A 63069-nucleotide genomic window follows, 5' to 3' on the forward strand; every position below is an offset into this window, starting at 1 on the left:
TGGGGGGGTTCCTGTACAGAGCTGCACCTGAGGACACCGGCAAACTGGGGGTGCAGCCCCGATCCGCTGATGGGGTGTGGGTGTCTGGGACGAGCAGCTGGCGTGGGGCGTCCCCAGCCCCCGCTTTGCATCTCAGTGAAATCTCCCAGGTTGGCGTATTGGGGGGGTGGCGGGGGGATGCTGGGCTGGGGGCTCAGACAGCACCTGCCCGTGGGCCAGGGGCTGCTCGTGGGCCGGGGGTGCTGGTCCAGCCCCACTCCATCGCTCCTCGACAGCTCTGCGGGGGCTCTCCAGCCCCGAGCAGCCCTTCGTCCTCCCAGGCCGCCTGAGAGCGGGACCCTCATCTTCCCCTTGCTCCATACCCCCCCCCCCCCAGGATGCTCAGCCCCTCCCCGCGCGCTGTAATTTTGCTAACGAGATATTTTCTCACATGCCCGTTGCAGAGCAGCCCCGAACGAGCCCAGGTGACGAGCGGGAGCCGCACAGCTCCTGCAGGAAGAGCCCACGGGCTGTCCCAGGTCGCTGCAGAGGTGATGGCGCACGCAACCCTGGGGTCACCGTGTCACCCCGCTGCCCCTGGGGACCGTCACCCCCCACCCACACCCCCCTACTCCGGGGAAGGCTGCAGCCCTGTCACACGCGTGTGCAATGGTGCAGAGCCGAAAGCGGAACCGTGCGAGCTCCAGCTGCGCATCCCCGGGCGGGAGCTGACATCTGCTGGTAAGAACCTCAGCAGCCAGCGGCCCTGCGAGGTGCCCCACGTCCCGCTCGGGGTGCTCACCGGGCCCGCGTCCAGGCGCGGCCGCAAATTTGGGGAGCGAGACCTTGTCCCTGCAGAGATCCTCGAGCAGGAGGGCTCGTGCAAACGTCTGCGTTCTCCACCACGTAGGGTTGGAGACAGCAGAGCCTGGGGGATACTGGGCAGATCTGGGGGACTGGGAGATGGGGTACGGCACAGCCCTGGGGTCACAGGGCAGATTTGGGGTGCCGGGAGATGGGGTATGGCACAGCCCTGGGGTCACAGGGCAGATTTGGGGTGCCGGGAGATGGGGTACAGCACAGCCCTGGGGTCACAGGGCAGATTTGGGGTGCCAGGAGATGGGGTACAGCACAGCCCTGGGGTCACAGGGCAGATTTGGGGTGCCGGGAGATGGGGTACAGCACAGCCCTGGGGTCACAGGGCAGATTTGGGGTGCCGGGAGATGGGGTACAGCACAGCCCTGGGGTCACAGGGCAGATTTAGGGTGCCAGGAGATGGGGTACGGCACAGGGCCCAGCACTCTGTGATGGGCACTGCCCTGCGCACCGCACAGCCCCCCCATCCCGGGGTGCCCCCCCCGCCCCCCATCGCTGCTGCCTGTGGCCATTTCTACCCCTTAGACCCCCGGGGTGGGGACGAGGACCCCGTGTGGCATCGCCAAGGTGGTCCTGGCCCCTTGGGACCGGATTCATCCCAGCAAAGAACCTGTCGGGGTCTGCCCGGAGCGTGCCCCAAAATTCCCAGAGGCTGGAGGAGGTTTGTCTGGGGTCCCCCTGCCCCGGCCAGGCTCTGCAGGAAGAGGAGGAGGAGGAGGAGGAGGAGGAAGATGCCTTGGCACAGGCAGCGACGCTGCTGCCTGGACGGCGACCACGAGCCCCAGATGTTGAGCTGCGGGCACGGTTTTGCCGCGAGCCGCCGTCTCTGCCCGTTTGGCAACCTCCTCGCCCAGCTGCCGCCCCCATCTCCCCCAGCTCCGTGTTGTGTGTCGTGTCCGTGTGTCCCCCGCCACCGCCGCCACCCCCGGGGCATCCCTGGACCGTCGTCCCCCCGGGACCGATGGCAGCGAGGAGCTGCCGCGGCACCTGGTCCAGCTTGGCCCCGACCCAGGCCTGGAGATTTGCCGGCATCCCCGGGAGGGCTGCAGGGATTTGCGCCGGCTCGAGCATCCCTCGGGAAAACGGAGCCCGGGCATCTCTGCGGGCACCAGGATCCAGCCGAGGGGTGACTTTGCTGGAGGAGGAGGAGGGGGACGACGACACACATTTAGCAGGGTCGGAGCAGAGCGTCCCCAAGGATGCCTGGCCCTCCCGGGGAGAAAGGGTTGCTCTTTGCAGCGATTTTCTGAGAATTTACGAGTAAATCCATTAATTAGTTTATGAGCTAAAATTAATTAGAAATGGGTCCTCTAAGGGCTGCTGTTCCACGTCGGGTCGTTAGGTCCGGCTGACGGTAATAGCAGTAAATTGAGTTAACTGAAATAATCGTGGTGACGTGTCCCAGCCAGCTGGGTCGGCTCCAGGCGCAGCACGGCTCCGAATTCAAACTGGACGTGGAGACCGCAGTCACGGGTGCTCCCGAGGGGATCGGAGCGTGGGGCGACGTCCCGGGACGCTGCGGTGTCTCCTGATGCCATCTGCCTGCTCCTTGGAAGGACGGAGAGCCAGCCCCTCCGCGCGCTGGGACCACAGCCGTGTCCGTCTCCTGCCTACGGATGCTTCAGGTCTGGAAAAAAAGATGCCCTGAAGCCTCTGAGCTGTTGGATGGAGGTTGGTCCACAGCCCCAGTACCCTCCAGTACCCCCCCACTCCAGTTACTGGGAACCCCGCAGTCTTTTGGGCTGACCACCTCCCGGGCGGTGACATCCAGGTGGGACCCTGCTGTCCCGAGCATCCTCGCTCAGAGCTTTTCTGCTTCAAACAGATCCCTTTTTAGGGTCAATCCTCAAGCTTTTAGGGACGACGGCACGCCTGGCTTTGTGCGACGGGCAGGGGCGAGCCTTTCACGCCGGATTACACCACCCGGCACAAACCCAGGAGGGCTCTGTCAGCCGGAGTCTAATTTAAGCTTCGCTCCATCCCCAGCAAATCCATCGCTAATAACGCGCTAACCCACCTCGGGGAACAATTACGGGGCGAGGAGCTGTCAGGAATAACTTGTGCCGTCTCCCCCGGGGACATCCCACTCTGCGGAGAGTGGCAGCGCCGCCGCGTCCCGGCTCTCGGCGTCCTCACCAGGATCCTTTTCCTGGGGAGAAAAAAATCTAAAAAAAAAAAAAAAAATTTAAAAAAAGCTGTTTTTTTAAGATGAGTTTTATCTCACCTGAGGTGGGAAGCTGGAGGTGGCCGCTGCAGTTGTCGCTGCATACATTTATCCACCCCCAACGCTTCCCTTGGCCAGCTCGGAGGCGGACTTCCACAACACACCTTTCCCCTGTGAAAACGTGCCAAAAAAACCCAAACAACAGCAACAAAAAAAAAAAAAAACACCTTTATTTGCTCAAAAAAAGCTGCCCAGAAATGGCAGGAGGGAGGCGGTGGTGAGATGTGCGCAGCAGCACGCACCCCTGCACCCAGCTGGAGGAAGAGCAGCCAAGGAGAGGAGGAAGAGGAGGAGGAGGCAGCTCTTTGCACGGGGATGAGGCATTTGCCTGCTCCGGGTGGTGCTGGGTTTGTTCCCAGGAGGAGTTTATTGGGGGGAAAAAAAATCAGTCGTTTAGGGCATCCCACCACCGGAGAAGAGATGATGAGATGAACCTCTCATGGACAACCGGGTTTTGTCCATCCTCCAAGCAGAAGCAAAGCCCTGAGATTCTTCTGACTGGTCTCCCAGGCTGGAAACCAGTAAGCACTGGTTGAGCGGCGTGCCCTTGCTGCACCTGGCTTTGGGGGTCCAACTACAAGCTGTACCCCCTCCCCCCCCCACGGGGCCCTTCTCAAGACCGCTCCAAGCTTGTCCCAGACGGAGCCGTGTCTCTCCGGAGCATCCCACGGGCTCCGAAAAGACACGGAGCTTCTTCCTCCCCCATCCCCTGGAAGATCACCCGCTTCCCACGGAGCTGCCAGCATCATCCTCATTGCCATGGCAACCAGGCTGTGTCCCCCCCCAAATCCCAGCCCCACCACAGGCAGGTTTTTGGCAGAGCAGGGGGTGTCAGAGCTGCAAATCCGACACCTCAGCCCCCGCAGGACCTCCAGGGGGGGGCCGGGGGGGGGACAGGCACAGCCTGGGGCCATGGCCAGGGTGGTCCGCAGCCTGGGACAAGGAGACCCTGGGTGGGAGGACCCCCCACCCCAGGGTGATGGTCACCGCCTCAGCAATGAGCGAAGAGGTGAAAGACATTGGCCCCGAGGAGGACGGGGCAGGGGTGGCCAGCCCGTCCCTGTGCGCCCCCCGCCCCCCCAGCCACCCAGTGTCACCTCGTGTCCCCTCCCAGAGCACCGGGACACCCCGAGAACATCATCGTCCCTGCGCCGGAGGTGGGAACACCGAGGTGGGGACCACCGTGGGGACCCCGAGACATGCCCGTGCTGTCCCCACTCCTTGTGGCCTGGGTGGAAGGGGGTGGGAAGACCCCCGGGAGCTAACGAACTCTGCTAATGAGGGACAGAGCGCCTGGCACCCAAGCCCTGCAAGGGGACTGAGAGCTTGGGGACAGAGAAGTCTTGTGGGGTGGGGTCTTGGGGTCTGTCTTTGCAGGACAGGCTCAAAGGCACAGCTGGGCACAGCTGGATCCAGCTGAGCCCCTGCAGCCGGACGGGTCCCAGCAGGGCCAGGAAGAGGTGGGGTGGTCTCCGTGCCGGATAAGGACCACAAACCATGAGCGTAGGGCTGGTGGGTGTCCTGGGAGCACCACGTGTGGGACGGGTCCCTGGGGCTCAGCTGGTACCAGTCCCCCCCTCCCTGGGCACCCACATCGAGTCGGGGGAGACTCGGTTCATCGGAAGCGGCTGCTTCCGTCTGCAGCAGGATCGTACCCTGGGCTGGAGCACAGCGGGGCTGGGTTGCAATCCCTCACGGGTTACAGGCAGACACCAGGCAGGAAAATACAGGCAGCAGTTAGGGGGTTGCTTTATTGGTAGCGTCGGTGTGTCGCGATGCACACACGCGGTGCGAGGAGAGCCATGGGATGAGCTGGGAGTCCACCAGACCCGGTGTCAGGGAGCTGTGCAATGCTTGTGTGGAGCCAGGGGTGCTCGGAGGGACGAGGGGGACGCATCCTGCTCCCCGGGGAGCACGCTGGCACCCGGGGCCAGCCCTGGGAGGGAGCCCAAATGGCACTATGGAGGGGGAGCCGGTCCTGAGTCCTCCACTGCCCCAAAACCTGCTCTGAGTCGGGTCACCCAGCCCAGCGCTGGCTCCAGGCGAGTGGCCGGGACACGCAGGGACGTGGAGGTCCCTGGTGTGGGATCAGGAGAGGGTTGGTGGGATAGCAAGGAGGTCTGGTGGGATGGTGGGGTGGTCTGGTGGGGTGGTGGGGAGGTTTGGTGGGGTGGAAGGGAGGTTTGGTGGGATGGTGGGGTGGTCTGGTGGGGTGGTGGGGAGGTTTGGTGGGGTGGTGGGGAGGTTTGGTGGGGTGGTGGGGAGGTTTTGTGGGGTGGTGGGGTGGTTTTGTGGGGTGGTGAGGTGGCTTGGTGGGGCGGAAGGGAGGTTTGGTGGGGTGGTGGGGAGGTTTTGTGGGGTGGTGAGGTGGCTTGGTGGGGCGGAAGGGAGGTTTGGTGGGGTGGTGGGGTGGTGGGGTGGTTTGGTGGGGTGGTGGGGAGGATGGTGGGGTGGTGGGGAGGTTTGGGTGCTCAGTGCTCAGGGCAGGAGCAGGGAAGGAGGTGGGCAGCCATGGGAGGTGGTGGGGGCTCCCAGTGCCCCCAGGAGAGCATCCCCCCACCCAACCCCAAGCCCTGGAGCTGCATCCCTGCCAGCACAGGACACCCCATGCGCGGGGTGAAGGAAGGGACTTACTGTGCCGGCTGCTCGCTGCTCACCTGGGAGAGAGAAAACCCCAAAGAGGTGAGACCTGGCCCCGTCCCACCATCCCACCCTCACGGGAGCACCCAGCCGGCCACCCCACTACATCCCCGCTGTCCCCACTGACTGCGGCAGAGCCCTCCCGTCGCCCATCGCTTCCCCTTCCCTGCTCACCCGATGAGGTTGGAGCTCAAAGCCTTCAACAGCCTGTCCAGCAGGTCAATGAGAACGGACAGCACTCCTCCGTTAGCCCTCTCGGCTGCCTCAACGTCTGCGGGAAGAAAACGGGGTTCCCTGAGCACCCCGATCTGCCGCTAACAGGGTGCTCCTCATCCCCTCCACAGTACCCCCCACCCACTCGCCGAAACTGGTGACCGTGACACCCGGCACGTCTTGACCCTGGCGTTGACACCCTGGCCAAGGGCACCGTCCCCTTCCCGTCCCCGAGGGAGCTGCCTGTTGCTGGGGGGTTTGCAGGGAGCCGGGGCTGCTCAGACCCCATCTGTGCCACGAGGGTCCGACCCCCCCACTGCCCCCCCACTCTACCCTGCCTGCCTCGGAGGGGAGGGAGGGATGCAGGAGCATCCTCACCTGCCAGGAACAACCCCACCGTCAGAAGAAGAGAAAAAAACTCAAAGATTTGCCGTTCCTTGGAGAGGTCGGGGTCTTTGGGGGGGGGGTCCCAAACCTCTGCCTTGCAGCCCGGCCACCAGACCCCCTGGGTGAGCAGGATTCACCCGTGGGACCCCCAACTCACCGGAGCTTGCGGAAGGCGTCTCATCAAGAGGAACTGCAGGAGGAAGAGAGACGGCATCACCCACCTCGGCGGGGTGTCAGGACCCCCCCGCCACACACAGGACACCCCCACTCTGCACCCAGCCCCTTGACACACGCGTCTGGATGGTCTGACCCCCCTCCTACACCCCACCGGGGACCACCCTGTGTCCCCCCCGGGCACCTGCCCAACTCACGGCCAGCAGCCAGGCTGCAGGCGAGCCCGGCCAGCAGCAGGACAACCCAGAGCTTCATCATCCCGCAGGATTTCGGTCCACAGCCACGGCCAGGAGCCACCAGCGATGAGCTGGGGCTGGGCTCTGTCCCTTATGAAGGCAGCAGAGGCCAATAGCCGGGGCTGGGAGGGCTGGGGGGTGCACAGGATTTTCCAGGTGTTGGAAGATGCCTGTGCCCGGGCGCCCGGCCAGGGGCAGGATTAGTCCGGATTAGCCCTGAAGCCCCTCCGGGTAGCGCTGCCGGCCCCGCTGCCAGCCCCGGGAGCACCCGAATCAGCCCCAGCCCCGTTCCCAGGGCTCCTGCCTCTGCGTGCCAAGAGATTCCCGCGCCCTTAGAGCCCCAACAGCTCGGGTGGCTCCGTGGCTCCCACTCCACATCACCCCAGTACCCTCCATACCACCCCAGTATGCTCCATAGTCCCCCAGTACCCTCCATACCACCCCAGTACCCTCCATACCACCCCAGTATGCTCCATACCACCCCAGTATGCTCCATAGTCCTCCAGTACCCTCCATACCACCCCAGTACCCTCCATACCACCCCAGTATGCTCCATAGTCCCCCAGTACCCTCCATACCACCCCAGTACCCTCCATACCACCCCAGTATGCTCCATACCACCCCAGTATGCTCCATAGTCCCCCAGTACCCTCCATACCACCCCAGTACCCTCCATACCACTCCAGTACGCTCCATACCACCCCAGTATGCTCCATAGTCCCCCAGTACCCTCCATACCACTCCAGTACCCTTCCATACCACCCCAGTATGCTCCATAGTCCCCCAGCACCCTCCATACCACCCCAGTATGCTCCATACCACCCCAGTACCCTCCATACCACCCCAGTATGCTCCATACCACCCCAGTATGCTCCATAGTCCCCCAGTACCCTCCATACCACCCCAGTACGCTCCACACCACCCCAGTATGCTCCATAGTCCCCCAGTACCCTCCATACCACCCCAGTACGCTCCACACCACCCCAGTATGCTCCATAGTCCCCCAGTACCCTCCACACCACCCCAGTACCCTCCTGTCCACCCCACGAGCACCCCACGCACCCCATACTCTCCAAGCCCCCCCCCACTCCCCCAGCTCACTCCGTACCCCCCCTGCTCACTCCCCAGCCCCTATATGCTCCTCGACTGCCAGCCCCCCCTTTGCCCCCCCCCCCGGCCGCAGACCTTTCCTGCTCATCACGGAGCACGTTTTCAGCTCCAGGACTTTATTTCTTGACAGATAACAGACAGCGAGGGGCCGCGCGGGAGCGGCAGAGGCTTGGCGAGACGGGGGGGTGCGTGAAGCCAGCCCGGCCCCAGCGGGGAGGGGGGGATGCACAGGGGAGGCGATGGTGGGGGTCATCACGCTGATACACGCAGCCTCTGAACCGCGGAGGTAACAATTCCGCTCGGGAATCGGGTGGCAGCGGGACAGGGATGCTGCAGGAACATCCTCGTGGTCCAGCCCGGCCCCAGCTCCTTCGCATTTTGGGGATGAGCGGGGCAGAGCATCTCCCTCCCCTTTTGGGGATGCGGGTTGAGCTCAGAACATCTTCGCCGATGAGAGGCGTTAGCCGAGCCGAAGGCGGTTGGGGCACGAGGGCGTGGGCCAGAGCGCGGGAGGGACCACGAGCTGCACCAGACGAGGACAAAGCCGTGGAACCGCGAAAAACCTGGGTGACTCATCTCCCCGGCACTGCTTGGCAAACAAACCCCGTCCGGAGCGGACGTGAGCCGGGGAGGGAGGGAGCCGTGTCATGTCCCTCCAGACGTGCAAGGCAAGGCAGGAGGGGAAGCGCGGTGCCGGTTCGACAGCTCCGCGTCGGCATCGCACCGCGGCCTCGGGGCGGATGGAGCAGCCGAGCGTGACCCACCGCGATGCCGGCATCGACAGCGCTGACGGTGCAGCCGGGAGGGATTCGCCTGGGTGGTTTCAGATCTCTGGGCTGAAAACGCAAGGAAGGAAGGTTTAGGGGAAACTTTAGGGGGGAGATTTATGGAGGCGCCGACAGAAGCTCCCTGGGCCGGCGGAGCGGGGGGATACGCAGGGATGTGCCCGCGGAGACGCTGTGGCAGGCTGGGTCCTGGGTGGGGGGGTGTGGGGGTGTGTGTGTGGGGGTGCCATAGCAAACCCGCACCCAGGTGTAGGACGTGGTCCACGCTCGCAGCTCCCGGCGTCTCCCCTGCCACCTCAAACAGCTCAGGTTCCCCGTGGGAAGGTGCTCCCACGGCTCGGCCGCATCATTCCCCCAGCCCTCGGGTGAGCAAACGCACCGAGCTCTTTCTGCGTCAGGCTGTGGATTGTTCATCCCTGAATTTAAATGCTCTGCCAGTCTCGAGTCTTTTCTTTTCAGCCTAAAACCTGTGAAATCGCATCCTCCCTGCTCTGGCCTCAGAAATTGCACGACCTCCGAGCCCAGAGCTCGGAGAAGAGGACACTTCTCCGTTTGCACCCACAAATTGCCATCCCTGGCCCCAGGCAGAGCCTTCGTTGCCTCTTGGCTCCAGACACAGGGAATAAACCCTCAGTATTTTTCACGCATTTCTCCTTCCCAGTGCCCGAGGGAGGATTTATGCCACGTCCCCTGCTCGTTTCTTGGATCTCAGAGCACCCCGTTCATTCCCGGTGGGAATGAGGAGGGAGAGGAGAACCTCAGAGCACCCAGCTCTGTCCCCGGGGTGGGATTTCAGGCACCCGGATGCAGGATGCGGAGCTCCAAGGTGGGGTGGGGGGTATCGGGGAGGGGGGGAGCGGTGCAAGCGTGGGTCAGAGCTGGGAACCTGACAAACACCCAGCATGGGGCGGGGTGGGGGTGCTGGGGGGCGCGTGTGCTCACAAGCGTCCCTTCATTTTGCTGCTGCACCCTTTACGAGGCGCTCCGTCCCACCAGGTTAATCCATCCCTGCCCTAAACCACCCCCCCTCCCCGAAGCACCGAGGGCTTCGACGTTTGCATGAAATTCGATGAAGCCAAGGCTCTCGTTTCCCTAGGTTGGCAGCAAAACTGGGTGACGATGTCACACCGCGCCCCCAGCCCCGTCCCCGTCGCCAGCTACTTCTTCCCAGCAGTTCCTCCGTGCAGCGCGCTGGTTTTCAGCTGGCTCCCAGGCTGGTTCCTGGGGATGGGGCTGGCCTCGGGCGTCCCCAGGGATGGGGAACCTCGTCCCCGGCTCCAGTCGTGCTCCACCAAGGCTTTCTCAGGAGGCTTCGGACAGCCCCATCCAGGACTTGCCTGGCAAATCCCGGGACAGAGGAGGGTTTATTTCTGGGATGAGCCGGGGTCCAGGCAGCACCAGGGATGGGGAAGGCACCTGGGGTTTGGGGGGGGTGTCACTGCTAGAGCTTGCAGGAGCCTCCGGGTTTGGGGTCCCCCCTATGGACCCCTCTGCAGAGGCCGAGGAGGAGGATAAAGCGCAGCCCTGGGCAGCCCGAGCCAGCGCGGAGCAGCCCCGGCAGGTTGGGACCATCCCTCCCATGGGACCCGGACGGGCGGTGGGTGCCAGCCGTGGTGCCGGAGGGGCCGTGGGGCTAATCCAGGATAATCCCGTCTTTGGCTGCTCTCCACGGGGAAGCCTTGGGGTTTGTTTATCCACCAGGACTTTTCTTTTCCAGTAACTCCAGCGCTGATGCCCTGGGCTGGTGCCATCCTTGCACGGGAGAGCGGGGGGGTCGCAGACCACCGCTGTGGTGGCCAGTGGGATGGAGACCGTGGGGGGTCCGGGGAGGAGAGGGACCATGGTGGCTCCTTTCTGAGGCCATGGGGCTCTGTCCTGGGGTGACTTGTGATCTGTCCCCGTCCCCTGGGTAGATCTGGAGGGGCAGGAGCGGAGCTGGACCCGAATTTGTGTCTCGGGGACACTTTGGGGTGAGCCCCACGGGAGGCTGCTGGGGTGCCCAGCCAGCACCCACCACCCTCCGCTGTCCCCACGCTCGGTGCCCACATCGCTTGGGGCAAAACCCACCCACAAACCTGCCCGTGCCCTGCCCGGGCGCGCGGTGACAGCGGCAGCAGCAGCGGCAGAGGGGTTAAGGAGCAGCCGGCGCAGACCCAGCAGCATCTCCGTACGGTTTCCTTCAGCTGCCCAGATCGCACGGAGGGGAAGAACAGCGAGCCGGAGAGATAAGGCGGCAGGAAGACGAAGAACAGGCCCCGAGCCATGAAGTGCCCCGATAAGGACACGGAGGGGAGGTTCAGCACGGGAGAAAAAAGATGGAGAGGCCAAAAAAATCCTGAGCAGCAACTTGCTGCTCCGGTCCTACCCCTGGGCTTGCACCGCAGCCAGGGGGTGGGTGCGCATGGGGGGCACCGCGCATCCCCAGCGCCGCCCTGAGCCCCCACGCGGGGCTGGGTCTGTAGGGCAGGACCCCCCACACACCCCCCCCCCCCAGCCTTTTCGGCAGCTCCCCTCTCTCCCCGGGGAAGACCCAGAGCTGAGCGGAGCCCCCGCAGCTCCGGTCCCTTCGGGGCGCTGGGAGGATTCGTGTTGGGGGTCTCCACTCCAGACGGATCCCACCCCCGCCCCCAGCAGCCCCAGGCAGGGACACAGCCGCCGTCGTCCCTTTGGGAATTTTATTTCCAGCGCGCTGCTGGCTCGGCCCAGCCGACCCCCATCCTAGTGTTACAGGCGCTGCAGCACGGGGGACCGGCTGTGGCCAAAGTGCAAGTGATGTCCCCAAGAGCCGCGGCCGGGGGACACGTCCCCGGTGCCGCCCTGGCACAGCCGCGGCCATAGAGCCGGCAGGCTGGGTGAAGGTGGGGGGGGGGGAACACGCGTGCCCCTCGGGGCGAAAGTCCTGAGTCAAAAGGTTTTTTCTGTGCCAAACACACACACGTGCACCCACACGTGCACCCACACCCACACGTGCACCCACACCCACACACACGTGTACACACAGTGCTCAGCCTTTGGCTGAGGACGGGCTCCGTGTCCAAAACGCAGCGGTACGGTACGGCACGGTACGGCGTGGTACGGCACGGTACGGTCCATCCGGCGCCCAGCCGTGGCTCCTGCCCGGCGCCGGGACAAGCCCGGGTCCCTCTGCGGTGGCCTCAGGCCGTCTGGTCGGTGCCGTGGAGCCGGGCAGGGGGTGGCTGGCCGGGCACCGGCTCCTCCACGAAGCCGCTGCTGTCGGACTGCCCGCTGCTGGCGTGCAGCATGAAGGCTGGAGGAGGGGGGACGGGGGGACACGGGGACACGCGCTGGCACCAGGCACCCTCTGGGCTGGCAGCTCCGCCGCCCCCTGCGCCCCTCGGAAGGGTGGGAAACCCCCATCACTTACTTCTCCGGACCCCAACGGAGGGATGGAGGGACCGGCCGGCTTCCTCACGGGCATCACCATCGTCATCATCCTCGCTGGTGCTCAGCACCTGCGGGTGGGATGTAGCAGGATGGGTGAGGAGCTGCGCCGGGTGAGCGTGTCAGTGCACGCACGCGCAAAGGCGCATCAGTGCATCTGCGCACACCCATGCATCCCTCCGCGTGTGCGAGGATGCTTGTGGGGATGCGGGGGCCCGCGCAGGCGTGCGTGCGTGTGCAGGAGCCACCGTGCCCGTGACCCCGGCTCCCCCCGGCAAGAGGCTCCATTTGAAGCTCTAAATCATTCAAACCTTAAAAGCCTGAGAACGCTCGGGGGACATTTCCCGCTCCAGCTCCTTCCCGCCCCGCGCCGGCTCGCCCGGCATCATCTGCCAACCGAAGGGACCCCCTGCGCCGACGCCCCCCGCTCCCCTCCTGCCCCCCCACCCCTTTGCGCCCACCGCCCCGGCATCGCCCCTCACCTCCTCCATCTCGAAGGAATCCACCGGCTCCTGCCAGCCGGGACGGTGGGGCGAGGGGCCCTTCCCGGGGGGCTGCAGCCCCGGTGCATCGCCCCGCTGCCGCCCGGCGTCCCTCGGGGGGTCCCCCCTGCTCCGCTCAGCCCAGTGGCCTCCAGCTCTTGGTGTGTCTGAGCCGGGGAAACGTGTCCCCCCGGGGTGCAGGGGGTCGCGCGGGCGGCACCCACGGGACCCTGCCTTCCTCCTGGGGGAGGTACCGCGGGAGCCGGAGCCAAAGCCGGAGTCGCCCTCAGACCCCAGCACCTCTGGGTGCTCAGGGGTGACCCAAACCCGGCCGGCATGGAGACCCGGGGGACCCGGCATCGGGGACAGGGTGACGTTCTCCCATGGGGCAGCAGCGTCCGACGTGTGGTCCTCCACGCCGACCTGTCCTGGTCCCGCTGGGCATGGAGCATCCCTGGCCCCCGCAGGGCTGTCACCGTCCCCCCGGCCATGGGGATGGGACCGCTCCAGCCGTCCCCGCGCAGCGCCCACCAGTGTCCCCAGTGGGCCTGGCCTCGGGAACGGCTCCAGCTCCCCTCCGCAGCGCGCCGGGGCATCCGCACCTCCATGATGGGGACACGCCGGGACGCCCCGCACCAGTCGCGGCGACGGTGGTTCTGGGAGACCCCCCTCAGCTCCCTGCCTGTCCTGCGCCATCCCTGTGTCCCCGTCCCTTCTCCAGCCCTCGAGGACATCGTCCGGGTCGAACCGAAACCGATCCTCCCGCGCCCGCTCCAGCACCTCCTGCACCACCTTCCCCAGGGCGCTGGGCTGACTGGTGGGCACGGTGGGCGCCCGGCCGGTCCCCCGCGGGCTGTCCTCGTCCCGCGGGGACGTGTAGAGGCACATGGTGGACACGGCCTTCTTCAGACGCTCCACGGGAGAGAGGGTGCAGGGCTGGGCGGGGGCGATGCGGATGTCGGGGATGTCGGGACAAGCCCAGGCGAGGCGGGAGGGGGAGATGCGCTGCACGGGGGTCCGCGAGACGTAGGAGTAGAGGCAGAAGAAAGCGTCGGCTGTAGCAGCCAGAGCCTGGACCTGTTGGAAGCGACCTGGGGGACAGGGAGGAGATGGTGCGGGGGGAGGGTGTCAAGGGGGCTCGGTAGGGCTGGGAGATGGGGCAGGGGGCTGCAGCAGGAGCAGGGTGGGCTGAGTGTGTTCCCCCAGCTCTCGAGCGGGGAAACTGAGGCATGAGAGCATCTTTCCCAGCACCCCAAAGGAGCAAAGCCCAGCCGGCGTGGTGGATCCCACCCCGTGTGTCGGTGCGTCCCCGGGCGGGGGGCTCAGGGACCCGCATGTCACTCACTGGCCAGCGTCAGGCAGGGGTCCTCCATCTCCATGCGCCGCACTTGGGCCTTGAGGAAGAGCTGGAAGTCGATGCCCTTGGCACGGGAAGGAGCCGAGAAGAAGCGCGCGGGGATGCGGGCAACGGCGCCCGGCTCGCTCTGCACGAAGCCCAGGTTGTAGAGAATTTCCTCGGCATCCGCCTGCCACCACTCCAGGACCTCGGAGATGCTGCGGGATACGGGCAACCCCGAATCAGCCCCACGGGGACCAGTCTTATAAGGGGGTGACCTCAAAACCCACCCTCTAGGGACAACCCCCCCCCCTCTCCCCAGCTCCTACCTGGAGCTGGTCTTGGCGGTGAGGCTGGAGAGGGCGCTGGACGCCATGCTGTGCCCCAGGTTGAGGTGCTTGTCCCGTAGAGTTCTGCGGCGGGGAGGGGGACGGGGCTGAGCGAAGGGGATGCTGCCAGCGGGATGCAGGGGGACGGTGCCCCCACCCCACCGCCAACCTCCCCCGGGACCCGAAACCTCACCTGCCCGTGACCTTGTCGCTCCCCGGGAGCAGAAGAGCTGGAAAAAGGGAGCGGAGAGGCGGCAAGGGGTGAGAGGGGGGTTTTGGGGTCCCACGCTCGCCACCCTGGGAGATGTCCTTCCCAGCGGACGCAGCCCAGAGCCTGGGGGGACGCGGAGCCTGGGGACAGCCCAACCCCACCGAAACCCACCTGGAGGAGAAGCTACCGATGGTGGCTACCCCCCCCCCCCCCCGTCACGTGCTGTGTGTCCCCAGCCCCCCTGCCCCATGCCCATGGGGTGACGGTGACGCGGCAGGAGGGGACCCCCTGGCTGGTACCTTCAGCTCCCAGGGTCAGGTCATCCTCGAAGCTGGTCCCGTTGCTCCCACAGCCTGCGAGAGAGCAAAGCCTTGAGAGGCGCGGGGACCCCCAGAGCTGGGGACAGGGCTCGAGGTCCTTGAAGACCTCCCTGCCCGTCGCCCTGCGCCTCGGGTGCAGCTCGTGGGTTGGGTGGGCTTCGGGGTCATGCAGGGTCCACCGGCCTCAGCACCCCGGGAGAACCGCTGGGGCAAAGCCAACGTACCAAAGGGACCTGGCAAGCCCAGCTCCTCCGGTGGGACCTCCACCAACGACCTGCGCCGGAGAAAAAACCCCGGTTACAGCCCCCCCCCTGTCCTCGTACCCATCGCAGGGGGCTGGAGGTGGGATGGGAGACCTGGGCACAGCGGGGCGGGCGGTGGGGACAGGGCCACAGGCGATGGGGCGCGGGAGGGGGAGCAGGGAGATGGCGCCGGGCTTGCGGGCGGGTGCGCCACGGTGGGATACTCGGGGCGGGGGTCCCCTTGCAGACCCCCAATCCCAGGGACCCTGGGAGATTCTGGAGACCCCCCTGGCAGGGTGCAGGGGGAGGCTGCCACCACCACCCGCCGCTCTCCCAGCCTGGCCGGGGGATTTCCTGGGGACACCCGCGTGATGCCGGGCATGGACCAGCACCCCGTGCCGGTGGCCCCGGTGTCGTGGCAGAGCCACGGCCAGATGCCACCTGCACTTCCTGCGTGGGGGCGAGCGGGGAAGTGGGGGGGGGGGACGACACATGCCACCGTCCCGCCAGCACCCACGCGCCCGCTCGGGTGCGACTTCCAGGAAGGGTCAAGCGTGTTCCATGGCCGATGCCGGGGTTGTCCCGCTGCCCACGCCGCCCCTGCCGTAACGCCGAAATCCCCGTGGGAATGGCATCGCGGCAGAGGGACCCCCCGGAGCTGCCCCCGCCTGCCCCTCGGCTCACCCGCATTCCTGCAGCCACGTCTCAATCTTGCTGGAGGGGCTTCCTGAGTGGGGGGGGACGGGACAGAAACACTCGTGAAATGACCCAGCACGTGGGGACCCCCATCCCATGTGCACCCCGGGGTCCCCCTGACCTTCGAGGAAGACGTCATCCAGGTGGGGCGGCTGCAGCTCGGGGACATCCTGCATGGCGGCAGCCGCCTCCTCCTCCACCACGGTGGTCCGCCAGCACCGGCTCTGCCGGGCCCAGGCGCGTCGCTTCTCCCACGAGGAGGGGCTGAGCACCGACGCACCCTCCATGGCTGCAGTGCCGGGCGGGCCGGGGGTCTCCCTGCGGGGACAGGAGAGCCGTGAAGATGAGGGGAGGGGGCTCCTCTGCACCTCCTGCCCACAGGGTGGGACCAGCGGGTGCTCCACGGGCAGGTGCAGGGTGGGCTCTGGGTATCCCAGGGATGCTCTGCACCCCCTGCACCCAGGGGCTGGAGGGGGGCCAGGGATGGAGCCACCGGAGCAAAGGGAAGAGCTGCCGGGGCTGAGATAAGGCGCACGGAGCTGCACCACGGCTGGGCACGCACCGGGGCAGGTGATGCCGATCTCCAGAGCCTGGAGCTTTCCTGCTGGGGAACGGGCACCTCTCCCCCCACCCGGCTCCCGTAGCGGGGTGATTTCCCATCCCATCCCCTCCCCGTCCTACAGCCCCTGCGCAAAGTGGGGGATCGTGTCCCCAGGGAGCCCCTGTTCCCCAAGGACCTGCAGGACCCCAGGCTCCCAGCACCCAGCTCCTGCGCAGCTCCGTGGCACCCACTGAGGACACCCGGTCCCTCGTCCCCTGCCCTCCCCAGCACAGGTCTGGCTGGAGACAAGGACCCCCCAGCCCAGGCAGACACCCCCCCCCCCCCAGCACCCCTGCAGACGCGGGGGACGGATTTCTCGAGCCACTCGCCTGCTCTGGCCATGTGTCCCCACAGCTGAGTGCTGTGGCAGCAGGAGCATCCCAGTCCAACCATCACCGACCGCACCAGCATCCCAGTCCAACCATCACCCACCACACCAGCATCCCAGTCCAACCATCACCCACCGCACCAGCATCCCAGTCCAACCATCACCCACCACACCAGCATCCCAGTCCAACCATCACCCACCGCACCAGCATCCCAGTCCAACCATCACCCACCACACCAGCATCCCAGTCCAACCATCACTGACCGCACCAGCACCCCAGTCCAACCATCGCCCACCGCACCGGTGGGAGGGGAAACATTTTGCAGAGCCACCGTGGTGCCCACCCCACCCCGCGGCACCGTGCCTCAGCCGTGTCAAAAGTCCCCGGCGGAGGGAGGACACGGATGCCGCACGTCCTTGTCACCATTTCCCCATTTCATCTCTCGCCGGGCAGGGTGCAGGATGGGGTGAAGCCCCGGGGCAGGACCCGGCAGCACCCACCTGGGCCACCCTGGACCCCCGTGATGCTCAGGGCTGGGACGGTCACCTCCGGGCACCAGACTGGGGGGGCTGGAGGGAGGGGGGGGTCAGGGACCAGCAGCCTTGTAGCCAAGCTTTTCGCCGAGGCCGCATCCAGCCCGCCCAGGGCACGTGGCCGGGGGCTCTCCCCAGCCCAGCCCCTCGGGGAGCCGCGGGCGGAGGCTGCGACCACCCCGTGTGAGCACGAACGGCCCGCGGCCCCCCCGGACTGACCCGGCCCCGGGGGCAAAGGGGCTTTGCAGAGCCCAGCGAGGGGCCCCGGCGCACAGGACCGTGTACGGGAGAACGGAGCCAGGGCTCGTTTGTCCTGCCACGTCCCAGAGCATCCCAGCCCGGTCCCCTGCCACCCCCAGCCCTGTCCCCCTCAGCCCCTCCGGTCCCCACGCCGCTCCCCGTCCCTTCGCTGCCACAAAAGAGTTTTCCCTTCGCTCCAGGTACGGGAATCGTCTCGCCCAGACGCCTGGAGTCCCCGTCACCCCCACGGCCCGGTTCCTTCCCCACCGAACCCGGATCCATCCACCTCCCACTCTTCCGCCCTTCATCCCCGCAGCCCCCAGCCTCCTCCTCTCCCCCGCAACCCCTCATGGAGCAAAATCACCCCCAAATCCATCCACGTGGCATCCGGCACTCACCGGCGCGGGGCGGCGGGGGGTGGAGGGGGGCAACCAGGCAGCCCCGCCGAGCGCTGCCTATCTCCGGCGAGGGGCCATCAGCCGTGGCGTCCCGCCGCCCCACCGCCGTGCCCGGCCCCCCGGCGGCATCTGTCGTCAGCAAGGAGGGAGGAAATTCATCTGTTTTGAAGAGGAAATTAAAAAAATCAACAGCAAAACCTCAAACGTTGACCCACATCCGCTACCACAATGGGAAAAACTTGATGAGCTGCCGACGTGGGCGAGGGTGGCTAATAATAGCCCGGGCACCGATGAAGCCACTCTGGTGGCCCTTGCCATGGGTGAGAGGGCACCCACCTTCCCGAGGGGTCCCCTGCACCCAGCCTGCTCCGAGTTCGGCTGTGACACCCCAACGGGGCGTCCCGGGGTCTCCTCGGTAGCCGGTGCCGGGTCCCCGAACAGCACGAGGTGTTGGGTGGGCTTTGCACAGGGGAAGCGAGGAGGAGGAGGAGGAGGAGGAGGAGGAAGAGGAGGGTGCTTTGCTTCGCACCCCGCAGCACCCGGCTCCCTCCCGGCCGAGCATCCCGGGGTGCAGCACACCGTGCCAAGCTGCCGATGCCGCTGCGGTGATAAGGGAGCGCTGGACGGGTGTCTGTGGCAAATGTGGCTTATCACCCGCTAGCCAGGCGAGCCCAGCGCCGCCCTGATAATGGCACCCAAAGCGGCTCAGCCCGGGGATGACGAGCCGGGCTGGGACGGCTCTTGGGGTGACGGGAGAAGCCACCCCAGGTTTGAAGGATGACAAGGGGGGTGATGGAGGCGGTTTTCCCCATGAGTGGGGCATCTCCCATCCCACCCTCCAGCATCTCCTCCAGCGCCGGGACGAAAGCACCCGGTGACAAGGACGGCCTCACCGAGGACATCCCCGGGGACAGCACTCACCTCCAGCTGGGACATCACGGCCACCGAGGTGACATCCTTGGTCCCTCACCCGCACCTCCGTGTCTCCCCGGGGACCAGGGTTTCGGCGTTAATCGCAGCCGGGAGCCCCCCGGGCGCTGCCCCGGCGCCAGCCACGATCCCGTCAAAAAAGGCAAGGAAGCTCCCGGCACGGCGCTGCCCGGGAATGGTGCTGCCTGCGGGAGGGATATTTTTAGCCCGTGAGTGTTTGCGGATAAAGCCCTGAATTAACCGTTCCTTCAGCCTGCCCGGGGTTTCGGGGAGGTGGGGGGGACTCTCGGATGACCCAGGAGTCGTTTCGCCCGGCGCATCCCCTGCGAAGGACGGGGCACGGCCCCGCTCGGCGTCGCCCCTCGTCTGGCTCCGCTTGGAAAACGACCTCGTGCTGCTCCCCGGTCACATCCAGGGTGCCCTGGGTGGGTGGGTGGGGGGCACACGGACCCCAAGGGCCAGGGGCTGTCGCATTTAACGGCCGAGGGACCCGGGATGCTCCAGGATCCGAATATTGCTATTTCTGGCCCTGACGGCAGTCGGGGCGAGGGGGTTCCCAGTTTAACCACCATCCTGGGCCATAACATTGCCCCCCCATATTTCGCACGCGGTGCCGTCTTCAAGCCCCCACCCAGCGCGTTTTGCTCTCGGCTGCGCACACCCAGCATCGCCGCGCCGGCATCCGGACCCCGAGCAGGAGCCGGCCCGTGGTTCCATCCTCCATCTCTCCCCATTATTCCCACCCCCGCAAACACCCTCGCTGGGCACCCGCACGGCTCGGAAGATGCTTTTACCCCCCGCCCTGCCCCCACCAGCCCCCCAGATTTCCCCCCCCCGCCCCCGGCAGAAGCAGCCCCCGCCACGGGGAGCCGGGATGGGGCCACGGCTGGATGGAAGCCGGGAAGGGTTTTCCCGTAAAAGCCCGGCGAGGAGCGAAATGGCCGTGGGCAGAGCGAGGGCAGGCAGAGGGATGGGCAGGGATGGGGACCCCCCCCCAGCACCCCCCTCGCTCACCAGCCATGGGGGTCCCTGGAGAGGAGGGGGACCCCCATCCAGGGGAGCGGGGACCCCAAAGGCAAAGCAGCCGAAGCAGCTCTGCATCTTGGGGTGGAGGAGGGGGTCAGCAGCCGCACGGAGCATCCCTGCGGGGAGAGACCCGCGACCGGGCAGGATTAGACCCTGGGAGCAGGGATAGCCCATGGAGGGGGGGTGTCACCAGGAGTGGGGGGCCGGGGGGGCTGTCGGTGCAGGGAGCCGGGGGGGGGACGGGCACGGCAGCACGAAGCGGCTCTTCAGCGAGTGCTTTTTGCATCAATAATTAACGGCGGCTGCATCACAGCGGAGCAGGACACCAGGACACGGCCCCGGGGAGCCGCCAGAATGGGGGGGGGGGCGGGTGTGTCTCGAGTGGGGATTTGGGGGGTCCCGCTGCCTTTTCACCCCCTGGGCCAGGCCGGGGAGCACCCCGTTCCACCAGCAGCCACAGCACCCTCACCCCAGACCCCCAGCACCCATCGCCCCGCGGCCGCACGCCGCCAGCAGCATCCCCTTCCCGCGCCGCCCTGGCCCCCCCATGGGGACCCCCCCCCCAAGCTCCCGCTCCCTGCCCGACGGGGGGCACGGCCGGGGCACCCAGGGGATCAGGCAGCCCCCGCCGCTGCCCCCCCCTTCCTGCCTGACCTAGTTAGCGAATTCCTCCTGCCAGCGCCCGGCAGCAGCCGCTCGGGCCTCCTGCCTGCATGAATAAGTGATGGGACGCGTTCATGGCTGCTGCGGAGGGGCCCCCCCCCTGGCCCCCCCCGGCCCCCCCCGGCCCCCCTGGGGCTCTTCCCTCCCTGCCCCAAGTCCTGGGGGCTTTGCTTTTGGGGGGCGGGGGGGGAAGGGAGGGGATGCGTGGGGTATGGGGGTGCATCGCGTCTGGTGGGTGGTGGCAGCCCCCCCGCACGGGTGGGGGCACCCTGCAGACCCCCCGCCCTGTGCGTGTCCGGCGTGTCCGTCCCCCCCCTGCCCCCGGGGATGCTGCTCTGCCCTTAAATCTTTCATCTTCTTTTTCAGGGTGTCCCCACCAGCCCCCTGCCTGCAGCACCCATGTCCCCCGGATGCCCGGGGCCCCCGCGACCCCCCCCAATCCCTCTGTCCGTCCGTCCGTCCTGGCCACCGGCACGGGGCCGACCCACGTCCCCTCCCGGGCCATCGGGGCCAGACCACCGTCACCCCGCCGGGACCCCTCCCCGACACCTCACCAAGCTCCCACTTGTCCTGCAATTAACGGCCTCGTTAGGACAGACGGACGAACGGACGGACGGACGGGATGGGGGGGCGCAGGGCTGGCCACCGCTGGAGGGGGGGGACAGGGACGGGGGACGGTCCCCAAGAGCCGCTGGCTGTGTCCCCGGGCAGGAGGGTGAGCGCGGGCGATCGATGGGGAAGCTGCCCCGTGTCGACGCGGGCGCTGCCGGACTTTGCCCGCGTTCTGCCTGCACTGGGCCTCCCGGAAAGTGTCGCGTGTCCCCCCCCCCACCCCAGCGGGTGCCAGTCCCTGTCCTTGTCACACACACACACACACACACACACACCCCCCCCCCGGGGGTGGCTGTGTCCGTCGCCACCAGGCTCTGACCTGCGCACACGTGTGTGGGCGTGGGCGTGCACGTGGGGGTGCACGTGTGGGTCCGCCCGTCCCACCCGCTCGTGCGTCCGTCCCCACGTGTCACGGCGTCCCAGTGCACACGTCCGGGTGTGCGTCCGTGTGCCTGTCCGTCCGTCCCTGTGTCTGTGTGTCCCCCATGTGTCTGGCCCAGCGTCCCTTCGCCCACGTCCGTGTGTCCGTCCCTGTGTCCGTGTGTCCGTCCCTGTGTCCCATGGCCCACCCATGTGTCCGTCCTTATGTCCGTGTGTCCGTCCCTGTGTCCGTGTGTCCGTCCCTGTATCCCATGGCCCACCCATGTGTCCGTCCCTGTGTCCGTCCGTCCGTCCTTCTGTCCGTGTGTCTGTCCCTGTGTCCCAGGCTCTGTCCTTGTGTCCGTGTGTCCGTCCCTGTGTCCCATTGCCCGTCCATGTGTCCCTCTTTGTGTCTGTGTGTCTGTCCGTGTGTCTGTCCCTGTGTCCGTGTGCCCATCCGTGTGTCCGTGTGTCCGTGTGTCTGTCCCTGTGTCCGTGTGTCCCTGTGTCCATGTGTGTGTCCGTGTGTCTGTGTGTCCGTCCCTGTGTCCGTGTGTCCGTCCCTGTGTCTGTGTGCCCATCCGTGTGTCCGTCCGTGTGTCCGTTCCTGTGTCCGTGTGTCTGTCCCTGTGTCCGTGTGCCCAGCCCTGTGTCCCTGTGTCCGTGTGTCCGTCCCTGTGTCCGTGTGTCCGTGTGTCTGTCCCTGTGTCTGTGTGTCCGTGTGCCCATCCTTGTGTCCCTGTGTCTGTGTGTTCGTCCCTGTGTCCCTGTGTCCATGTGTCCCTGTGTCCGTGTGTCCGTGTGTCCGTCCTTGTGTCCCTGTGTCCGTGTGTCCGTCCCCGTGTCCGTGTGTCCGTGTGTCCGTCCTTGTGTCCCTGTGTCCCTGTGTCCGTGTGTCTGTCCCTGTGTCTGTGTGTCCGTGTGCCCATCCTTGTGTCCCTGTGTCCGTGTGTCCGTCCCTGTGTCCGTGTGTCCGTCCCTGTGTCCCTGTGTCCCTGTGTCCCTGTGTCCATGTGTCCGTCCCCGTGTCCGTGTGTCCGTGTGTCCGTCCTTGTGTCCCTGTGTCCGTGTGTCCGTCCCCGTGTCCGTGTGTCCGTGTGTCCGTCCTTGTGTCCCTGTGTCCGTGTGTCTGTCCCTGTGTCCGTGTGCCCATCCTTGTGTCCCTGTGTCCGTGTGTCCGTCCCCGTGTCCGTGTGTCCGTGTGTCCGTCCCCGTGTCCCCGTGTCCGTGTGTCCCCCTGTCCCGGCGCACGGTCCGTGTCCATCCCCGTGTCCCTGTCTCCGTTCCCTGCGGGTCCCACCGTCCGTGCGCGCGCGGGCGGGGACCGGCGGGGGGGACCGAAGCGAGGCGTGGCCGTGGGCGTGGCCGTGGGCGTGGCCGTGGGCGTGGCCCGGGCAGGGCCGGGAGCCGCCGGGAGCCGCCGGGAGCCGCCGGAGCCGCCGCCCGCCATGGAGCCCAACAGCCCCCGCAAGATCCAGTTCACGGTGCCGCTGCTGGAGCCGCACCTCGACCCGGAGGCGGCCGAGCAGGTACGGGGGGGGGGGGGACGGGGGACGGGACACACGACTGGGCACCGGGGGGGGTACGGACACCGGGGGAGGGGGGACACACACCGGGGCTGAGCGGCCGGGGGATCGCGGGGGGAGCCGGGGGGGTCCTGCCGGGGAGCGGGGCGGGGGGAGCACCGGGTGGGGCGGGGGGCTGCGGGCACGGGAAGGGCACGGCGAGGGCACGGGCAACGGGGCACGGCCCGGGAGGGGCGGGGGGGGGTCACCGAGCAGCCCCGGGGCGGTGGCGGCACCCCGGGATTTGGGGGGACGGGGTGCGCGGCCGTGGGTGACACGGGCACGGCGTGGGAGGGCACGCCCGGGCGCTGCCAAGTGGGCTCAGTCCCCCCCGTACCGGGGACAACCCCCGGTGTCACCCCCGCCGAGCAGCCCCCTCCCAGCACCCCAAACCCCTCCCGGGGCTGCCGGGCCGGGGTGGCGGTGCCAGGGCCATGCGCTGGCTCAGCGCGACGCCGCGGGGGTGTCCCGGGGCCGGTGTAGGGTTACGGCCCCCCCCCCCCCCCCCCGGGGCCCCCAGGTCCCTCCAGCCCTTGCTCAACCCCTGGAGGGGATCCCAGAATAGCAGCGGGGACGGGGTGGCCCGGCCAGGGGACGTGGCAGGGTTGTCCACAGGCAGTGGGGGACCCGCCCCGGGCAGCCTGACCCCTCTCCCTGCCCACTTCACCCCACTCTGGATGTGCCCCCCAACCCTGGGGGCTGCAGGGGACGAGGAGGGGGGGGGGTCTTGGGAGGACCACCCGGCCACACCATTGCCAGGCGTGGGAAGCTCTGCGGGGGGCTTGAGGATGCTGATGAGGGGTTGGGGGGTTCCAGTTGTGTCCCCCCCCCGCCTCCATCCCCTCCCAGGCTGGGGGTCCCCAGCAGCTGGGTGGCTCCTGGCCAAGGAGCCCCTGCGTGCCAGCGGCGCGGAGGCGAGCGCGGGCCACCTCCCCGGCGAGCATCTCGCTGTCGCTAAATACGGCCACGCACCATCTGGGGCTGCCGCACGGCTCATTTGCAGCGCGGCCCCCCCCCACCCCCCCACCCCCCCCCCAGAGCGAGGACAAGGGGGCTGCAGGATGATGGGCACGAGACCCCCGGCACCCACCTTGGCTGTGGCGAGGAGCAGGGGTGCCTGCATCCCACCTCCCCGTCACAGCCAGGATACGGGGGGGCTCAGGCCCGACCCTGCCCTGGGGAGTCTCCTGCCCATCCCTGCCTCAGTTTCCCCTCCCAGGGGAGTTCAGCCACGTCTCGGCACCCGTCAGAGCCCCGATTTGGTGGCGCTGGGGGTGCGGCAGGGCCTCGACAGCCGTCCCCGTGCGGTGGCAGCAGGTGACGAGGCCGATGTCCCCTCCCTGGGTTTACAGCTCCTCTTTGGGGTGTCCCTGCAGGGGACACCAGATGGGGGTTCCCCTCGTCGGGGGCTCGCGGTGACGGAGGGCTCGGCCACGTCAGCCCCCAGCCAGGCTGCGGCACGGTGTCCCCGTGTCCTGCAGGGTTGTCCCCAAGCCTGGCCAGCCCCACCCTCCAAAGGGACCTTGTCCCCATGGACCTTCTCAGGTCCCCCGTGTCCCCACAGGTCCCGCAGCTCCTTGACCTCCATCTCTGCCAAGAGCATCCGTCTGTCCTGGCGCTCCTGGGTGCCACCCATGGGTGCCGGGCCTGGCCCAGGGCTTTGTCCTGCATCTCTGAGTCCACCCTGAGCAGAGCGTGTCCCCGAAGCTGGGGGGGGGGGGGACAGCCTGGGGGCGTTTGCTCTGTCATGCTGAGAGATGAGCCGGACCCATCCCATTCCCATCCCTAATCCCGTTCTGGTCCCGGATCCCGCTCCCATCCCAGCTCCCCCCCCAAGGCCTGGAGGGAGCACCCCCCCCTCCCCAAGCTGTGCTGCGCCCGCCACGGGCTGCCGGGGCCGGGCTCCTGCCGCTGTCGGCCGTTGCGCTTCTTAATCGATGGTGGAGATTGATCTAAAAATAGCAGCGGCAGGAGAGCACGGCGCCCCGGCCGAGCTGGGGATGGAGGGATGGAGGGAGGGAGGGATGGAGGGATGGAGGGATGGAGGGAGGGATGGATGGAGGGATGGAGGGATGGAGGGATGGAGGGATGGAGGGATGGAGGGAGGGATGGATGGAGGGATGGAGGGATGGAGGGAGGGATGGATGGAGGGAGGGAGGGATGGAGGGATGGAGGGATGGAGGGAGGGATGGAGGGATGGAGGGAGGGATGGATGGAGGGATGGAGGGATGGAGGACCAGAGCATCCCTCCCCGGGGTGTCAGGGCAGGAGTCATCCTGGTCCGGAGCGGGAAGGGGAGCGCACCTCGGGGTGCTCAGCTCCACCTGGGTGACCTTGAGTGGGTGGCACCAGCGTGTCCCCCCGCCACGCCATCCCCACGCCGTGGGGCACAGCCCTGCCCCACACCTGGGGGAGGCTTTGGAGGTGCTGGAGCAGCCCGGGGGTCCATCCCGAGGGGCTGCAGGGCCAGATCCTGCCCTGGAGAGGAGGGGGGTGCCCAGCCCAGCCCAGCCCCATCACTGGGTGTTGGGTGGGGGGGGGATTGGAGCCTGACCCCAGAGCGGGGGGCTCGGCGGTGGGTCCTTGGCGGGAAGAGGGCGATTCCCGGCGATTCCCGGCGATTCCCGGTGATTCCTGGCTCCCTCTAATCTCCGTTTAAAATCCAGATCGCGGGTTTCTATGGCAACGGGGCCGACACGGAGAAGATGCGGGGGGGGGGGGGGCTGGGGGAGGTGGGGAGGGGGCTCCCCCCCCGCCCGCTCACCCGCCTCATCAGCATCTCATTAGCATCTCATTAGGCATCCCGCCTCATTAGGGAATCCTCACTGGGAAATTGGGTTTTTTTTTTTGGGAGCAACTCAGTTAGTGGGTCAGCGGGGAAAGGGGGCGAGGGAGCGGCCGCGGGGCACGGTGTCACCGCTGTCACCGTTGTCACTGCTGTCACCGGCCACGGCGCGGCCACCGAATCCTCCAACAAGGCCACAACCCCCCCCCGAAAGTACCGGGGAAGGGGGGGGGGGACGTGGGGCGGGAGCAGCCCAGGATGCTCCAGGTGACCTTGGGCAAGGACACTGTGCCCGCGGAGGAAGGGCAGGGCCCCGGCGGTGTCACCGCACCGATGTCCCCGAGCGCTTCCCGGGGCTGGGGTATAATTAGCTGCCGGCTGTCGTTAAGGCTGGCCGGGAGATGTTGATTTAAAAAACGTGTGTCCGGCCACGGGAGCCGCTGGGCTCAGCGCCCCGACCGGCGGCCTCCGTCTCCGTGGGGCCACCACCGCCCTGGGCACAAGGACATCGCGGCGGGGGGGGGAATCTCGGTGTTGGCACGATGGGGTTCGGGGTGCAGCCACGGGTCCCGACTCTCTCTTGTCGTCCCCCCCTCCCAGATCCGGAGGCGCCGACCGACTCCTGCCAACCTGGTCCTGAGCAGCGACCAGTCGTCCCCAGGTGGGTCCTTACACGTCACCCCCGTCACCCCGGGCTCCACCCAGGGACCCCCACCCTGCAGGGTGCTCAGGGACCCCCCCCTACATCATGCTCGGGGACCCCCACACATGGTGCTCAGTACCACAGCACGCTGGTCGCAGTGGGACTCATCCTGCAACCTGGCACAGCGGCACCCTGTGCCCCGTGTCCCCCACGCCGGGACCGTCCCTGCGTCCCACCCAGCCCCTGCCCTCCCCGCTCCAGGGTCCAGCCCGGGCTCTCGCTCAGCCCATCCATCTCCAGGGGAAGCAGCTGCCTGTGACACCGCGCTGGGGACACCGGGGACACCGGCACAGGGCCACCCGTGCTGGCACGGGGAGCAAGGGACACCAGCTGTGACATTTAAGAGCTTCTCGGTCACCGACCCAACCCGGCATGTGGCCTTTGGTGACGGGGTCTGACCCGGCTGGCGGTGGTGTCACAGCCTCCCTGTCCCCCACCCCACCCCGGGCTGGGTGGTTTCATCTGTCCCTGCTTCGGGGACACGCCGGTGGCTCGGAGACCCTGTCCCCAAGTGCCACCCCCAGACCCTGAACCCACTCGAGGCAGCGGCTCCGGCTGCGAATAAACCAGCTCCGGGGGGCTGAGCATCATCGGGGGGGGGCAGGATGCCGGGGGGGGGGGGGTGTGGGGGGACAGGGCTGAGCCACCGGCGGCCACCCTCGTTCGTGGGACACGGCAGGGGATGGGATGCTGGTTCCCATGGCAACGCGGGGGGCGATGGCGATGCTGCGGGGGCGGGAGCGCCGGGGGGAGCGGGACCATCCCGACGGCACCCACAGCCACGCCGAGCACCCATGGGTGACGGACAGACCCAGTGGGGCCGGATTCACCTTGGGGGGGGGTGCAGGATGGAGCTCAGCACCCTACACCCACCGCTGACCTCTGGTCCTTCTGCCCCCCCACCACGCTGTTCCCCCCCCCCCCAGAGATCGATGAGGACCGGCTGCCCAACCCCCTGCTGAAGGTGGGTGCTGCCACCATGGGGGGGGTACAGGGGGGTCCCCAGCCCCCCGGGGTGCCCCCCAGCCCCCCGCTCACGCGCCTCCCCCTCCCTCACAGTCGGGTCTGGCCATGTCACCCAGGCAGAGGAAGAAGGTTTCCCGCACCACCCCGACCATGAAAGGTATTGGGGGGGGGGACGGGGACACACACGACACACGGGGGACAGGAGGGGACAGTCCCCGGGTGCCGCAGGGGACATGCGGGTGGGATGTCACCCGCTCAGCTGTGCCCAGCGTGGCCGTGGGGCACGTGGGGTCTGGGCACGGCAAATGCCACCGGAGAGGACGGAAGCAAGCCTGGGTTACACGTCACCGGGAGCGTGGGGACGGTCACCGCTGCTCCCCCCCCCCGCTGCTGCCCCCCCCCCGCCGCCCCGCGTCCCCGTCCCCCCCAGCGCCGCTCCCTGCCTGGCAGAGCTGCAGATGATGGTGGAGCATCACCTGTGCAAGCAGGCGCAGGGCGAGGAAGAAGAGGAGGAGGCGGCCGTCGCCGGCCAGGAACGTGGCCCCGGCCGCTGCCACCACGGTGACACCGAGCACAGCCACAGCCCCGGCGGCACTTGCCCGCTGGCCACGCACGAGGGTGGTCCCGGCCCCGGCGAGTGTGAGTACCCCTCCTCCCTTAACTCTGCCCCGGGAGCCTCCGCGCCCCCCCCGAGCCGGGGAGGGGGGTGGGGGGGGTGGGGTTGGGGTGCTTGGGGGTGCTGGGATGGTTTGTGGGGTGCAGCGAGGGAGGGGGGGGGCCCTGAGCTCATCACCCACCCCACGGCGCCCACAGGGACCCACGGGGACGGGCGGCAAAGCCTGGCCGAGGAGGGCACCCATATAGCACCGAAGGAGGCCAGCGGCAAGGGTGCTGCCGGCAGCCAGTAGGTACGTACTGGGGGTACTGGGGGGGCACTGGGACACTGTACTGGGGCATGGGGGGGGTACTGGGGCACTGGGGGGGTACTGGGACACTGTACTGGGGCATTGGGAGGGTACTGGGACAGTGTACTGGGGCATGGGGGGGGTACTGGGGCACTGGGAGAGCACTGGGACACTGTACTGGGGCATTGGGAGGGTACTGGGGTGCTGGGACACTGTACTGGGGCACTGGGGGGGGGCGTACTGGGCTACTGGGACACTGGGACACTGTACTGGGGCACTGGGAGGGTACTGGGGCACTGGGGCACTGTACTGGGGCACTGGGAGGGCACTGGGACACTGTGCTGGGGCATTGGGGGGGATACTGGGACACTGGGACACTGCGGCACTGTACTGGGGCAGTGGGGGAGTATTGGGGCACTGTACTGGGGCACTGGGAGGGCACTGGGACACTGTACTGGGGCATTGGGGGGGGTACTGGGACACTGGGACACTGGGGCACTGGGAGGGTACTGGGGCGCTGGGGGTTACTGGGACACCGGGGGTGCCCTGGGCACCGTGCCGGGGAAGGGGACGGTGGCACAGGGCGAGGGCGGCGGCGGGGACGTGGCTCTGGCTTTGCTGGGCACAGGGCAGGGATGGGGCCGGAGCCGTGTGTCGTCCCCCCCCCCGCAGTGTCCCCGTCCCCCAGCGTGGCTCCCCCGTCCCCAGGTGCCAGCGGTGACAGGAGCGAGGCCGCGGCGGGGCCGAAGGAGCCGAACGCCGCGTTATTTTTTTTATCTGATCGTTTTCTAAGATTTCAACGGCTGCTTTGGGGCTTCCGGAGGATTTTTTTTATTTTATTTTATTTTTTTTTTTAATTGCCACGGGCAGGTCTGTCCCCCCCCCGGGGGGGGGCTCTGGGGATGATGGCAGGCCGGGATGCCCACCCTGTCCCCTCGCCACCCCCCTGCCCCAGGTCCCCAGGGTGGGTGACGCTGGGGACACCGAGCAGCACCCGTCCAGCACGGCTCGTGCCACCCCCCCCCCCCCGCCCACTGCCAGCCCCGGGGTGTCCCCAGGGCCCCCCGCCCCGGCCACCCCGCTGTCACCGCCCGCCCCAGGCTGGGGGACACGCGGCCTCGCTGCTCCCAAGGACACGAGGGAGCTGCACCCTGCCCGGCACACGCGCGCGCGTGCATGCACACACGGGTTAGCGTGCACGCTTGCACACGCGTGGCGGGGAGGCGTGCACGCGCACGTACCTGGGGGGGAGACCCGGGCATTTGCACACCCCCCTGCACACACACGGGGGGGGGGGTGAGCACACCCACGCACTTTGCACTTGTGAGTCGCATGCACACCCACGTGCGTACACACAGAGCACACGTGCACACACCTGGGCGGGCGTGGGGACCCCCCCCCCCCCGCCTCAGCCGGTATTAAAGGGATCCCTTCTCCCCACCGCCTCCTCTTTGCCTCCGCGCCGGGGGGGGGACGACCGGGACCCCCACTGGGTGCTGCACCCACCTCTGGGCTTCACCCCCCCTGCCCCGGGGGTCCGCTCCAGCTGTGCCACCCCCTCTGCCTCCCCCCTCACCCAGCACCCAGCCGTGGCACAGGACCCCCCCCCCCCGCCCCCAACACCCAGGAGGGACCCAGGGTTGAGCCGGGTGCCCGGGACGAGGGTGCTGGAGGCAGGCTGGCGGTGGTGGCGTACGGTTTTATTAATTGCTCGTTAGCGGCGGCGCTTTGTTTCACATGCGTGGGGTGGGTGGGTGGGCGCGAAGTGGAGCTCTGCCAGCAGTGACCGGGTGGGGACACGACGCGTTACCGCAGGGTAGAAAAGTACAAACACAGACGGGCCGCGTCACCGCGGCGGCTGGCCCACGGACACGGCGGGACGGGGCGGCCTGAGCCGGGATGCCGGAGCGGGAGGATGCCGGAGCAGGAGGATGCCGGAGCGGGAAGATGCTGGAGGCATGTTGGGATGCCAGGGGATGCTCGAGGCACGCCGGGATGCCGCAGGATGCTCCAGGCACGCCGGAACCGGGATGCCAGGGGATGCTCCAGGCACGCCGGGATGCCGCAGGATGCTCCAGGCACGCCGGAGCCGGGATGCCGGAGGCACAGCAGGCCAGAGGAAGCAGCGGGGGGGGGTGTGTGTGTGTGTGTGTGTGTGTGTGTGTGTGTGCACGCTGGAGCTGCAGGATGCTGGAGGCCCGCCGGAGCCAGCGATGCTGGGAGCACCCCGGAGCTGGGGGATGTCGGCACCGAGGGCTGGTGGAACGCGTTGGAGGGCCTGATCCTGCCCTCCCACCACCCCAGCCCCGCACGCGCTGCCCCATCGCCACCTCGCTGCCCCCCCACCCACCCACCCGTGTCTCCCAGCCTCGTCCACGCCGTGTGGGGCAGGACCCCGAGGGGAAGCCCTGAGGTGCCCTTGGGGCCAGCGGAGCCAGGGACAAGCCGCACGGGGACGTGTCCCCGGCCCGGGGTGACGCAGAGACGTGTATCCCGGGACAGGGATGTGCCGGGCGGGATGGGGACGGCGCCGGGGGACATTCGGGGTCACCCAGCGTGGTGTGGCCAGACAGACCCAGCTGGAACAGAGGGGATCGTGGTGGCCCTTGGGGTGACAGCGTACCCCATCCCTCGGTCCCCCGCTGTCCCCAGCACCATCGTCCCCAGCCTCCCTCGAGCACCCGGCGCTCTGGCGGGGCGGGAAGAAGCTTTTTTTAAAAAGCCATAAGGACAAAACCCGGCGGGGGCGGGTGGAGGGGGGAGCCGGGCAGCCGCTGGCGTGGCAGTGAGAGGGTTGGCGTCACCGTCACCCGTGACCCGAGGCCACGCGGCTCGGCGGCCGGTTTGGCACAGGCACCCGGAGCTGGCCGGGCTGGGGGGCTGCCGGGGGTGCCAGCCCCGGGGGCTGCTTTTGGTGTCGGCACGAATCCTTGTGCGGTCCCGGGCGGCTCCTTCCCTGCAAATGGTGCTGAACTCGATGGCGTCGAAGACTTTGGGCGAGACGGCGTCACTCGGCTGGGCGAGGACCTGCCATGGCGGGGCGGGGGGGACACACGACACACACGCAGAGTCAGGGCTGTGCCGGCGATGCCACCAATCCCCCCCCCCCCCCCTCATTTGCCCCCCGCCACGCACCCACCTCGCTCCTCCCGGTGCTATTCCACGTCCCCGTTCTGCCTGTGCCGGCTGGAGGCCGCGGGCGGCTGCTCCTCGCAGGGCGACAGCTCCTCGATGGACGCCTGGTTGGTGATGCCTGCGGCGCGACACGGGGCTGGGGGTCGCTCCGGCCACCCATGGGGGCCAAGACACCCCCCCCCCCAACTTGTCCCCCACCCCACAAGTCTGTCCCCACCCACCCTGTGCTTGGGCCACCTCCCCACCCACGGATGCTCGACACAGACCTGGCCCCGTTGCATCCCCGGGGTGGTCCCCATCCCTTCCCCGGTGGCCGCGGTGGCCTCGGTGGCCGTCACCTACCGCTGGCCGCCCGCTCCTTCCACTTCTGCTTGTTCTCCTGGATGTACTTGGCCCAGGTGGAGCGGAAGCCGGCGAGGTCGGCTTTGATGTCCCCCAGCTCCAGGTGCTCATCCAGGGACGGCTGTCGCCACTGCGAGCTGCGGGGACGGGGACGGCTGGGAACAGGGCAGAGCCACCACCGCCACCTCCCAGGTCCCAAAATAGGTGGGTGCCCCCCCACCCCAAGGCTGAGCTCCACCACCTCCCCGTGGTGGGGATGGGGAAACTGAGGCAGGACGGCACGGCTGACCTGGCCTGCTGGCTGGCCGCCGGGTTGCCCTTGGCCTTGGTGCCGTCCTCCGTGTGGGGCAGCACCATCTTCTCGGCCACGTCGGTCAGCACCGAGAAGGTGGGCTCCACGATGAAGTCGATGAAGCCTGGGTTGGGACAGGGACACGGTGTCGATGGGGACACCCCCTCCTCATGGCAAGGGGGGGAGGCCGGGGGGGGCTGGGGACAGGGTGGGGACAGGGACCCACCCGCCACGTACCGATCTGGGACTGGGCCACCAGCGTGGAGGTGCGGTCGCAGAGGGGCGAGAAGGGCAGCCCCAGCTCGGCCTCCTTGTCCCCCTGGCAAGGCAAGGCAAGGCAGACGTGTCCCCAAGGGGTGGTCCCCATGTCACCCCCCCCCCTCCCGTCCCCGGGGACGCGGGCGCCCTACCTGCCTGAAGAACTCCTCCATGAGGGCTTTGGTCCAGCGGCTGTGCACCGACCACTGCTTGGTGGGGTGGCTGATGTCGGCCGCGTGCAGCAGCAGCGACAGCACCTTGGATTTATCGATCCTGGGGAAGGGACCCCGGCGCTGAGGCTTGTCCCCAAAACCATGTCGTCCGTCCCCCCCCCCCACACACACACCCCCGCCCCGACCTTGGTGGGCACCCGTCCTCACCGCTCCAGCTGCTGCAGGGACGTCTTCATGGACTTCACTTGCTGGAAGTGGCAGGACATGTCGGTGGCCAGGACCATCTCGATGACCAGCGCCCGCAGCTCCCTGCACCCCGGGGAGGGGGAAAACGCCGTCAGGACCCCGCGTCCCGGCTGGGGACAGCCCCGGGGATGGGGACGGGGACCTTACGCAAACTCGTCCTTGGTGAGGTTGACGAAGATGTTCATCTCGTCGTCCTGCATCATGCGGAAGACGGCGCTGATGTGGTGGTTCTCCAGCACCGAGCGGTCGTTGTAGAGGATGGCGCAGTCCGACCTGGGGGTGGGGGGACGGGGACGGTGGGGTCCCGGCGTGGCGGGGGGCAGACTGAGCCCCCCCCCCCCGAGAAAGCGTTGTCCCCAGGGTGCCAGCACATCTGTGTCCTGGCCATAACGTGACCCTGGGTGTCCCCAAAATACCACTCAGTCCTTTCCGTGCCCCACAGTGTCCCCCGTGTCCCCATAACAGAACCCCAGCCCTGCCTGCTCTGCCCACGCCGTGCCGTGCCACCCGTGCCGTGCCACGCACGCCGTGTCACCCGTGCCGTGCCACCCGTGCCGTGCCACGCGCGCCGTGTCACCCGCCCTCACTTGGTCTGGATGTGGAAGCTGTTGGTGGTGCCCGTGTGCTCGTAGTCGTGGATGGCGGCAGCGAAGATGATGGCCAGGACCTCGATCTCCGTCAGGTAGTGCTGGGGGGACGCAGGTGTCAGGGGGAACGGGGACGGGCACCACCCCGCGAATGGGTGTGTGTTTGCACGACTGCGTGTGACGACACACGCGTACGGCCGCACGCGCCCGTCACGGCCACGTGTGTGAACACGCCGCGAGCGTGCACGTGCTCGTGTGACGAGCGTGACAGCCGTGCGGTGACGACAGAGCGCACGTGTGCCCACCCGACTCCCCTCAAGCTGGGGGGTCACCCCGTCCCCCATCATCCTGGCCATGTTTCCATGGCGACAGCGCAGTCGCTAGGTGGCGCCGTCTCCGTGGCAACAAGCATCACCTGGACCAGCCGCATCGGCGCCGGGCACCGGACGAGGGCCCAGACACGGCCTGGGACCCCCACGCGACACCCCTCACCCACGTGGGACCCCCGTGGGACCCCCCCCGCCCCCCCGTACCAACATGCCAGTGCGGAGCAAGAAGCAATGGACGGTCTGGGTGACGTCGGCGGCGTGGACCTGGTTGTGGTAGGGGTTCCGGTACTTCCCGTAGCCGGTCTCCAACGCGTCCAGCAGCGTCGTCAGGAAGACAGCGGGGATCTGCGGCACGGGCACACGCGCTCGCGGATGCACTCGCGCGTGCAAAGCCGCCGGCGCGTGCCAGGCGCCCAGCCCCGGGAGCACCCACGGGTGGGTGCAGGAACCTTCAAGGTGTACCTTGAAGCGGCTGTTGAGGTTGTGTCGGGTGAAGAGCTCGAAGACGATGGTCCTCAGGGAGTGATCGTCCGTCACCCGGTTCAGCGCGAAGACGTCGAAGCACCACAGGTCGAGGCTCTGGGGGTTGGGGGGGAGGCGGGGGCACTACCCCAGTGCCGGGACAAACCCGATGCCCGGTGACACCCAGCCATGCCCAACCGTGCCGGGCAACCCCGGCGATGCCCACGGAGAAGCCCCGGGATGCCCGGGGACGGTGAGCCATGCCCAGGGATGACCAGCCATGCCCCGTGGAGCCGTGCCGTGCCCGGCAATGCCCACCGATGCCCGGCACCGCTGGGTGCCGCCTCCCCCAGCTATCCCAGAGCCAGCGGTGCGGGCGGGGGGGGGACACCGTGCCCAAGCGCTGTCAGGCCGGGGCAGTACCCCTTGGTGGGGGAAGGATTGGGGTGCCCCCTGCACCCCACGGTACCTTCAGGCAGTTCAGGACGGAGGTGGAGTAGCTGGGCCCCACGGCCGTGTACGTCCGGCGAAACATCCTGCAAGGGGGGGGGAGTGGGGGGAGTCAGGGCTGATGTGGGTGCTGGGGACAGAGCTGGGTGCTGGGAGACAGCCGTGGGTGCTGGGGACAGAGCTGGGTGCTGGGAGACAGCCCTGGGTGCTGGGGGAGCCGCCTGGGTGCTGGGGGACAAACCCCAGGGGCAAGAGACAGACCTGGGCGCTCAGGGACTCAGCTGGGTGCTGGGGACAGACCTGGGTGCTGGGGACAGAGCCCCTGGGTGCTGGGGGAGCCACCTGGGTGCTGGGGAACAAACCCCGGGGGCAAGAGACAGATGTGGGCGCTTGGGGACTCAGCTGGGTGCTGGGGACAGACCTGGGTGCTGGGGGAGAGCCCCTGGGTGCTGGGGACAGACCTGGGTGCTGGGGGGAGAGCCCCTGGGTGCTGGGGGAGCCACCTGGGTGCTGAGGACAGCCCTGGGTGCTGGGGGGAGAGCCCCTGGGTGCTGGGGGAGCCACCTGGGTGCTGAGGACAGCCCTGGGTGCTGGGGGAAGAGCCCCTGGGTGCTGAGGACAGCCCTAGGTGCTGGGAACCCACCTGGGTGCCAGGCACAGCCCCCGGGTGCCACGGGACAGCCCCAACCCACCAGGGACCACCATCTCCATCCCAGCCATTCCCCCCTTGGTCCCCGTCCCCCCCCCAATTCACCCAGGGGGGAGTCACGGGGTGGGGGGTGGGGGGGGGGGGTGGGCTACGCCACCCAGCACCCACCTCTCCACGAAGATACCGGCCTGGACGGCGTGAACAATGCTGCGAAACTTGGGCTTCTCCTCCGCCCGCCGCCCCTTGGCCCGTGCCTGCTGGGTGAAGGTGGCCGCCAGCCAGTCCCGCACCTCCGACGGCACGGCCGCGTCCGAGCCCATCTCCCGCAACTCGTCCTCCGTGTCCAGCATCTGCCTGCGGGGAAGGGCGGTGGGGCCGGACGGAAACGGAGATGGAGGATGGCGTTGGGGTGGGCATCACCTCCTCGCCCCGTGTCGTGTCCCCCCCCCCCGCCGCCTCCCCACGTCCCCCTGCCACCCCGCCGCTCCCGCCCGCACCTCGTCTCGTCGATGTAGACGGCCTCCAGCAGCGAGGCGGCGTATTCCAGGTTCCTCTTCAGCTCCTCCACGTTCACCTCGCCCGTCTCCAGCTGCTTCACCATGTAACGCAGCCTGCGGGCAGCGCGTTACCGGGGACCCCCCCCCCGCCCCGCCACGATGGGGGGGGGGGGGTCCCCCCGCTTGCCCTGCGGATGGATGTGCCCGCGCGCCGGGGCGGTGCGGGGTGGTGGGCGCCTGCCCAAGGGACCCCCCGGAGAGATGGTGGCAGCGAGGGGAGGGTCGAGGTGGGAGCAAGGTCGTGGCGTGGCGCAGCCTGCACCCAGCACCCTGCACGCAGAGCTCATCCTGCACCCCGTACCCTGCACCCAGCACCCTGCACGCAGAGCTCATCCTGCACCCCATACCCTGCACCCAGCACCCTGCACCCAGAGCTCATCCTGCACCCCGTACCCTGCACCCCGCACCCAGAGCTCATCCTGCACCCGGTAGCCAGCACCCTGCACCCAGAGCTCATCCTGCACCCAGTACCCTGCACCCAGCACCCTGCATGCAGAGCTCATCCTGCACCCTGCACCCAGCACCCAGCACCCTGCACGCAGAGCTCATCCTGCACTCAGTACCCAGCACCCTGCAGGCAGCACCCAGAGCTCATCCTGCACCCAGCACCCTGCACCCAACACTCTGCACCCAGAGCTCACCTTGCACCCAAAATCCTTCAGCCTGCACCTACACAGCACCCAGAGTTCATCCTGCACCCAGCACCCAGAGCTCAGCACTCAGCACTGGGGAGGGGGCACCCTCCCCGTGGGAGCTGGGCAGGGGGACGGCAGGGGGGAGGGCAGGGGGTGGCAGATGTCCCTCCCCACACTGGAGAAGCCCAAAAGGTCACAGGGTCCCCCCCGGCACCCCGAGCTCGGGGGTCACCCCAGCCCAGAGGGTGGCTGTCCCCACCGTGTCGCGCTCCCCACCCTGCGCAGGGCCCTGGGTGACACCAGGGACAAAGTCCCCGACAGCCCGCGGGGTCAGCGGGGCCATGGCGGCAGCTGGGACGTCCCTGGGGACAGGGACAAACCCAGAAGGGGGGGGGGGGGTCACAGCACACCCTGGGAACCCAGAGCGGGGTCAGGGTGCTCAGCACCCCTCCCCACCCTGCCGTGCCTCAGTTTCCCCACCCCTCCCGGAAACGTCCCCCGCGCTGGGTGCCGGGGGGTCCCCAGGGACTCACCGCAGGATGGGACCCCGCAGGTGGGCCCTGCGCAGCGTCACCAGCTCTGCCATGGCGGGGGGGGGGGACAGCGGCACCCACGGGTGGCCCCAGCAGCGTGGGGACGTGGGGACAGGAGAGCAGCGTGGCCGCCCTTCCCCCGCCAGCTTGCGACACCCACACGGGACACGGGGGGGGGGGGGGGGGGTGGCGGGGGGGTGGCACGGGGACACGGGGACACGGCAGCGTCCTGGCAGGGGGGACCAGCCCTGGCAGGGAGAGCACCCGGGTCTGTGCACACGGCAAGCGTGTACACACGTGTGCACGCACACGTGCCGGCCTGAACGCGCACTTACAGTGCGTGTGCACACGTGCATGCATATATGCACACCCAAATACACACGCACGAGGTGTGTGCACACGGGCACGCACGTGTGCACATGTACGCACCCCCCTCGCCCAAGAACGCACACACGTGCGTGCAAACGTGCGAACCACACGCGCACACCTATGCTGCGCGCGCGCGGCACAGCCGCACCACATGTGCCCACACCTGCAAATACCCACCCACTTGCACGCTTGCACACGTGTGCACGCCTCTCCACCCACACCCACGCACAGCACGCACGTGCGCTCTCTCTCTCCAGCCCCCGCCCCGGGCAAGCCCTCCTCGTCTGACACACGCCTGAACACGCGTGTGCCTGCAGCCGGCCGGCCCCCGGCCATCTGTCTGTGTGTCCGTGTGTCTGTCATGACGGGGGGCGCGGAGGCGGGGGGGGGGAAGCGGGGGGGGGAATCCCATCTGGCCGCCCGGGGAAGCGCCGCCCCCGCAGCCATGTCTCCCGCTGCAGCCGCCTTGCTCGCACGCCGGCTGGCACGGGCTGGCAGGAGGTGACACGGGCTGGCACGGGGTGACACAGGGTGACACGGCCCCCTCCCAGGGTTCCGTCAGGTCCCCCCCGGGGCTGGAGGGAGGGATGGGGTGGGGACAGGTTCGATGCCAGTCGCTGGTGGGACAATGGTCCCTGTCCTGGTCTGGCTCAGCGCTCTGGCCACCCTGTCCCCGCCTGGAGGCCTCGCTGTCACTGCCACCGGCACCCAGCGGGTCCCCGTCGGTACCCACGGGTCCCCATCACTGCCACTGGCACCCAGCGAGTCCCTGTCGGTACCCACGGGTCCCCATCACTGCCACTCAGCACCCACTGTGTCCCCATCACTGCCACTGGCACCCAGCAAGTCCCCGTCGGTACCCACGGGTCCCCATCACTGCCACTGGCACCCAGCGAGTCCCCGTCGGTACCCACGGGTCCCCATCACTGCCACCAGCACCCAATGGGTCCCCATCACTGCCACCGGCACCCACCAGGTCCCTGTCGGTACCCACGGGTCCCCATCACTGCCCACTCAGCACCCGCTGGGTCCCCACCACCTGGACACACGGTCCCCAAGGACAGTGACGCCTGTCCCCACTGCCAGCAGGTCCCTGTGACGCTGCCGGCCCTGCCCGCGGCTCGGGGGGCACTTCAGGACGGGGACACGTGGTGACAGTCCCGTGGGACGGGGACACGCGGCCCCCCCTGGGCAGAGGCCAACCCTCCCCCCCGTGCCGCTCCCACGGGGTGGGACGTGTCCCCGTGCCCCCCGTGGTGGGGACGTCACCCCGCTCACAGCCCTGAGCGAAAACCCCGGGGGAGCGAGGCGGCGGCGGCGGCTTCCGGACGGCTGCTCCGGCAGCCCTGCGCCTCGTTAGCACTAACGAGACGCTGGCAGCGGGTGTGCAGGGTGCGCGAGACCTGTGCACGCTCGTGCAAGGCTGCGCGAGGTCACGCATGCTCGTGCGAAGCTACATGAAGTCCCACGCGCTTGTGCAACACCGCGCGGGTCTGTGCACGGCCGCGCGGGTGACGTGTGGCCGTGCGCGTCCCCGCCAGCCCAGTCCCTTGGGGAAACTGAGGCACGGCACAGGGTCACGGGGACGGTCCCAAGCGGGGTCGCGGGGTCACGGGGTCCCCACCACGCTCCTGGGGACCAACCCCAAAACCCGACGGTCACCGGCTGGGAGGAGACACCCGTGTCCCCTGTCCCCCAACGCTGGGGACAGCCGCAGCGGCTCCAAACCCCAGGGGAAGGACGTGGCCGGCAGTGACCGCGGAGATGCTGGCGCTTGTCCCCGATCGCAGGGACGGTCCCCAGGAGGGGACAGTGCCGTGACCCCGCCGGGACCGGCACCAGCGCCGGGAACGCCGAGGCCAGCGGGGCCGTGGGACCGCGTGGGGACGGGGCTCCTGGTGGAACCCTGAGTGGGGGGGGGGGGGTGGGCACGGACAGGGGGACCCCCCCATCACCCCGCCGGCAGGGGACAAAGCCACCGGGTCACCGCAGCTTGGGGACACGGGGCGCTGGCAGCGGGGAGGGTGAGGAGGGCTGGCGAGGGCCGGCATCCGCCCCGGCTCCCGTGGGATTTCTGCCGGCTGATGATTGCAATTTGTTTTAATTAGCGGCCGCCGCCCCACGCCGGGGGACCCACAGCGCAGCCGGGCTGGCGCCCCGAAAGCGTCCTCGGGTCCCCCACAGGGTCGTCCCCCCCCCCTCCACGTCCCACAGGGGTCCTCGCGCTCCCCCCACCCCTCCGCGCACCTAACGACCTCCCAACCCTCGTTAGCGTCACCCCGGCCTGGCCGCGCAACGGGCGGCAACCTGTGCACACGTGTGTGCGCGCGGGTGGGTGCCGGAGACCCCTCGCGTGCCAGCGCACGCGTGCGGGTGAGCGTGCAAATGGATAGGCAAGCCCACCTGTGTGTGTACGTCCGCACACGTGTGTGCAAGCGTACGTGCGGCTCTTGCACGACTGCAAACCGGAGCGCGCTCGAACGAGCGCAGGTCCGTCGCAAACGTGCAAGGGCACACGCAGCTGTTGCACACCCACACCTCACCCCTGGCACAGCAACCGGACCCCGGGTGGGTGGGGGCCACCGCGTCCCCCCCGTCAAGGTGACGGTGATGGCTGCCAGCGAGCGAGGGAGGGGGACTGGGGGGGGGGGGGACAGGGACGGACCGGGGGGGGCCCGGGGGGGGCGGCCAGACGTCACGTTCAAAGGCAGCGCGAAGCTCCCGCACCCAGCGGGCTGCCAGGGAATGTGACCTTGGGGAAGGCGGCTGTCACCTTCCCACGCACGGCCACCCATCCCCGCGGACACCCACCCTCCGGGCCCCCTACCCTTGGTGGCACGGCCACGGGGGACCCCTGTGTCACTCGCTCGGTGCCGGGACCCCCCCGAGCGCAGCCCGGGGACGAGGGACGGCCACCGCCCGGCGGTGGGAGCAGGGGGTCAGGCTGCGTCACGCTGCCGGGTGGGTGCCACCCGTGCCCACGGTCCCCACGGGCTGCCTGTCACCACCCACGGCCCCCCGCTGCTGCCAGCGCCCCCCCGTGCCACCCCTTGCCACGTCCCAGGCCTGCCGTGGGGATGACGGTGCTTGCAGAGCCACTGGCACCCTGCGCCCCCCCCGAGTGGCACCAGTGTCCCCAGGGCCACCCCGTGCCAGGGAGGGGTGCAGAGTCTGCCTGGGGGTGCAGCTGGGGACCCCCCCCCGGGACTGACACCGCAGCCCCACATGCACCCACGGGTGCCGTTGCCCCTCCAGCACCCACAGGGTGCCCCGTCCTGGCTGATCCCCACCCTGGGGACCTGCCACCGGTCCCCAACACCCCGGGAGGGGGGGGCGCAGATCCTGCCACCTCGCTGCTCCCCGCTCCGTCACCCGGCTGGGAGCTGGGCACCGTCCCCAGGTCGGGGGGCCCGCTGCCGCCTCGGTGCTGGCAGGGGGGGACTGGGGGGTGCAGGCAGGGTGCAGGCAGGGCGCAGGCAGGGACCCCCGGATCCCCCACCCCCTGCAGCGGGGGCGGCAGCCAGTGATTTGAGAGAGGGGGTGGCGGGCGGGGGGAGCGGGAGCGCGGCACAGCCCACGCATTCGCACACCTGCGCGTGCACACGCTCCCCAGGGCACGCTCAGGTGTGATCCGGCACGCGGGTGTGCACACGCGCTCCCGCGCGTGCTCGCCTGCTCCCGTGTGTGCACGCGCGTAGGCGCCCCTGCTCCCACCCGCGCACGCCCAGGTGTGCTCACGCGCATCCCTGCACGTGCGTGTGCATGCTCCCACCCGGTGCTTGCACATCTACAGCAACGTACGCAGACGGTTGCACACTCAGGCTTGCACACGCACCCTGAGAGCTCTGGTACCAATGTTTCATGCCCTGGCTGAGTCCTGCCCTGGCCTTGGGCTCGTGTGAAACACGCTCAGCAGCTCGGCTCGCCCGCAAGCGTGCAACACAGGCACCTGGATCCCGTCCTTGTCCTCATGTTCCCCCGGCACACCGGCACCGTGCACACCTCGTGCACAAGCGTGCCTTCGCCAGCCGCCACATGCGGGTCAGCCCTGCGCACGTGTGCACACGCAGCAGTGCGTGCCCCTTGCACGCCCACGCCTGCGCCCGCCGCACGAGGACCCGCATGAGCGCACGTGCCAGAGGTTCGCGAGGGGGGACGCGCACACGTGAGCCCACGCGTGAGCACAGCTGCACACAGGTGAGGGGGTGGCACCCTCGGGGCCACCGAGGGCCCCCCGGCGAGGAGGGGGGTGCAGGGTGGCACCCTTGGGTGTCAGAGGGTGTCACCCCTCCACGGGGCTGGCCGGCACCCTGGCACCCGCTCTGCCCCCCCAGAATTGGGGGCACCTCAGCCCCCTGCCCAACCCACGGTGCCACCGGGGGCGAGGGGTGTTGGGGGCTGCGCCGGGGGGCCCCCACCCAGCACCCCAAGAGCTGCCCCATCAGACTCACCCCAAGGTTATGGGTGCCCCCAGCCCAAGGGGGTCCCCGCACCCCTACCTCAAGGGGGTGCAGGGGGGTCCCAAGGGTGACTGGGGGGTCCTGCATGGGGGTGCGGGGGGCAGCATGTGGATGGGATGGGGTGGGGGACACTTGGGGGGTCCCCAGGGGCAGCTGAAGGTCCCAGGGGGTCCTGCCTGGAGTTGGGGGGGGGGGGGCACAGGGTTGGGGGCACCAGGGACGGTAGGGGGGGGTCCCCAAAGAGGGGGGATCAGGGCTTTTGTGGGGTGCGACGCTCAGGCGGGCTCAGGAGTCCTGAGTTGGGGGTCCCGGTTTGGGGGTGGAAGGTCCAGCCTGGGGGTCCCGGTTTGGGGGCGGGGGGGGGGTGGGTGAAGGGGGGGGGTGTCACTCACAGCGCTCGGAGCTTGACCCAGATCTTCTTGCTGGGGGCGGACTTGATCTCCAGCGGGGACGGGCAGCCGCCGGCCGGGTCCAGCGCCTCACGCTCCAGCCCCGGGAGGCTCCGCGGCGGCTCCATGGCCCCTGCGGCGGCGGGGACGCGCCCTCAGCCCCCGCGGCCGGTCCCGGGGCCCGGCGGGCCGCAACCGAACAGCCGCCGGTACCGCCCGACAGCCCCGGCAACGGCCTCCGGCCCCCCACCCCCTAAACCCCCCCCCCCCCAACCCCCCCCTTTTCCTCCGCCCGGTACCCGGCGGCTGCGCAGGCAGCACCGGCCCGGGCGGCGGAGCTAAGATGGCATCCCGGGCACCGGGGGTGGGAGCACCGGGATGGGGAGAACCGGGGATGGGGGGCACCGGGAGAGGAGCACCGGGGATGGGGGGCACCGGGGATGGGGGGCACCGGCGTGCGGCGAAGGCGGGGGGGGGGGGACACACCGGGGATGCTGCGCGCTCCTACCCGGGGATGCTCGGCCGGGAAGCGCCGGTGCTGCCGGTACTGCCGTGCTCCGGTGCAGCCGGTGCCGCCGTACCCTGGTACCGCCGGTACTGCCGTGCCCCGGTACCGCCGTGCCCCGGTCCTCCCGCTGCTGCCGGTTCTGCCTCCGCCGACCGGGGTTCGCCGCAACTTTCCCCGAGCCGGCACCGGCGGGAGGGCGGGGAGAGGCGGGGGGAGCCGGGGGCGGGGGCCGGGAACCGGGAACCGCCCAGCCCCGCTCAGCCCCGGCACTGGGGGGGGTGGGGGGGGGCGGCTGCCCCGGGACCCCCGGGGGGGCGATGGGGGGGGGAGGGACATGCCCCGGGCCCCCCCATGGAGAGGGAGGTGTGCAGGGTCAGATAGGGGCTGGGGGGGGGGACACCCCCGGACCCCTGGGTGCTATGGGGGGGACCCCAAGACACCTGTGGAGCTGAGGGGGTGCAGGTGCCCCAAGACCCCCCATGGGTCCTGGGGGAGACCCCAGCCCGGTGCCCCCCTCGGCGGGGCCGTGGCCTCCCGTGTGCCGCACGGGGGGGGCTGCTCCGAGCGGCGGGTTGGGCCGGGGAGGGGGGGAAACGGTGACACCACCCCCCCCCCCAGCTCCCCCAGCCTCGCTCCCTGCTGAGACCTGCCCCGTTCATCACACCTCACCGAGGACAGTGACACGCACACCGGGGACTGTCCCCTCCCGCCAGCCACGGCGCAGCAGCAGCCCCCGAATTATTGTAGGACCTACACAAACCCAGGGGGCTGCTGGGCCTCTCGCCTGTTATGGCATCGTCCCCCTGGGCTGGGGGGCACGAGGGGGGTCAGGAGCAGCCCGAACTCGGGGGGGACCTCGTCCCGTGGGCTCACGGACACCCCACGGCCTGCCCCACGGCCCCCTGCACCCCCTGCCCTGCACACACTTTGTCCCCCACCCTGTGGCCCCCCCATCCCGTCCGTGTCCCATCAGGAAACCTCAGGGTGCCGCGGCTGAAGCCGAGGGCCTGGGGGGCTCCGGGCACACACCGGGGGGGGGTATTGGGGTCCCAGAGCCCCGGGTGGGTCCCAGCAAGTCAAGGGGGGCACGGCAGCACCCGCGCCGCCTCCCGCGGCACGCGCTGAGCCGCAGCCCCCAGGGAATATTAATAAGCCCTTATGTAACGCCGTAGGTGTGCGCAGCACCCACCGCCGCACCGGCATCGGGGGGCCAGGTGGGCCCCCCCCTCCTCGGGGCACCGTCCCCCAGCTCCCACCTTGGCCCACCATCCCCAGGGGCTCAGCCAGGTCCCAGCCCACCGGGCCATGTCACCTCCTGGCCTTTGCCAGCTAGCACCCATGGGTGCTGCCCAGGGATGCATCTGGTTAGCCTCCAAATAGGGGGCTGCACCCCCTCCCATGGGGTTCACCCACTTCGGTGGGGTGTTCTGTGGGTGCAGGGGGCACCCATGGGACCCCCACCTGCATGCCGGGGTCACCAAGGTGGGCTGTGAGCCCCGGCACACGGTGTGGGAGCTCCCACACCCCACTGGGGGTATTTTGGGGTCCCCAAACTTTTGGGGGGCTCAGAGGAGGGCTGGGGGCAGCAACTTGAACAAAGACAGGGACTCCACGGTGCGGAGCAGCCCAGGGTGGGGGGCCGGGGCGCGCGGGGGACGGTGGGTGCGGGAGAGGCCGTGGGCAGAGATGCGCGCGAGACAAAGCCGTGCTGCCGGCGGGGAGCCTCGGGAGCTCGTTACCGCTTAATATCGTGATTGATGAGCGCGAAAATAGACTTTTGCAGCAATCTGGAATAATCAGGTGGTTCTGGGCGTTAATTCGGGGGAGTTCAGCCCCCTGGGAGCATAACCGGAGGGGGCAGCGGAGGAGTCCAGCCTGCTCCGGAGCATTTTTTACCCCCTCCCTCCCCGGATGAATTAATAAAGCAATTAGTGCCGGACGAGGCGGCCGCACGCTTCATTCAGCATGGCCACACGATCAAGGCTGCGGTTCAGTTTGGTTGCCGGGGCCACACGCTCGGCCTCCCCCAGCCCCGGTAGCACCGGGCTCTGACGAGGGGGCTCTGGCGAGGGGGCTCGTGGCCGCGGCAGCCGCCGTCCCCCCCCGCCCGGCATGGCCGGTGACTCATGCCGGAGCAGCCGGCCGTGAGCAGAATGGCAACGGCCGCCCCGCCGCCTCCTTCCCTCGTCCCATTAATTTTCCCCCAAGATGCTGCACGGGAGAAAAATAAACACCCTGAGACGGGGGGGGGGGGCGGAAACGTGACTTGAAACGTCCCTGGACGGGTGGGAGAAGGGAAACTGAGGCACGGGGCTGGCCAGGATCATTGCCCTGAGAAGCAGCAGCTTTAATTAAAGCTGGTAAATCCTGCCAGCAGCTCCAGTCCCTCCGTGTCCCAGCTCCACAAGGTCCCCAGCAACCCCAGACCCCCCCGAACCCCCCCGAAGCACCCACAGGAGGTTATTTCAGCTGGACCCACGGGCCCAGGCCCCCACCCTGGGGTGCTAGGTCAGACCCGGCACCAAATATTCCCTGGGTCCCTCCTAGCCACGAGTCAGATGCAGCCGTCGGGGGGGAAAGTGGTTTAGTGCAGGCGGTGATGGCTGGGGGACAGGACGGGGAGGGTTGGGGACAGCGTGGTGGCACCCAGGGGTTGAGGGAGGACCTGGGGGTCCCGGCGCAGGGCGGTTCGAGGGGAAGGGGCACGCGAGGGCAGGGGTCAGTGCGAGGGGACCCTGCTGAGCAGGTTTTCCCGACACACCTCGCGGTAGGCGTTGCGGAGCAGGACGTAGGGGAAGCAGGTCTCCAGCATGTCCACCGTCAGGAAGGATGACTCCGCCACGATCTGAGAGAGGGGACACACAGAGCGTCAGCAGCCCACGCTTCTGCCTCAGTTTCCCCTTCCTTGCCAGAGAGGGGAGCTGGCCCCCAGCCCCTCCTCGGCAACGCCGGGTCCTCCCTCCCCGGATGGTTCCCGTGCCCCAGCTCCAGATTGAAATATTTGCATTTAAATTGTTTTTCAGTGAGGGCGAGCGCCCCCTGAATACCAATCCCGCCCCCGCCCCCCCCCCGTCTCGGCCAGCCCAGCCTCTCTCCAGGGGTGTCGGAGCTGGATCCGGCCCCCCAGGCCCAACCAGAGCTGGGCAAGGGCTGAGCACCCGGAGCCGGCTGGGGAGCAGCCTGGGCAGAGCTGGAGCCCTGCGGAGATGTGGAACTGGGATGTGCCCACTCAGGAGCACCCCACAGCCCACCCAGGAGCACCCCGGGGCCCCGCCGCCACTCACCAGATGCATGAGCAGGGAGATGGAGTCGCGGTTCCTGGCACGCAGCTTGTCCGTCTCCTGGCCCAGCTGCAGGAGGCTGACGGAGGCCAGCTAAGGGACGGATCCTGATCAGCGCTGGGGACGGCGCCCACCCCGGGAGGGTGCCCACCCCCCCTGCCAGGCACAGCTGTGGCCCCCGGCCGCTCTCACCAGCAGGAACTCCTTGAGGTGGGTCTCGATGTTCTTGTTGTGGACAGTGAAGAGGGCGGCCGACACGTGGATGATGGCCTTGGCCAGGCAGTGGATGTTGTTGTTATAGCCTGGGGACACGGGGAGGTTGGGGACACGGCGAGGTTGGGGACACGGGGAGGCTGGGACACGGGAGGGTGGGGACAGCACAGGGCCTCTGCTGTGCCCACCTCCCTTGGCACCAGCCCCGCCAGTCCTGGGGTACTGCTGGCCCCACCAACGCTCAGCCGTGGCTCCGGGGACATCGGAGGTCCCAGCACGCACAAGGTGTGACACCGGGGAACTGTGGTGTCAGGGGGACGCAGCCAGGACTGGGGACACAGGGACAAAGCTGCCAGGGACACAGCCGAGCCTCACCGTCCACCTCGGTGTTGTAGACGGACGCCGGGTCAGAGGCCAGCAGGGGCAGGGACACGGCCACAAAGACCAGGAGCAGGCAGGCCACCTTGTAGTCCTCCTCCGGGGACGAGCCGTCTGCCGGGGAGGGAGGTGACACTAGACGGTGGTCCAAGAGGGGACCCCGGGGGTCCCAGGAAGGTGACACAGGGTGGGGAAAGGTGAGCGGGGCTGGGGGTCCGTGGCAGGGTCACGGATCTCAAGGACAGCCCCCCGTGGTGGTACCCGTCTTGCTGCCAGCAAGGACGTTCACCAGCGCGGGGTCGATCTCGCAGGGGATCCCCGCGGCGGAGGCCAGCTCGAAGATGCTCAGGGTGACCTGGGGGGGGGACGACAGGGACGTCGCAGGCTCAGGGCTGGGGACACGGGGTGAAACGGGGCGCGGGAGACCACGCAATGCCACACGGTGCCAGGCAATGTCACGCAGTGCCCCGTAGCATCATGCGGTGCCACCCGACACGGTGGGTACGGGACAGCAGCGACCAGCCCTGCCTGGGGACAGCTGTCCCGAGCATGGGAGGTGCCACCCTGTCCCCGTCCCCCTCTGTGCCCACCTGGATGTCGGTGTCGGGGGTGACAACGTCTGTCAGACACTCGATGGGGCCCATCAGGAACGGGCAGTGGTGGGAGAAGACCTGCAGAGAGAAGGTGGATGCTCACAGGGCTCCTGCTGACCCCTCCCTAGGCGGTGGGGCCTGTGGGTGGGGGTCCCATGGGGCAGGAGACCCATGGGGTGGGGGGCACCCACCTCCCGCAGGCCCTGCTGGGCCATGGCGCGGAAGCTCAGGATCTCCCCGATGATGGTCATGCGCTTCAGGACGTTATCGGCCGCTGCGGGAGGAGAGGGGTCAGCGGTGACGTGCGTTTGCACACGCACATGCGTGTGTGTGTGTGTATGCACGCGCGTGTGCCAGCCCCACGCTCCCCCTCCATGTCCCCGCTTCCCCCCAAACTCACAGGTCAGCCGCGGCAGCAGAGCTGCCATCTGCTCGGGCTTGCAGGAGCTGGAGCGCAGCTGGACCAGCGTGTCCATGTTCTCGTTGACCAGCTTCTGCGGGGGACGTGGGGCTGGTGGCAGCGGGGACCGGGGTGTCCCGGCCACTCTGCCCCCCACTCCACACTGACCAGCAAGCCGCCAGCCCCCCCCCGACCGCAGCCCTGGCCCCCAGCCCTACCTTCAGCTCGGTGACCTGGGAGCCCACGTGCCACATGAGGTTGTCGCTGAGGAACTTCATGCCGTACGGCCCGATAAGCTCGGCCAGCGCCCGCATCTCTGCAGGGTGGGGGACAAGGATGGGGACATCAGCGGGGTCAGGGGGGTGACAATCCCCCCTCCCTGCAGCATCCTCCATCCCTTACCTGAGACATCGGAGAACTCGGCGGCGCTGAAAGGGGGCTCGCCCTCCCGGGGCACCGTGGTGAAAGCCTGCAGGGCAGGGGCCAGGACGATGGCCCCGGTGCTGGCCTGCCGCAGCAGGGCCTCCAGGTACCTGTGGACACCGAGCTGCTGCCACCATCCCACGCCGCAACCCACGGCACCGCCACCCACGGCGACCCACAGCACCGCGGGGCCACCTCCCACGAGGGAGGGAGGGAGGACGCCGGTCCCAGCGTGGCACCCACCAGTTGGTGTAGATGGTGGTGAGCGTCTGCTCGCCGGCGGCGTCACGGGGCTGCGTTTGCTGCAGAAGGACGTTGCGGATGATGCGCCCCGTGTCCAAGCCCACGAAATGCCCCAGCGACTGGATGAAGCTCACGTAGGCGCTCAGCCCCACCAGCACCTCCGAGGGCCGGGCCACCTCCTGCGTGGCCTGGCTGTAGCCGGCCATGGCCACGATGGCTCTGTGGGGACAAGAAGGGGCTGTCTGGAAGCTGTGGCCCAGTGTCCCCTCCCCGGCAGCACCCACGGCCCACCCTGGCCCCGCCGTGTCCCACGTCCCTGGCGCGGTCCCTACTTGGTGAAGCGTGTCTCCAGGTGGCTGCTGAGGTACTCGGCCGGCGTCACCGTGTGCTCGAAGACGGTGAAGTTTGGCACGTGGTTGAGGCTCAGGGACAGCTCGGCCAGCGTCAGGTGCAGCTTGTCCATGCTGGGGTGGGGGGGACAGGCGCCGTTAGCCACACCACAGCCCCATGGGGACAACCCCACAGTCGCGCCGTGCCCCCACTTCACACCATGCCCACACCCGAGGTCTGGTGGCCACCGCTCCCCACTAGCCCCCTGCCCACCCTCGCTAGCCACCCGGGCGGCTCTCACTTGGTGGTCAGGGTCCGGTCCTTCCTCTGGCTCTCGGCCCCCGGCTTGTCCCGCTCGGGCTCCCCCTTCTTGGCCGGCTGCTTCAGGGTCTTCTTGTTGCGGGCTTTGCTGACGGTGGAGGCGCAGTGCTTGGGCAGCAGCTGCCAGACATGGGCAGCGCGTTACCATGGGCCACGGCACCAAGGACAGCCCAACCAGGGCATCCAGGACCAGAGGTCACCGTCCCCAGGGTGGAACTGGGGACATGCCCTGCCAGATGTTCCCCCCGTGGCCTCTGCTGTGCCAAGGCTTTGGAGAACATGGAGGCCACGGAGGTCCTGGAGACCTGGAGGTCCCAAGGGACAAAGACACCACAGAGACCTCAGAGGACACGGAGACCCCAAAGACCACGGAGACTCTGGAAGCCACAACGGCCATAGAGGCCACAGAGACCCCAAAGGCCACAAAGACCATGGAAGCCACAGAGCCCATGGAGACCCCAAAGACTACAGAGATCCTGGAGACCCCAAAGACCCCGAAGGCCACAGAGATCCTGAAGGTGATGGAGATCCCAAAAGCCACAGAGACCTCGGAGGCGCGACCCTCACCTGCTCGCTGAGGTTGTGCTGCTCAGCGCAGGCGTCCATGATGCAGGCGCTGGCCTGCCGGGCCATCTCCTCCAGGAACTTGTTGCACATCCCCAGCGCTATGGCCTTCAGGTGGGGGTACTGCGGGGGGAAAGCCACGGCACCGTCACGGCACGTGGCACACGGCAGCGTCTGCGGCGTGCCACCAGCTGCCTCGAGGCCATGAGGCTGCCGTTGTCCCCTACCCACATGTGGTAGGAGCAGCCAGCCACGGTGTCCCTGCATCCCCCATGTCCCCCCGGGTAGCGGAACCCACCTCCTCCGGGCACATGGGGTGGACGCAGTGGGAGAAGTGGCCGCAGAGCAGAGGGAAGGCGATGCTGTAGCGCAGCATCGAGGGCTCTTCCATCGTCGCCAAAAACATCTTCTCCACGGGACGAGGGTAGAAACTGCAGGGGTGGGGGCAGAAGAAGGGGGCAGGGAGGGCAGGAAGGGGATTCGTCTCTCTGGACACGCCGTTCCTGCGCCACACGTGTGTCGTCCCTGTCCCCACGTCCCTGTGTATGTCACCCAACCTCTCCCATGGGTGACACTTCCATCCCTTCCCACACCCGTCACGTTTCCATGCGTGCTGGGGTGCAGGACGTGGCTCAAAGACCCCCAACCATGGTGAACCCCCCCGTGACTGTGGGGAAACTGAGGCAGAGCAGGTTCCTGTACTCACCAGAGGTCGGAGAGGTCGGAGGCCTCGGCCAGCAGCTCCTCCAGGGAGTCGAGCAGTTTGGTGTGGAAGATGATGAGGTTCATGACGCGACCCACGTCCGGGTTGGAGCCCAGTGGCAGCGAGGCCTTGGCCACACTGGTGTAGGCCTGGGGGGACAGCGCGCTCGGGGACAGGGCAGGGGAAGAGGATGAGGACAAGGACAGGGATGGGGACAGTAATAGGGAAGGGGATGGGGACAGGGATGGGGAGAGAGGAAGGAGATTGGCACAGGGATGGGAACAAGGACGGGGATTGGGATGGGGACAGGGACAAGGACAGGGACAGGGATAGGGACAGCACCTGCAGCCGGAACCAGTCCAGGCGCAGCGGTGTGAAATCAAACTGCTCCTTGACATCAGCTGCGGGGAAACAGAACCGTGGGGAGACTTGGCCATGGGGAGAGGGCTGAGGGCAGTGTCAGTCTGGGGGTGCTAATTTGGAGGTACTGGTCCAGGGGGGGCCAGTCTGGGGTGGCAGTGCCCACCCACAGGACCCCCAGGAGCTGCCATCTCCCCACTGTCCCCTCAAGCCCGTGCCTGGGTGCCCAGCGTGGTCCAGGACTGCTGCAGGGCTCCCGGGGAGGGGGTACGTCAGTTCCCAGGGGGGACACGGACCATACCTTCCTTGACGGAGAGAGCCGAGAGGGAGCTGACAAAGGACGACAGGATGATGGACTCCTCCTCGGGGCACACGGAGAGGTTCTGCAGGGCCGGGGATGGGGACAGGATGAGGGACAGCCAGGATAGGGCGCAGGGGACACGGAAAGGCCCAACGGAGGACACAGGTCAGCCCCTGCCAGTGCCCTGCGGTACCTGGATGACTTCGCTGAGCACCAGGGCGTCGAAGCGGGCGAGGTACTGGACGTGGTAGCGTTGCAGCACCCTGACCTGCCGCCGCACCAGGCTCCGCAGCTGCTCCATGAGAAAAAGCAGCTCTGCGATGTAGCTGCCGCCAGAGCCGCCGGTCAGAGCCTGTGCCCGCCAAACCCCGCCGGTACCAGCCGTGCCTACGGCACCCCAGCGTTTCCCCAGGGCAGCCCCCACCGTGAGACCGGCCTGCCCACTGCTGGGGGTGCCCCCCGTGGGCACGGATCCCCCCTGCCCGGCACCGGTGCCCACATGCCATGCCTACCTGTCAGCGAAGTCCTCGGGCGTCTTGGTCTTGGTGACATGCTCAGCGTGCCGCACAAGCCAGCTCACCTCGTCCCGGCAGAAGGAGAGCGCCATGAAGACGAAGAGGGCCTGGGCAGAGCGGGAGTTAGAGGGCACCAGGCACTGCCACCGGGCTGGCACCGATGGCCCAGGGCACTGCCACCACATGGCACCGGGCTGGCACCCCCACCCACAGACCCTCCCTGCACCCATTTCACATCTCCACGCACACGCAGAGCCCCACCACCCAGCCCCTTGCACCCAAACCCTGCACCCACACACCCCCTGCACCCAAAACATGCATCCACACATCCCCTGCACCCCAAATCCTGCACCCACGCACCCCCTGCACCCTGAATCCTGCCCCTTGCCCCCGTGCTCACCTTGGGTCCCAGCAGCCCGGGCTGATCCTCCAGCAGCGCCTCCAGCTCCCGCACGGCCCCGCGCAGGTACGCCCGCCGGCCCCGGTGCAGGGAGCCGCTGCCGGGGGGGGGGACGGTCACGGTGAGGGTCGGGGTCAGGGCCACCCAACCAACCCCCCCAGTCACTCCACTCACCCAGTGGGGACATCACAGGCACCACGTGGCAAAGGTGGGGGCTGTGGCACAGGGCCAGTGCGGACCCGATCGGGGCACCCCAGCCACCCCCCAGGGTGCTGGCACCCCCAGGAGACTCTGGGACCCCCCCAGCTCTCTGGGACTCATGGGACCCCCAGGATCCTCCAATCCTTTGGGATGCCCTGAGACCTCCCGGCTCCCCAGGACCCCTGGGACCCTCCCCAGTCCCCCCAGACCTGCTGTCCCCCCTCCAAGTCCCCAACCTGTGAGCCACGGCGTGTTCCTTGCACTCCTTGAGATCGGCCACTCGCTTCCCGTAGCTGCGAGAGAGTCACGGCCGCGCGGTGCCAGGCACGGCACTCAGCACGGCACCCAGGAGAGCCCCTGGCACCCCACAGAGCCCCTGGCACAGCCCCCAGCCCCTGGCACCCAGCACAACTTCCTGGCACCCTGCGAAGTCTCCTGGCACCCGGCGCAGCCCCTGGCACCCAACAGAGTTGTTGGCAGAACCCCCAGCCCCTGGCATCCACCGCGGCATCCCCCTGGCACCCTCCACGGCCCCGGCGCTGGCACGGCCGTTACCCTTTGAGGCTGCTGAACAGTTCCTCGGTGACCTTGTGGACCTGGAGGGCCTCGTCGCGGAGGAGAGTGATGTAGAGCGAGCCCTGCAGTGCCAGCCGCCACAGCTCCAGGCACTGTGGGGACGAGGCCAGCGCCCCCGGGCACACCAGGAACCCCACTGCGGGCACAACCATCAGGCAGGCAGGGGCTGCCCGCGCTGCCGGCCCCGCAGCAGGCACGGGGATGGCCCCAAACCGGGAGCCAGGCTGCCCGCGTGGGGCTGGGGACCCGCAAGCACCGCAAGGACTCACTGAGGATCCAGCGCTCCATCACCTCCAGGGACAGGTACTCACAGGCCATCTGGGGACACAGGTGTCACCGTGTCACCGCCCTCAGCCCTCTCGAAGCCTCCTCCCGGGACCCGTCCCGGTCCCTGCGGTGCGGTGGCACTCACGGTGTCGGAGCTGGCGGGGCTGAGCATGGTGCCGGCGGTGCTGAGCAGGCTGAGGAGCTGGTCGCTGCGCCACTGCTCGGCCCCCTGGTTCCTCCGGGCGAAGAGGAAATAGAGGGACAGGAGGGCGCTGGTGACAGCCTGGGGGACAGGGGGACATCAAGGGGTGGCTGTGGGGTGGATCGGGGCAGGATGCAGCCCTGCTGGCTCACAGGACCCTCAGGAGCTCCCATCCCACCTTGGTGTGCGGCCCAAATTCCTCCGTCAGCTTCTTGAGGGGGTGGTCATACTCCAGCACCATCTGTCCCAGGCGGGTGAAGCTGGGGTCACTGCGGGGACGGTGGCATGGGGGTCAGGGATGGTCCTCAGGGCCAGCCCCAGTGGGGACAGTCCGCGGGGACAGCCTCGGTGAGGCCATCCGACCCACCTGGTGCCGTGGCTCATCTCGTGGGCGCAGTGGTACATGCCGATGAGCAGCCGGCGGTCCTCAGTGCGGGCCAGCAGCAGGACGAGGGACACGTAGGTGACAACCAGGTCCAGGTAGCTCTTGGTGAAGTCGTAGTTGACGTGCTGGGGAGGGGACAGCTGTGAGCACATGGGCACAGCCGTGACACCCTCAAAATACCCCCCGGGGCACCCCCCACTCACGATGTCAAAGAAGCACTGGCTAGCGTCGATGGTGTTCAACAACTCGTAGACGTGGTCCTGGCAGGGAGGGGACAAGGGGCTGTGTCACTGCTGTCCCCGCCAAGGTCTGAAATGCCACCGCTGCCCCCCAGCACCCTGCTCTGCCCCCCGCCACACGCCCCAGCTCACCCTGAACTCCAGGACATCCAGGAAGGACTGGTAGAAGGGTCCCAGCGCCCGGGCGATGTCCCCCTTGTCCTTGTGCACTGGTCCCAAGTGTTGCTGCAAAGGGACAAAGGGGACACTCAGGGTGGGGTGTCACGGGGGGGACACCCAGGCTGGGGTGACATGGGAGCAAGGAGTGGCAGGATGACCAAGGGAGAGGGATGGAGGGGAAGCCAGGTGGTGGTGACACAAGGTGAGGTGACACGGACCAGGGTGACACGTGGGGGACAGTGTGGACACCGGATGGTGGGACAACGCAGGGTGGGGATGGTGAGGACACTGGAGGTGGGGTGACACAGGGTTGGGGACAGAGCTGACGTCCAGGTAGGGCTGACATGGGATGGGGAGGCACAGGGGGTTGGGGACAGAGGGGACACCCCGGTCCTTCACCGTGCTGCTCCGCACGTCCAAGTGAGGAAATTTCTTGTTGATGAACTTGACGGAGGACTCCATGGCCTTGTCACTGAGGAAGGGTGGCCGCGTCTTGGGGTCGGAGCAGGTCTGCGGGGATCCCCTCAGCGTCAGACCCCCCCAAAAATCCCCTCTTGGGCTCAACCCCCCCATCAGAACCCACCTCGTGATCCCACCACCCCATTTCTTCACAACCCTCGTTCCAGGAAGAACCCAGGCTCTTCCCCAGTAGACGGGGTGGGGTACCCCAATGTCCTGTACCCCAACCCGTCCCCCTCAGGGGTCCCAGGCACCCAGCCCCACCCCCACCCCGCACCCACCTTCTTGATGTTGTAGATGCGGACGAGGACACCCCGTCCCCGGTCATTGAGGATCGTCAGCTTCTCGGCGAACTTGTTCTGGTAGACGGAGGGCAGCGACATGGCAGCGATGTGGTCAGGAGGGGGCCACCCTGTGTCCCCCACAGTCCCCGATCGGGCCCCAATACCCAACTTCCCCTTCCTGGGCTTCCTGGGCTGGGCCCTGAGCTGGGGCCACCGCCACGTGACATCGCTGCCACCACCCCGTGACACCGCCAGCGCCTGACGCCATGGCTGTGTGACATCACGGCCATGTAGGTCTGGCCGTGGCCGTGCCATGCTGGCCGTGGCCCGATGATGACATCATCCATGGCCTGATGACACCGTCCATGGCCATATGACACCAGCTGTGGCAGGTGACACCGTCACAGCCGGGTTTGTGCTGGCTACAGCCATATAGCACCAGTCCCAGCCGTGTTACATTCACCAGGACCATATAGCGCCGGGTGTCACCACGTGACGCTGGCCGCAGCCAGGTAACATATGGCACCAGCCACGGCCCTACACCAGCACCCAGGACCCTACACCGCCAACCGCGACCCATATAACAGCACCCAGGTCCGTATAACACCATGCAAGGCCCTATAACAGCACCCAGGGTCCATACAAGACAATCCAGGCCCATATACCACCACCGGGGCCCATATACAACTTCCTAGGCCCGTGTAACGTGGCTCAGAGCCCATATAACACAACCCAGGCCCATATAGCACTGCCCAGGGCCCATATAGCACAGCCCACGGCCCATATAGGACAGCCCAGGGCTCATATAGCACTGCTCAGGGTCCATATAGCACTGCTCAGGGTCCATATAGCACAGCCCAGGGCCCATATAGCACTGCTCAGGGTCCATATAGCACAGCCCAGGGCCCATATAGCACTGCCCAGGGCTCATATAGCACAGCCCAGGGCTCATATAGCACTGCCCAGGGCTCATATAGCACTGCTCAGGGCTCATATAGGACAGCCCAGGGCCCATATAGCACAGCCCAGGGCCCATATAGCACTGCCCAGGGCTCATATAGCACAGCCCAGGGCTCATATAGCACAGCCCAGGGCCCATATAGGACAGCCCAGGGCCGATATAGCACAGCCCAGGGCTCATATAACACAACCCAGGGCTCACATAGCACTGCTCAGGGTCCATATAGCACAGCCCAGGGCCCATATAGCACTGCCCAGCGCCCATATAACATCACCTGGGTTCACGTAGCACCACCCATGGCCCACATAACATTGTTTGCGCCCATATAGCGCAGCCCGCGGTCCATATAGCACAACCCAGGGCTCATATAACATTGTCTGGGCTCATATAGCACTACCTGGGGCTCCTATAGCACCGCTCAGGGCCCATATAACATTGTCTGGGCTCATATAACACCTCCTGGGGCCCGTGTAACGCTGCTTGGGCTCCCAGAGCACCGCCCGGGCCTACCCAGCCGCGCTACGGGCGCCCCGCGGCGGCCGGCCGGCAGGCCCCGTTGCCATGGCGACAGCGGAGCGCGGCGGGCCCCCCCCGCAGGCTTCACCGGAAGCTAGGCCCCGTTGCCGTGGCGACGCGGCGCCGCGCGAGGCCCGTTGGGAGTCTGTTGCGCCGAGCGGCCGGGCAGGGCCCGGGCCTGTGCCCAGCCATGGACCCCGAGGCGCTCGTCCAGTGTCCCTACGACAAGAGTCACCAGGTCCGGGTGTCCCGGCTGCCCTACCACCTCGTCAAGTGCCAGCGGGTGAGCGGGGACCGGGATTGGGGCCTGCTGGGGGCCGGGGCCTGCTGGGGGCCGGGGCCTGGGGCCTGCTGGGGGTCGGGGCCTCCTGGAGGCCGGGGCCTGCTGGGGGCCGGAGTTGGGGCTTACGGGGAGCCAGGGCTGAGGCTTGCAGGTGGTGGAGGCCTGCTGGGGGCCAGGGGTCAGCCAGGGCTGAGGCAGAGGCCCCCCCAGCCCCCAACCCAGCGCCTCTCGCCTCTCCTCGGCCCCCCCCCAGAACAACCCACGGGTGGCCCGCACGCTTGCCACCTGCCCCTTCAACGCCAGGCATAGGGTGCCCCAGGCCGAGCTGCGGAGCCACGTCATCTCCTGTCCCGACAAGCGCCAGCCCGACCTCCCCCACGGTACAGCGTGGCCCTGCCACTCCCCGCCACCCCGGCGGCCATGCTCACCTGTGTCCCCCCTGCAACTGTCCCCTCTGTTCCCGCAGAGATGGGTGCACCCCTCAACAATGGGCTGAAGCAACCAGAGGTCCCCACGGCCTGGCAGGGCCCCCCGTGTCAGGAGGACTGGGAGGCTGGTGAGTGTCCCTGGGGTGCCAAGCAGTGGTCCCCACCACAGTGTCACCCCAAAGCTGGCACATCCCTGTCCCCTCACTCTTTGCAGAGCTGGAGGACCTTGAGGACCCCCCGCCGTTCATCCTCCACGTCAGGACGAATGACCTGCTCCTCCCGTGCGACAGGTAGGAACCCGCAGGGCCGGGGACGCCCCCTCCCTGGGTGCCCACAGATGGATGGGCCCCCCCCTCCCCCTCAGGGTGCTGCCCACACTGACACCCCTGATCCTCTCTCGCCCCCCCAGCTCTGCCCCAGCAGCACCCACAAGCCATAGCGGAAGCAAGGGGGCCACAGGACACCCCGCGGTGGGTGCACGGTGGCAGGCACAGGAGGGACCGCGGACGGTGGCGGCAGGACCGGGGCGGTGCCCGTCTCTCCCCCAGACCCAGGGGGATCGTGGTCCCGGGGGGGGTGGTGACCCCTCGGGTGCTGCTGTGGGGGGTGATTGTACCCACGGGTTTTAAATGCATGTTGGAAATACGCTGCCTGCGAGTGTGTGTGGTGTCCCGTCACGGAGTGGGGGGAACACGGGGGGGGACACCCTGTGGGGTGGGGACCGGGCCACCCCCACGGGACAGAGGCTGGGGATACCCACGGGATGGGGACGGGGACACCCCAGGGTTGGGGACCCAGGGGACCCCGGCGTGGGTCCAGGGGCTCCCAGCGTGCTCTGCGCTGGCCCCACCCCTCGGGACAGATGGGAGGGGGTGGGGCCTGGTGCCCCACTCGGGGTGGGGGTGGGGGCTGCAACCCCATGGGGGGTGCGGGGGGCAACAGCTCCAGTGCACGGCGGGACCTCGGCCCCCGGCCTGTCCGTGTCCCCATAACCCCTGTGTCCCTGTCACCTCCCCAATGTGTCTTCACCCCCCCAGTGCGTCCCCATAACCCGTGTGTTCCTGTCACCCCCCAAATGTGTACTCAGCCCCCCCCAGTGCGTCCCCATAACCCCTGTGTCCCTGTCACCCCCCCCAGTGCGTCCTTACCCCCCCCAGTGTGTCCCCATAACCCCTGTGTCCCTGTCACCCTCCCAGTTTATCCCTGCCCCTCACCCATGTCCCTGTATCCCCCCCAGTGTGTCCCTGTCACCCCCTGGGCAGCCCATGTCCCTGTCACCCCCCCAGCACCCCCTCGCCCCCCCAGCGCCCCCCTCACGCCGTCCCCAACCACCCCTAAACTCGGGCTCTGACGTGAACAGCGATGAAGAGGACGACCGTGACCGAACCGGCTCAAGGTGACCCCAAACCCTCCCCAGTCCCGGTGCCTGGGGGGCTCCTGTGTCCCCCCCAGGACACCAGATCCCCCCCTGTCCCTGTCCCTCCCCCACCACACCAGGCATTTCCAGGCGGGCGCTGCCCAGATTTTGGGCTGGGGGGGGACTATTTTAGTGCCTCTTGCGCAACGTGGGCGCCTCCTGCTCAGGCCGTGTCCCAGGGCCGTGGGTTCCCCGCCCGGGGGGGGCAGCCGGGGAAGCCTCATTAACCCCCCACCCCGTGCATTCCTCCAAAAAATGTGTCACGCTGTCCCCGTCCCCCCCCTGCCAGCCTGGCGGTGACACACACCCGTCACACCCAGACTGCCCTCAACCCCAGGAACGGGGGGGATCCCCCAATCCTTCCCCCCCTGCACACCCCCCCTAATTCCTTCTCCCTTTCTCCTTCCAGCCAGATGTCTCCGGGTGCGGGGGGACCCCACGGAGCCCCCGCCGCGCCGGGAGATGAGGAGGCCGACGGATTTGGGGCGGTACGTGTGGAAACGGGAACGCGTGTGTCACGCCGGGCTCCCTGCCCGCCCCGTCGCCGCCGTTCGCTCCCCAGCCTCTTCCAACACCCCGTCATCCAAGGCAGGCGGCGGGGACCCCGCGGGGCTGAGTTTGGGGGGGGGAAAACCTCCTCTTTTTGATTTTTTTTTTTAAAAAAACCCCTTTTCCAGCGGTTCACGGGGAGGTCAGATATATATCTTTCCCCGTCCGGCGGCGGGGAGGGGGGGGGAGCGCGCAGGCGGGGTTGTGTCGGTCCCTCCTGGCCGGGCAGAGGAGGAGTGATCTGGTGTTGCAATTAATTCCTCCCTCGCCAGCGCCAGAATTGCAGCTGCAGAGCGGTTTTTATGCGACTAATAACTCCCGTTAACGTACATCTGGCAGGAGCCGCACATCCTGGGCTCGGCCCATCTGGGAGACGCTTTTCCTCCCTCCATCTCCAATCCGGAGGCCGAACACGAATCGTCTAGCGGCGACCGCTCCTTCCTCGGGCTTTAACCTGCCAAGCGCTAACCTTCGCCCGAGGCTGCCTTTTTTTTTTTTTTCTTTCTTTTTTTTTTTCCTCCTAGACATGTTTTAAACCCGTTTATTACATTTACGGAGGGGGATTTTATCCCCCCGTAGCTCGATGCGGAGAATCGGGATTTCTCTCCAGCGCATCCTCCCCGGCCTCAAATCCCCGTCCCCGCGTGGAGCCCGTTCTTCCGCTGCGGTGCCGGCGTCCCCTCCGACGTTTTTTCCCCCGCGCGCTGCCCTGCCCGTTGCTGCCTGCCCTTGCCTGCAGGTGGAAAGCCATCCGAATCCCTTCCTGCTCCGTAAGGGTTAAGGAGGAATTTCTCCGGCTTTGTTGCTTCGCTTTATTTTAAAGCGTCTGACTGCTTCGGCTTTGCCTGACATCTCTCCCCTGTGGTTTCCAGAGCAGTTTCATGTGTGCTTCGAACCGTGCCAACAACGGCCTTGCAACACTTGCCGGGAGTTTTTCCTCGGAGGGTGGATCCGGCCGGGTAGGTTGGAGGGCTGGCTCTTCATCCCTGAGCCGGATGGGAAACGACAGGCGTTTCCCCCCCCACACTTTTTTTTTTTTTTTTTTTTTCCACCTATTTTGCTGTTATTTTTCTCTCCTCGAGAGCAACGGCAGATCCCGGAGAGCTGGAGCCGTCGGGTTTTCCCACTCGACGGGGACGTGAGGAGATGAGGAGGGAGAGTCGGGGGCGGTTTTTTATTTTGGTGGCGGTGCCGATACGTGCCGTGGCACCGCTGTGTTTCGGCGACGGCGGCTCCTGCCTCCCACCCTGCTCCAGGAGCTTCTCCGCGCTACGTTTTTGGGGAGATTTTACACCTTTTTGGCCTTGCCCCACGCGCTTAAACCATTTCTCCCCATTCTGTTCCACGCAGCGATGAAACGCCCCGTGTGCGCCCACCTTTACACGGCTCCCAAAGCCCCAGGGACTGAAACCCCCCCCCGTACCGGCAAAAAAAAAACCCCTATTTACTGTCAAATTATGTCTGAAAGTGGCAGGAAAAGGAAGAGGGCAGGAACCAGCGAGCGTCTGGCAAATGGCAGCACCAAAGCCCCGGCTCAACGGGTGCTTTGAAGTCACCGGGGTGGGAGCCGCAGCCGGGGAGGGGGGATGCCCTGGCGGGAATCGCTCCCGGTGAAACCATTTTGGGGCGGTTTTACACCTTTTATTTTTTTTTTTTTTTTTTCCTTTTTTTATCTCCGCAGCTCATTGGGATTCCTCCCTCCCGCTGAGGTTTGGATCTCGATACCGGCTCGGGGATGGATCCTGCCCCGGAGCGGGCATCTCCACCGGCGGCCGGGCTCCGCAGGGCGAGCGGGACTCGTTACGGCAGGAAAATAGGTGGAAAAACAACAACTGCCCAGAAACGGCGGGGCCGGGTGAAGGGCTGAGCAGTGGCCGGCCCCCACGTCGTCGCACGAGCACTAAAATTGTCGTTTCTGGCCTCAAATCACACCCTGTGATTGATTCTGGGTTATCACAGCCACGTTTTGGGGTGGTTTACTCAATATCGGGGCGCTGAAAAGGGTCAAAAAGGGGGTGGGAGCTCAGGGAGGGGGGGTGTCCCCCCACGCTGCCTCGGAGCAGGGGGCGACTGGGCAGAAATGGGAGGGGGGGGGGAATGGTCCCTGGGCCCCCAGCCAGCCCCCACCCGCACCCCTGTGTGTGCGTGAGCGCACACGCGTGTGGCAGGTGTGCACGTGTATAAGGAGGGGTGTGCACGACACACGCGTGCCGTGGGTCCCCGTGTTCCTTTCCCCATGTTCCTGTCCCTGCGTTCCCCACGGGCTCTGCCCGGCAACGCGCACACGCTTACGCACACTTACACACGCTTACGCACGCGTGTGTGCACAACCAGCCTCAGCCCTGCAGCGTCCACGGCGGCCCCAGGGCCGGCTGTGCCACAAGAACACGCGTGTGTCGGCCGCGGCAGTGCCACCTCTGCTCCCCGCCCGTGTCGTGTGTCCCCCCCCGTGTCCCGTTCCCCCCCCGTACCCCCCCCCGGCGCAGGGGCCCCCCGGGGCTGGCCGGGTGCCCGGCTCCCCAACGCCTGCAGCCTCCAGCGCCTTTTTGGGAAGCAGCCGGCGCGTGGGGCCGCATCCGCGCCCGTCCCCGGGCTCCGCGCCAACCCCGAGGCGTCACGCCAGCGCCCGCGCCCCCCGCTCAGGGAAACTGAGGCCGGGCACCCACCGGGCCACCCGGGGTGTCCCACCCACGCCCCCCCCACCTTTCCCCCCCCCCCCCCCCCCACCAGGCTGCCCCGGTGTCACCAGCACCCACCTCCCGCACCCATTGGGGTGGCCCGGTGTCACCCTCTGTCCCCCCCCAACCCATGGGGGTGGCCACCCCCGCAGCCCCAGGCGCTGCCCCAGCCGGGGGGGGCCGGGGGGGTGACGTGGCCCCGTCGCCGGCCCAGGCTATATAGGGGCTGGCGGTGGCGGTGAGTCAGGCCTGGGGCCCCCCCCGGCACCCCCCCGGTGACTCAGGGACGCTCCCCGGCACCGGCGCTGGCCATACTTAGCCGGGAGCACCAGAACCCTGACCCCGGTGTCGGCACCCCCCCACCCGGGGTGGGGCCGTGGGAGTGGGGGGAGCCGTGGGGTGTCCCTGGGTTGGAGACCGCTGGGTGGGGGTGGGGGGTGACACTCGTGGGGTGTCCCAGGGGTGGAGATCATGGGGATGGCACCCGTGGGAATAAGGGGGCTGGGGAACGACACAGAGCGTGGGGGAAACTGAGGCACGAGTGGGGCAGCCTGTGGCCACGGGGACGGGACGTGGGGTGAGTGTGCGCAAGGGGACGGGGCCAGGACACACGCGCGTGCCCCGACGCCGTCCCCACGCGCGTGTGTGCATGAGGGGACGGCGTCGGGGCACGCGCGTGTGTGCGCACGAGGGGACGGTGTCAGGCCACGCGCGTGTGCACGAGGGGACGGTGTAATGCCACACGCTTGTGCGTGAGGGTGGTGCCCGCACAGGGCCAGGCGTGCGAGGCCGTGCAAGGGCAGGAAGGGCCCCGGCGCCAGCTCATTGTTTGCCGCCCGCCCATCACTTCCCCCCCCCAACCCCCCCTCCCCGGCCACGGAAACGTCCCCATTGTCCCCACGGGCACCGTACCCACGGGGGGCACAAGCACCCCTGTACCCACACCCGTGTGCAAACTCCCACCCACCCACCCTGTGGGGGAGCACCCATCACAGGGGTGTCCGGGCCTGGGTGGGGGGGGAGTGCAAGGGCCTGGGACCCCCCCCCAAGCCCCCCGAGCCCCCCGGCCCAGCTGCGGCGGGCGCCATTGCATCAGCGGCGCAGGAATGCGGCCGGCCCCACGGCAGGCGTGCGAGGCCCCCGGCCCCCCGCGCACGCCCCCCCCGGCCCCTCGCACGCCCGGGCACCCGCCTCGCACGGGGAGGGGGTGGGAGGACGGTGAGGAGGGGGATCCCACCCGGGACGGGGGGTCCCACCCTTTGCACGAGCACATGGAGGGCCGGGCAGCGTTTGCACGCGTGGAGGGACGCAGCGAGCAGGAAGCGTTTGCACGCCCGGGGTGGAGGGAGAGGTTGAGCGTGTGCTAGTTGCACGCTCGCATGCTAGGAGATGGTGGAGGTGCAGCGTGTGCACGCTTTGGGGGGGGGGGGGAGAGCTGAGCGTGCACCGTTTGCACGCTCGTGTGGAACGAAAGCCTCTGCGCGCACCATTTGCACGCTCACGTGGAGAGAGGAAAGGTGCTGCGGGGAGCACGTGGGGGGCACCACCACCTCTCGCACACCCTCGCACGTGGGCTCCGTGCTGGATCCCGGGGTGTTGGTGTGCCCCCCCCACCCGTGTCCCCCCCGTCCCCCCCGCGCAGCCGCGTGGGAACAGCTCCAGCTCCAGCGCCGTTTCCGTCGTTTCCTTCCAGGAAGCGGCAGCCGGATCCGGCCCCCCCCCCATGTCCCCTTCCTCCCTGCCGTGTCCCCTTCCTCCCCCCCATGTCCCCTTCCCCCCCGCCACCGTCCCCAGCCCTGCGACCCCCC

General features: G+C 68.1%; 5 protein-coding genes across 9 annotated transcripts; 2 read left to right on the forward strand and 3 right to left on the reverse strand.

The window, feature by feature from the left end:
* Positions 1–11289: 11289 nt before the first annotated feature.
* Positions 11290–21165, reverse strand: TESPA1 (thymocyte expressed, positive selection associated 1). 4 transcript variants are annotated; one of them, XM_054807342.1, is made up of 15 exons: positions 20917–21165; positions 19688–19815; positions 18665–18858; positions 17744–17902; positions 17073–17141; positions 15764–15960; positions 15631–15673; positions 14929–14978; positions 14684–14737; positions 14367–14403; positions 14174–14257; positions 13854–14062; positions 12509–13599; positions 12010–12097; positions 11290–11892 (listed from the first exon to the last, which is right to left on the reverse strand). In XM_054807342.1, the coding sequence occupies exons 6-15, from the start codon at positions 15927–15929 to the stop codon at positions 11780–11782; spliced, it is 1935 nt and encodes a 644-aa protein (XP_054663317.1). In that variant the 5' UTR covers positions 15930–15960; positions 17073–17141; positions 17744–17902; positions 18665–18858; positions 19688–19815; positions 20917–21165; the 3' UTR covers positions 11290–11779. The 4 variants fall into 4 exon arrangements, with proteins under 4 accessions (XP_054663317.1, XP_054663314.1, XP_054663315.1 ...); XM_054807339.1 differs by lacking the exon at positions 17073–17141 and having other exon boundaries at positions 20917–21164; XM_054807340.1 differs by lacking the exon at positions 17073–17141 and having other exon boundaries at positions 18080–18858; positions 20917–21164.
* Positions 21166–22710: 1545 nt separating this feature from the next.
* PPP1R1A (protein phosphatase 1 regulatory inhibitor subunit 1A) lies at positions 22711–29694 on the forward strand. The gene is made up of 7 exons (XM_054807071.1): positions 22711–22863; positions 26285–26345; positions 27314–27351; positions 27447–27510; positions 27804–27992; positions 28167–28261; positions 28967–29694. Exons 1-6 carry the CDS (start codon positions 22783–22785, stop codon positions 28259–28261), a joined length of 528 nt encoding a protein of 175 aa, XP_054663046.1. The 5' UTR covers positions 22711–22782; the 3' UTR covers positions 28967–29694.
* Positions 29695–29937: 243 nt separating this feature from the next.
* Positions 29938–42819, reverse strand: PDE1B (phosphodiesterase 1B). Of its 2 annotated transcripts, XM_054807250.1 has the most exons (16): positions 42633–42819; positions 42128–42257; positions 35679–35792; positions 35350–35535; positions 34552–34618; positions 34083–34199; positions 33825–33965; positions 33292–33392; positions 32852–32977; positions 32666–32767; positions 32438–32558; positions 32265–32346; positions 32025–32151; positions 31736–31872; positions 31398–31511; positions 29938–31285 (listed from the first exon to the last, which is right to left on the reverse strand). In XM_054807250.1, exons 2-15 carry the CDS (start codon positions 42250–42252, stop codon positions 31414–31416), a joined length of 1644 nt encoding a protein of 547 aa, XP_054663225.1. In that variant the 5' UTR covers positions 42253–42257; positions 42633–42819; the 3' UTR covers positions 29938–31285; positions 31398–31413. The 2 variants fall into 2 exon arrangements, 1 of the variants encoding a protein (XP_054663225.1); XR_008574435.1 differs by lacking the exons at positions 29938–31285; positions 31398–31511; positions 42633–42819 and having other exon boundaries at positions 32254–32346; positions 42128–42406.
* A 2382-nt stretch (positions 42820–45201) lies between these two features.
* On the reverse strand, positions 45202–54629 carry NCKAP1L (NCK associated protein 1 like). The gene is made up of 31 exons (XM_054807249.1): positions 54427–54629; positions 54086–54196; positions 53660–53752; positions 53492–53548; positions 53271–53413; positions 53082–53172; positions 52847–52984; positions 52704–52752; positions 52414–52570; positions 52095–52151; positions 51658–51754; positions 51255–51364; positions 50936–51068; positions 50743–50824; positions 50424–50482; positions 50085–50230; positions 49677–49809; positions 49382–49501; positions 48795–48934; positions 48496–48627; positions 48164–48382; positions 47900–48030; positions 47716–47813; positions 47498–47591; positions 47289–47371; positions 47095–47175; positions 46766–46859; positions 46502–46618; positions 46106–46215; positions 45917–46006; positions 45202–45477 (listed from the first exon to the last, which is right to left on the reverse strand). Exons 1-31 carry the CDS (start codon positions 54526–54528, stop codon positions 45352–45354), a joined length of 3393 nt encoding a protein of 1130 aa, XP_054663224.1. The 5' UTR covers positions 54529–54629; the 3' UTR covers positions 45202–45351.
* A 1379-nt stretch (positions 54630–56008) lies between these two features.
* GTSF1 (gametocyte specific factor 1) lies at positions 56009–60581 on the forward strand. The gene is made up of 10 exons (XM_054806812.1): positions 56009–56189; positions 56443–56569; positions 56656–56745; positions 56832–56907; positions 57027–57087; positions 57904–58013; positions 58448–58522; positions 59163–59353; positions 59456–59542; positions 60265–60581. Exons 1-10 carry the CDS (start codon positions 56097–56099, stop codon positions 60579–60581), a joined length of 1227 nt encoding a protein of 408 aa, XP_054662787.1. The 5' UTR covers positions 56009–56096.
* The last annotated feature ends 2488 nt before the right edge of the window (positions 60582–63069 follow it).

The sequence above is a fragment of the Grus americana genome, chromosome 31 (assembly GCF_028858705.1).
Source record: "Grus americana isolate bGruAme1 chromosome 31, bGruAme1.mat, whole genome shotgun sequence".
NCBI classification, from domain to species: Eukaryota; Metazoa; Chordata; class Aves; order Gruiformes; family Gruidae; genus Grus; species Grus americana.

What these genes read in the sequence shown, in the direction of transcription:
- TESPA1 (XM_054807342.1), bottom strand. Translation starts at nt 15,929, where the DNA reads ATGGAGGGTGCGTCGGTGCTCAGCCCCTCCTCGTGGGAGAAGCGACGC. An exon ending in GGATGACGTCTTCCTCGAAG is followed by an intron (nt 15,674 to 15,763) that starts GTCAGGGGGACC and finishes CCCCCCACTCAG; the next exon opens with GAAGCCCCTCCAGCAAGATT. An exon ending in CCTGACCCTGGGAGCTGAAG is followed by an intron (nt 14,404 to 14,683) that starts GTACCAGCCAGG and finishes CCCTTTTTCCAG; the next exon opens with CTCTTCTGCTCCCGGGGAGC.
- GTSF1 (XM_054806812.1), top strand. Translation starts at nt 56,097, where the DNA reads ATGGACCCCGAGGCGCTCGTCCAGTGTCCCTACGACAAGAGTCACCAG. An exon ending in ACCTCGTCAAGTGCCAGCGG is followed by an intron (nt 56,190 to 56,442) that starts GTGAGCGGGGAC and finishes GCCCCCCCCCAG; the next exon opens with AACAACCCACGGGTGGCCCG. An exon ending in CTGCTCCTCCCGTGCGACAG is followed by an intron (nt 56,908 to 57,026) that starts GTAGGAACCCGC and finishes TCGCCCCCCCAG; the next exon opens with CTCTGCCCCAGCAGCACCCA.
- PDE1B (XM_054807250.1), bottom strand. Translation starts at nt 42,252, where the DNA reads ATGGAGCCGCCGCGGAGCCTCCCGGGGCTGGAGCGTGAGGCGCTGGAC. An exon ending in TGGGTCAAGCTCCGAGCGCT is followed by an intron (nt 35,793 to 42,127) that starts GTGAGTGACACC and finishes CGCTGCCCGCAG; the next exon opens with GCTGCGTTACATGGTGAAGC. An exon ending in CTCACCAAGGACGAGTTTGC is followed by an intron (nt 32,768 to 32,851) that starts GTAAGGTCCCCG and finishes CCCGGGGTGCAG; the next exon opens with GGAGCTGCGGGCGCTGGTCA.
- PPP1R1A (XM_054807071.1), top strand. Translation starts at nt 22,783, where the DNA reads ATGGAGCCCAACAGCCCCCGCAAGATCCAGTTCACGGTGCCGCTGCTG. An exon ending in CACCACCCCGACCATGAAAG is followed by an intron (nt 27,511 to 27,803) that starts GTATTGGGGGGG and finishes CCTGCCTGGCAG; the next exon opens with AGCTGCAGATGATGGTGGAG. An exon ending in TGGTCCCGGCCCCGGCGAGT is followed by an intron (nt 27,993 to 28,166) that starts GTGAGTACCCCT and finishes CGGCGCCCACAG; the next exon opens with GGACCCACGGGGACGGGCGG.
- NCKAP1L (XM_054807249.1), bottom strand. Translation starts at nt 54,528, where the DNA reads ATGTCGCTGCCCTCCGTCTACCAGAACAAGTTCGCCGAGAAGCTGACG. An exon ending in CCGGGCTGCTGGGACCCAAG is followed by an intron (nt 51,365 to 51,657) that starts GTGAGCACGGGG and finishes CGCTCTGCCCAG; the next exon opens with GCCCTCTTCGTCTTCATGGC. An exon ending in CCTTGCTGGCAGCAAGACGG is followed by an intron (nt 46,619 to 46,765) that starts GTACCACCACGG and finishes CCTCCCCGGCAG; the next exon opens with ACGGCTCGTCCCCGGAGGAG.